Consider the following 72089-nt stretch of genomic DNA (forward strand, 5'->3'; position numbering starts at 1 on the left):
ATGTTTACAGGGTCTAGCTCAAGCATCAACAGAGCAAAGAAAGGTGTTTACGGAATTGAGAGGCAATAAATTGATAACCTGCACAAATGCTCCACAAAGGTTGACGCATCTCTGCGTGCACACACACACTTGGGCACCAACTGCACTGGAGCACTCTCAGACCGTCAGGTGCCCCTGGGTCCTCTTCTGCCGCCACCCATTCCTGCTCTTCCCAACAAAGGCTATGGTTGTGCCCTCGGCGTGGGCCACTTCCTTTGGAGAACCTACTCTGCCAGCTCTGCCTGAGACCTGATCAGCTCTCAGACCTGAGGGAGCCCCCTCCTGCCCCGCCTGCACCCTGTCTGACCTTCGCTCCACTTGGTCATTCCTCTTATTCTCTGGTTCAGAGTAAAAGACGTCTCCGAGCTTCAGAGAATATGAAGTCTGTGTGTCTCAATCTCCTTGTCCCTTTAAGAGGATTTCTGAAAAGAAGAAAGGAGAAGTACTTAAAATCAGAAGTCTCTGGTCAAAAACTGTAATAAATAACATGACCATAGCATTTCCCTCAGTAAAGAATTTAAAATATTCGTTGGAATTAAACAATTGCTTAGTATATTATAGGTTTCTCTTAACAATGAAACCAATACCTACATTAAGGTTTCTATTAAAAGAATAAACCAGAGGGAACAAACCTCCACCAAATTAAATCTTTCTGCATAATTTCTGCCCAGCTGGAGCAAAGCAAATCCAAGTTATGATGGCCAATCCAAGAGAGAGATTTCAAAGAAAAGAAAGTTTACTGTCACTAACCATTACATAACCTGACCACTTTTGCTCCCATTGACATTAAATGAAATTCAGATTCAAGTAAAAAGCACATGAAAATGTAAATCAACACCGTCCTTTACTGAAATCATTCGCTGGTATATTCTATATTAGCATATTCACCAAAACTTAATTGTAAACAGAGTAATTATGGTACTAAAGTTATTAAATACACAAAGCAAGCTTGGAACTATACATATTCAAATAGAATTTCAGTGGCAGATCAACTTTTATATCTGAAACAATACCCTAATTAATAGTCAGCTCTGATAATAAAATGGTCCTCTGTTTTTCAGATAACATTCCAAAAAAAGTTCTGCTATGAATATTAAAAGAAAGTTTTGTGAAAAGATTCTTAAAATTTCAATAGCTATATTTATCACAATATAGTACTGTATTTAGACAACTGGCATTTTCCAAGTCCTGGATTCAAATTTGGAAATGTTTTTTAATCCTCTGTTGAAGAGAGAAAAAAAAGCTTGAATGAATCTAATAATGCCACTTACACTCAATGAGCTCTGAATTCATCATACCCAAACTGGGAAATTACAATGCTGTATAAAGCTTGTCACATATTGGATGACTAGCCAGACATTTTCCCTAAAATAGGTATGTACTTGAGTTTCTCTGAGGGTGTCATATATTTTTATGAAATTTTCTTTAAAGTCTTAAGTTCTCTGACGCCTTTAAACTACACAGAGACACGCTGATTCAAGGATATTTTTGAACAACCTGGACTATTCACCAGGCCATTAACATGGTACCAACATGTATGTTAGCTCTACTCTTTGCAGTAGAGAGCACTTTCTCGCCCCCACTCCCCACATACACTTGCTGAAAATATTTTCCATACACAAAGATCTAGCTCTTCTGCAGTCAGAGATGACCTCTCAAGTTTCAGTCCTGTTCTTACTGCTTATTGCATTTGATAAATGTTCCCTATAAGTTTATGAGCTCCCTAAGTACCAGACCTGTCTTACAATACACTGCACTTGGTAAGAATTCAATATATGTGTCAAGTTATACAGCAAAAAGGTTAATAAGTTATTTTTTCCTCAAGTACCTGACACCTAACTTTACGCTTAATATACATCCAAATGGAGCAGACAGTGCCACTCCTTTGAAAAGCCCAGCAACTGAAATCCATATCAAAGCCTATATAGTCTCCTCAAAACTCTAATTCCCCTTCCTAACTCATAATTCTCAACAGAGAATTTCCTTAGAGGAAAAAGCCAGAAACTTCAGTTGGAGTTCCTCCATCGTTCTAAGACTCAAACCCACAAACCACCTGCATCCACTTCAAGTCCAACTTTGCCTCCACCCTATCTTCTTCCTCCATCAACACCAGCTCCTTCTTCACCTGCGTTCCATCCCCTCCTACGACCCGACTGAAACTAGTAATCAACCCTTCTCTCAAATGTTCAACATCTCCCTCAACTAGAGCCTTCCGTCAGCTTTTAAATATGCTCATGGCATGCCTCTTAAAAAAAAAAACAAAACTCTTTCATTCCCCTCTGCTATCACCAGTACCAACCATCTTAAACTTACCTATACTTACTCATGTACCCTTTCGCCTCATGTCACAACTCACTCCACCTGGATCATGAATCCACTCCGACCACTCATGCTCAGGGCACTGAACCCAAGTACCCTTCGAATCACCTCATTCACTCTGCTCATTCCCCAACAGCACTCAACACTGCTGTTCACCCTTTCTTTTGCTTTCTCTTGCATTCAGCTTTCATTCTCTTGCTTTTGCTTTCTCAACAGAACACTTCCCTGGTTCTCCCTCTACTGCTTCCTGCCCTCACAGCCTAGATAATTTGGGAAACACAACAGTGAGTAACAGCTCATTCTTTCGAGGAACTTGTTCCACTTTTTGATGTATGTTTTTCCAGGATTGCATCACTCTAAAAAAGCAGACAATCTATATTTCCACAGCTTACACCACAATACAAATTTTATAAGAACAGATTACATAAAAACAAAACATACTGTTAAGTAAAATTAAGACCTCTGGAAATAAAGTTAGAGCTTTAAAAGTAAGATGGAGGCATATACAGAAAATATAACTGATTGATGTGACTGCTTTAAGCTAACAGATCTCAAGAGTTTACAGCCTTCAAGCAGTATGTGCACACGCATGCTCAAAGCAGCACTATTCATAACCCCAAAGTGTGGACGCAACCGAGGTGTCTGTCCATGGACGGGTGGATACACAAAATGTGGTATAAACGTATGATGTGATACGTGCAGCCTTATAAGGAAGGAAATTCTAATCCAGGTTACAATATGGAGGTACAAAGCCCAGTGGTATTATTTCAAAGGTTGTTCCTGTAGATGTTAATTACACAAATCTATCCGTTATCACAGCAGTAAATAAAGGTCAGCTGTGAATGATGTGAACTTACGAAGGAGAGGAACGGTTTGTTCACTCATTCACTCAGCAACCATTCACTGAGCGCCTGCCACACGCCAAGCACTGCTCTAGTTCTCCTCAGTGCTTCACTGCTCTCCAAGGAACCGAACAAAGGTCCTACCTCTGACACTTACATTCTAGAAGAAAGATAATAAACCTACCAGATGGGACAACTATCTAATATTTTAGAGGATGTACACACTATGTTTAAAGAGAAGAAGAGCATGTCAGGGGACAGAGGACAGGGAGAGGTCGATGGCTGGGGGCAGCGTGTGGTGTCAACAGAGAGGTCACTGTCAGCCCCCCTGAGGAGGAGAGATCTGAGCAAGGACAGGAGGGAAGTGGGAGAGCTGGCCATGAGTATCTGGGCAGAGGGCTGAGCGGTGCAAAGCCCCTTAGTCAGGAGTGTGCCATGCAAGCAGAGAAGAGCAAGGGTGCCAGGTGGCTGGTGTGGAGTGAGCAAGGGGAAAGGAGAAGTCAGAGAAGGAACACAGGAGCAAGAGACCAACGGGAGCCCCAGGGGCCACTGTAAAGACTCTTCTGACTTTAGCAAAAGGGTAAACATGATACCAGGAAGAGGTATTATATTTGCATCTTGACTCACAATCCTTCATACCAGTCAGGATGAAAATCATACTCTAGTTACTCAAGTCAAGAATTCTCCCACTGACCAATTTCTCACCAAAATTTTTACATTTTTAAAATATTTCTGGCTAATGTGAATTATTCCATCCTCAAAATTTATTCCATCTATAAGCTGAACTTGATATAAATCTAAAACCTTAAGTGCTTTTGTCATTAACGTCACCTCAAGGTGGGATTGGTTTTACAAAGGATCGAAATTCATGTCTCAGCAGCACAGACTAGGACTAGAGCCTACCCTCCCTTTAACACACACGTAAGTCACATGGCAGTGCTGCTACAGGAAGTGGCCGCACCTCTCGGACAGGAAATACGAAACGATACTAGGCTATGCCTCCTTCAAAATTTAAAATAAAAATAATACTGAACCCTACAGAAGTCTGTATTACAGTATATAGTGTCTGCTTCATTAATTCATTTGCTCAACAATTATCTACCTCTGCGCCAGGAACTGCTCGAGCAGATGGAAACAAAGCAGTAAGCAAATCAGACAAAAATCCTGCCCTCACGGAGCTTATACATTATTTGAGGAGAGAGACAATTCTTTTCAAATTTGAAACATGTGCTATGTCCAATGGTGACAAGTACTAACGGAAAAAATTAATAGAGGAAGAAGGGGTGGGGTGGGGGAGCTGGGGCTGAAACTGAAATGTGATCTGGCAAAGCCACACAAGGAAGTGACATTTAAGCAAAGACTAGTCCTTCCCAGGTGGCTTGGTGGTAAAGAATCTGACTGCAGTGCGGGAAATGTGGGTTCGATCCCTGGGTCAGAAAGATTCCCTGGAGAAGGAAATGGCAACCCATTCTGGTATTCTTGCCTGGGAAATCCCATGGACAGAGGAGGCCGGCGGGCTACGGTCCACGGCATCAAAGAGTTGGAGACGACTTAGCAACTAAACAACAGCAAACAAAGACTTGAAGGTAAAGCAAGGGAAGCCGGGCCAGGCAGTGATGGAGAGGAAAAGCATCTCAGGCTGAGGGAGCCACAAGCACAAAGGCCGAGGGTCGGCGATCTGCCCAGCACAGCGAGGAGGCTGGCACAGCTGGGAGCGCGCACACTGGCTGGCGTCAGACGCGTCAGAGGGCCAGGTGCGGCCACCACGTCCAGGACACAGGCCACTGTGAGGGCACTGCCTCTGGACCTCAGTGAGGTGGGAAATCATGGCAAGGTTTGGAGCAGAGGAGTGGTGTGCTCTGACTGAGGTTTGCAAAGGATCACTCTGGTAGACGTGTCAAACAGACTTCGAAGGGGGCAAGGCAGAAACCGCTACCAACTACCAGGACGATGTGGCTACCGGAATAACCAATGCCTGCCTTCATGCTTACTGACCAGTGAGAATGACAAGTTTTTAAAAACTGACTTTAAGCCACCAAAGAGAGGGATACAGAATAACAGGAGGTTTTTCCAACTTTTTTTTTTTAACTTTATACAAGCTATCCACTCCCAAAAAAACAAGTCTCCAGTGCCAAGTCGAAACAATCAATATTAGTGACAGATGGTCTAGGAAACATGCTAATCATCTCTTACTCTAGATATTCTAAGCTCCATCTCACTGCAAGTTAATTCACCAGGAGATGAAACATTTGAACTCATTTATTCCAAAGGCCTTTATAAAACACTGCTAGTATATGTGCTGGGAAATGTGCTGGGGCTACAAATGTAAACACAAATAAAATAAAACCTTTGGCTTCAAGAAGCTGCACTCAGCTTCACGCAGAAACGCCATCACACAGTTAGGATTTAATATTAGACCATCAGCTTCAAACAAGGATCAATAAAAAGCTCGCCAGGTAAAGAATGTTTCTGAATTCTTTGATAAAAACTATTTATTAAAAAAAAGTGAGCAGTTGCAGACATCTACAAGATCAAACTATTAGTTTCATGGTGGGGAAAAAAGTGCCTCTTCCAGTGATGGAAGTTTTTAAGCCATTAAGAGCTATGAAACTCCTGCTTCCCCTTTTTCGCTGAATGGCAGGAAGTTCAAAAGAAAAGTATAAACTCGACTACATAACTACCCATTGTGGGAGGCACTAATTCTCAATCCAGGCTACACATCATGATTACCGGTAGAACTCTGAAACACTAAAGGCTCTATTTCACAAGAGCCCCAGTGCCTTATGTTTTAATCCTGCACAGGCAGCTGTGAAGTGCAATCTGGACCACTGGTCTATATACATCATCCCTCCGTATCCTCAGGGGATTGGTTCCTCGACCCCCTTGGAAACGAAAATCCATTCAAGTCCCTTACATAGAATGGCACAGTATTTGCATATAGTCTATGCTGCTGCTGCTGCTGCGTCGCTTCAGTCGTGTCCAACTCTGTGCGACTCCATGGACTGCAGCAGACCAGGCTCCCCCATCCATGGGATTTTCTAGGCAAGAGTACTGGAGTGGCTTGCCATTGCCTTCTCCGTACAGTCTATACACATCCTCCCATATACTTTAAATATCTAGATTATCTATAATAATACAATGCAAATGCTATGTAAATAGTTGTCCACGTGGCAAATGTAAGTTTCACCTTTTGGAATTTTCTGGAAATTTTTTTCGAGTATCTTTGATCCACAGTTAGTTGAATTCACAGTTGACTGAACCTGTGGATGCAGAACCAATGGATACAGAGGTCAACTGTGTTCTGGCACATCTTCCTTCCCTCATTAAGTCAATCATTTTCAATTAAGGGCTCTATTACATACAACTCTATTGCATCAGACAATTTTAACAAAAGCCTCCTTCATTTTAGAAGCTGGGTAAAAAATATAAAGCAGCAAATGAATGATTCAGAAGGAGTCTCCCCACCCCACCCAAATCACCTTTTTCCCATCCTACCCTAGGCCAAAAATCTTCATTCATATTTCAAACTTATCTGAAATTAAGAAATAATTACATATTTGGTATAAATGGCTTCCTGCCAGTCTACAATAAGTCAAAGAATAAAATCAACTAGAAGATAATCAGTCAATAAGAACTTCATCACCTCTTTTGCTAAATTGTATCAAGAATAATTTGAAAGCAATACATCTAAAGACAATTCTCTTACAAACGAGCCAGCTAATCAGAAGTTGATTAATGCATCTGGTGAATGCAAAGAAATCATATGAAAAACAAAATATAGAATCTTGAGTATATATACCCCTCCCAACAATATACAGGGTCTCTTTCATATATTTACTTCATTTTATCCCCACAAATCCTACAGTTGAGACAACTGTGAGGATGACCACAGGACTGAATGCAGTTACTACCAATACCATTTACCATAAACTAGTGAGAAGCAGCAGAGAAGGCACTGGTGACCCACTCCAGTACTCGTGCCTGGAAAATTCCATGGACGGAGGAGTCTAGTAGGCTGCAGTCCATGGGGTCGCTAAGAGTTGGACACGACTGAGCGACTTCATTTTCACTTTTCCCTTTCAAGCATTGGAGAAGGAAATGGCAACCCACTCCAGTGTTCTTGCCTAGAGAATCCCAGGGACAGAGGAGCCTGGTGGACTGCCGTCTATGGGATCGCACAGAGTCGGACACGACTGAAGCGACTTAGCAGCAGCAGCAGCAGTGAGAAGCAGGAAGGTTTCCTCTGACTTCCTGTTAGGGACAGCCAATCAATCTCCTGGGCTTCCCTTGTGCTCAGCTGGTAAAGAATCCATCTGCAATGCCTGAGACCTGGGTTCGATCCCTGGGTTGGGAAGATCCCCTGGAGAAGGGAAAGGTTACCCACTCCAGTATTGTGGCCTGGAAAATTTCATGGACATTATAGTCATGGGGTCGCCAAGAGTCGGACACAATTGAGCGACTTTCACGTTTCAATCAATCTCCTAATTTCACTTAGAGAACCATGCATATCAGTAAAAGTATGAAAACTAATCATGGCTATTATGAATACCCTCAGCAACACTAACAAGTTACTTAGTCACTCAGTCATGTCCAGCTCTTTGTGACCCCATGGACTGCAGCCCGCCAGGCTCCTCTGTCCATAGAATTCTCCAGGCAAGAATACTGGAGTGGGTTGCCATGCCCTCTTCCAGGGGATCTTCCTGACTCAGGGACTGAACCAAGGTTTTCAGCACTGCAGGCAGATTCTTTACTATCTGAGTCAAATATAACACAACAAACCATGCGAATTTAGAAGTGAACTTCCATAGATAATGATCCTATCAATTCATAGGTTTATTCCTGAAAAACATTAAGCTAAACTCGAAAAAACATTAAGCTCAACTTAAGACTGTGACACAATCTTTAAAAGCAATTGTTCACACTAGTGTTTTCACACCTAAGTTGCAAAGAACTAGGTGAAGACTCAAACTTCTAACTTGGAAAAATATATTATCTTCACAGGAGAAAAATTTCCTCCTATTCAGATATTTTTAAACTTGTATTAAAAGTGATTAACATTAGATTTTTATAAAAAGTTTTGGTACAGTGAATAAAATGTTTAAAATACAGTATTTCAACTTTTATTTCCTTTAAATGATATCCAAAAGTTCTAAAAGAGGAACACTAACAGAAGAACTAAATTTAAGCGAAAATATACAGCATGGTAGTTTAAAACACAAGCCCAAGACACCTCACTGCCACCACTTCCCCCAAAAGGAACCACTTCATGCGGTTTCTGCTGGGCACGTCTCCTTCCAGCTTTTGATGCAGTGGTTAAAAGATCCAAATAGGTCTCCACGAATCAACCGTGAAGAAGACACTATGGTAATACCTGGAAAACTCCTTGCTTTGCCCAGTCGAAGGCATCAACTCAAAGAAAGGGGAAAGCTGGAAGATGCCAAATTCAAAGGGAGGTGGCACCTGGCTCCTTGACCCATAAGCTCTACAAAAACGAGCTAAAAGGAATCCTTCTTTATGTAAAGAAAACACTGAACATTTTCTAAAATTAGAAATTTTGAACTACATTGCTAATTTTTAAAATAACATTTAGCACACTCTGACGATCTTGTTAAATGACACATTTCCCATTAGTTCTGCTATGGTGGGGGGGGGGGCAGCAAAATTAAACACCAAACTTTGGTCATGGTAATTCTCCAGGTGTTCACTATTAAATCTCCACAGGATAGCGACTGAACAACATCCTTCCTTGTGTATTCTTGCAGCAGGGCTCCAAGGAAGACTATTTCTAAATACTGTAAAGGAAATTAAGATGACCAAATAGTCACAGTAAATCAGAATAGGGCTACAGTCATTAAAAAATTCTGCATGAAAACATAATAAACTTTTCAGAATCCCAGAGAAGGGTTTTCTATGCAACACACAAAACAGAACACACAGGCCTAAAGAAAATTGATAAATTTGACAAAATAAAAACTCTCCACAGAGTAAACACACTATAAACAAATTCAAAAGACAAATGAAAAACATCTACAGAATATGTGACAAAAGGCTAATTTTCTCAGTACATATTAAAGAATCTTCCCTGGTGGCTCAGAGGTTAAAGCGTCTGCCTCCAATGTGGGAGACCCAGGTTCGATCCCTGGGTCGGGAAGATCCCCTGAGAAGGAAATGGTAACCCACTTCAGTATTCTTGCCTGGAGAATCCCATGGACGGAGAAGCCTGGTAGGCTACAGTCCACGGGGTCACAAAGAGTGGGACACGACTGAGCGACAGAATGGAATGGAACGGATAGATTGTAAGACAGACAAAAACACAACAAAAAATGGCAAAGTGACACAGAGAGGCAAATTCATGGAAAAGGAAATACAAATAACCTTAAAAAAAAAAAAGGAATTAGCAAATGCATACAAAGTAAAAAAGTGATACAATGAACTACTATGTACACATCACCCAGTTTCAACAATCACTCACATATCACCAGTTGGTATACCCGATTCATAGCCCCTCCCGAGTATTTCAAAGCACACCTCAAATACAGTATCATTTCACATGTTAGAAGTATTTACTTGTAACAGGGACTTTCTAAAAATACAGCCACATTAACACTGTCACACCTAACAAAATAACAATTCCTTAATATCACTTAATAAATAAATGTCAAATATCCCCAAGTGTCTCAAAAACAAGTCTTCCTATAGTTGATTTTCGGTCTCTGTAAGCGGCTGGTGCGTCTCTGAATCTCTGAAGCAGACAAGTGCCGCCTCCCTTTTTTTCTCTTTTCCTTGTTGGCTTTCCACACTTTGGATTTTGCTGATTACCTTTTAATTGTCAAACTTTACCCCTGTAGTTTTTGTTACTGTGATTGCCAAAACTGCTCTATCTCTGGTGTCTGCCTTTCAACAAGAGACCACCAGAACACACCTTAGTCCTGTGAGCTGGAAGCACACACACCCATGGAACAGCAGGGCATCTCGATAAGAGCATGTTGTAAACAACTCCCTGAGGGTACAGTGGATAAGAATCAGCCTGCCAATGCAGGAGACAGGGGTCCGATCCCTGGTCCAGGAAGATGCCACATGCTGAGGGCAAAAGCCTGCACGCTGCAACTACTGGAGTCTGTGGGCCTAGAGCCTGTGCTCCGCAATGAGAAGCCACTGCAATGAAAAGCCCATGCCCCGCAATGAAGGGCAGCCTCCGCCCACCACTAGAGAAAAGCCTGTCTGCAGCAACGAAAACCCAGTGAACCAAAGATAAATTAATCTAAAAAAAAAAAGAATCTATGACAGGATTTGGGTTTTGCTTGGGTAAGCCAGGGGAGGGTCTAGGAGGGAAGCTTCCCTTATAGCTCAGTTGGTAAAGACTCTGCCTGCAGTGGAGGAGACCCCAGTTCGATTCCTGAGTCGAGAAGGTCCCCTGGAGAAAGGAAAGGCTACCCACGCCAGTATTCTGGCCTGGAGAATTCCACAGACTGTACAGCCCATGGGGTCGCAGAGTTGACACAACTGAGTGACTTTCACTTTTCAGGGAAGCCAGAGTTTCTCTAAACTGGATGCAATTAGAAAGTAGGGGGGTTCTGGGTTGTGTATCTCCATAAACCTTATTTGAGAGGAGGCAGGAACAAAGACAAAGTGGTAACTGGTAAAGACGCTGTGGGCACTCATTCCAGCCAAGTGTTCTGTGGATGGCAGCAACTCTCTGTGCTTTGTCTCGTTTTCCTGGGCTCGCGGAGAAACCTGGTTTGAGGCGTTCTGTGAGGCTGGCGGCTGAGCTGGAGGACGCAGGGCCAGCTGTGACCCAGGCCAGCTCCTGATGCTGGGCCACTCCTCTCGCTTTTCTTTCGCCCTTGACAACGAAGCCCTTCCAGCTGGCCACCCCGTCACTCTGACTCGACCCTAAGAGTGCTGGATATTTTTCTGGTCTCACAACCTGGGACAGTACATCAACAGGGCCAAGAATCAAAAAATATGGATGGCAAGTATAATTTTTGGTAAAAAATGCCTCTTTTACTAATTAACAGAAGCACTGAGAGAGTAGAGTGCATACGCAGAATCATTTGCAAAAATGAAAAGTTTTTAGGTGGTAAAATATTTGCTTTAATGACTAAGAATATAAATGTCATAAAAATAGTATAAAAGACAAAACAGAACCATATCCAGGTTCCTGCAAATACACAGCCTACTGTTAAAAGAAGGATGACTTCCAAAGATCAAGAGGACAAAAGTAACAAAACAACTGATGTAGAACTCGCCAGAAAAAAGCTTTTAGTTGGAGTTTACTAATACAAAACATGACAAAAATTCAGCTGGAAAAACTTGATGTGATAAACTACTGCAGAATATATGATAAAATAGAGACTATCTTCTAGATTTCTGTGAAAAACGCTGAAGATTCTAAAGTCAGTTTCTTTTGCAACCTCAGCATCTGGATGATGGCATTTTGGTTACCATTCCTTACTGAGTGGTCTAGATAAAATCAAGTACTCAAAAATCTACATGCAAAAGAAAAGTGAAAGTCTCAGCACTGAGTGGAGTTAAGGGCACCAGGCCATACCTCCCTGCACACCACTCACAATGCCTGTGGCACTGTATCACCATGAGCTGCATACATGCTGTGTTTTTTTTAATGTATTTTATGAGAATCCGAAGTCAGGGAGTCTGTCTTACTCACCCCAGTACCCCCTGAGTCTAACATATCACTCGGTTAGAAACCAGCTATCTCCTAAAACTGGGCTGAATGGAGTCATGGTCCAGGACCACCTGCTATGAACTGAGACGAGGCCCAACTGCCCCAGGTCTTCTCCCTTTGCTAAAATGACCTGAATTAACGTTTCACCAGCTGCTCTACCTACCGGTTTGTAAGGGAAGAAGCATGGTTCATTTCAGAAGTAGGATGAACTACAAAAGCATCTATTTCGATAACCCAAAGGAGATGTGTATTTTCCATTCTACGGTATTTCACAGTTACATATTTTGCCTATGGAATCTGTTGCCAAGAGAATGCAAAAGGGCTAGAGAACCTTCTTGATCTGCCTGCTCACTTCAGAAAAAATAAATGGTCCCTGAACAAAAGGAAAAAAAACAAAGGAAGGAAAATCGAGGGAAAAATGTTTCTAGTTGCAAATATATCAAGGTGATTCAAGGTGAACTATAGAAGGTTAATGAACACAATAAGAAAAAGGCAACCAATTTAAAAACACACAAAGGATTTAAATAGACATTTCTCCAAAAGAGATCAACAACTGGCCAAGAAGCACACAAAAAGATACTTGACCTCGTTGGTCATTAAGAGGAATAAAAATCAAAACTGCAATGAGATACTACCTCACACATGCTACCATGAATATAAACAAAAAGACAGAAAATCACCAGAACTGGTGAAAATTTGGAGATCCGAACCCCCAAACAATTGCTAGTAAAAATGTAAAAGCACTTTGGAAAACAGTTCGGCAATTTCTAAAAAGAAGTTAAACAGAGTTACCATGTAACCCAGCAGTTCCAAGGGTAGTATGTACTCAGGAAAAATGAAAACATGTACACGTAAAAAACCTGTCCATAAATGTTCACAGCAGCATTACTCATAATAGTCCATGAATGGAAACAACTCAAGTGTCCTTCCATGGATGAATGGATAAATGTGTGACATACCCATACACTGGGATCTTATTCAGCAATAAAAAGAAATGAAGCACAGATTCCGCTACAATACAGATAAACTTTAAAAACATGCTAGGCGAAAGAAGATACTCACAGAACACCACATACTGTATGACTTCAATCATGTAAATTTCAAAAATAGGTAAATTTGTAGAGACAAAAGCAGATTAGTAGTTTCTTAGGGCTCTAGGGGGTGTTTCCCAGGTGGTTCAGTGGTAAAGAATCTGCCTGCCAATGTAGGAGATGCAGGAGACACAGGTTCCACCCCTGGGTCGGGAAGACTCCCTGGAGGAGGAAATGGCAACCCACTCCAGTGCCTGGAAAATCCCATGGACAGAGGAACCTGGTGGGTTACAGTCCATGAGATCACAAAGAGTCAGACAGGACTCAGCAACTGAGTATGCACACAGGGCTCTGGGGAGTATGAAAGAGAATGAATACTGACTGCTAAGTTAGTTGCTGGGGGAGTTCTCTCAGGGTTGATGAAAATATTCTAAAATTAGATTGGTGATGGTTACAGTCCTGTGAATATACTAACACCGAACAATACCCTTTGAATAAGTGAGCTGTATGATAACTGAACTGTATCTCAATAATGCCTTTTTTATTTTTTGCTATGCCAGGTGGCATGTGGGATCTTAGTTCCCCGACCAGGGATTGAACCCGTACCCCTGCACTGGGAGCACAGAGTTTTAACCACTGGACTGCGAGGGACGTCCCAATAAAGCTTCAAAAAAAAAACAAAACAGTTAACGAGAGGGAAAATGTGGTATCAAGAATAACAAAGGAAGGAGTTTTGACATTCTGCATAAAGAAACTATACTTTCTGAATGAAGGATAGAAATCACCCCAACGCAGACTACAAACAACACTGAGGAACCAGCTACAGGTAGACTTTGCTGTCACCAGTGTGGTTCCTGACCACTCCACTGAAGGGCACCAGGATGGTATACAGCTATTTGCAGGAAATGTCACATGGGAGAGAGAATTCACGGAGACCATAACTCATGTGATCACGAATACTTCCGCTGATCCCTGAAACTCTACATTGTTATCTGTGATTCTTAGAAGTTCGAGTAGGAAACCAAAGGAAAGGACAAGTGAAATGAAAAGTTGTGTCTATGTGAATGACATTCAGACCTTCAGCGAGGGTCCTGAACCACGGCTTACTAAAACAGGACGATGAGCTCCTGGCAAGTGACAGAGTACAAGATCAGAAGACCCCGTGCGGGGCAAGGACTTGCCACCGTGATGAAGAAAGTTGTCTTTCACCAGTAGCTTAGATGACAATCTAGACGGCAGGCTCACCATAGCTGGTGATCACATTAAGCTGGGGGAGATCAGGGACACATTAGGTCCCAGAAACCAGATTCATGAAGATTCTTACAGGCCTAAATAAAACTGCACACTGGGCAGAATGATTCAACGAACCACAGCCAGAAGGAAGACCAGCAACATTTCATTTGGATCCTTCATACAACAGGTGAAGCTGAGGCCGGACGGTTTTAATAATGTGCCCAAGTTCAGAAGGTGCGTTAAAGGCAGATGAAGGCTGAGAATGCCAGAATGCTAACTCTCAGGCTGGTGTTCACCTGACCCAGTGCTACCTGCTACTAGCTGTGGAGATAAGCAAACTGGGAGAAAAGGAAACTTGGCCCTTACCTCACCACACACAAAAAATCACTTCCTGGAGACTGAGACCTAAACGTGAAAGGTCAAAGGATAAAACTTCTTGAAGATGACATAAGAAAATATCTTCACGACCAGAGTAGCAAACCTTTGTGAACAAGACACAGAAAACACTGGTCAAAAAGGAAAAGATATGTAAACTGAAATTGATTAAAATTTAGAATTTCAGTTCATCTAAAGACACAAGAGTGAAATAGCAAGCCACAGGATGAAAAGAGATTTTTACAATTCATATTTTCAACAAAGACTTCATATCTCAGTTCAGTTCAGTTCAGTCGCTCAGTCGTGTCCGACTCTCCGCGACCCCATGAATCACAGCACGCCAGGCCTCCCTGTCCATCACCAACTCCCGGAGTACACTCAAACTCATGTCCACAGAGTCGGTGATGCCATCCAGCCATCTCATTCTCCGTCGTCCCCTTCTCCTCCCGCCCCCAACCTTTCCCAGCATCAGAGTCTTTTCCAGTGAGTCAACTCGTCGCATGAGGTGGCCAAAGTATTGCAGTTTCAGCTTTAGCATCAGTCCCTCCAATGAACATCCAGGATTGATCTCCTTTAGAATGGACTGGTTGGATCTCCTTGCAGTATAAGGGACTCTCAAGAGTCTTCTCCAACACCACAGTTCAAAAGCATCGATTCTTCGGCGATCAGCCTTCTTCACAGTCCAACTCTCACAACCATACATGACCACGGGAAAAACCATTGCCTTGACTAGACGGACCTTGGTTGGCAAAGTAATGTCTCTGCTTTTTAATATACTATCAAGGTTGGTCATAACTTTCCTTCCAAGGAGCAAGCGTCTTTTAATTTCATGGCTGCAATCAGCATCTGCAGTGATTTTGGAGCCCAAAAAAACAAAGTCTGACACTGTTTCCACTGTTCTTCCATCTATTTCCCATGAAGTGATGGGACCAGATGCCATGATCTTTGTTTTCTGAATGTTGAGCTTCAAACCAACCTTTTCACTCTCCTCTTTCACTTTCATCAAGAGGCTTTTGAGTTCCTCTTCACTTTCTGCCATAAGGGTAGTGTCATCTGCATATCTGAGGTTATTGATATTTCTCCCAGCAATCTTGACTCCAGCTTGTGCTTCTTCCAGCCCAGCGTTCCTCATGATGTACTCTGCATATAAGTTAAATAAGCAAGGTGACAATATACAACCTTGACGTACACCTTTTCCTATTTGGAACCAGTCTGTTGTTCCATGTCCAGTTCTAACTGTTGACTTCATATCTAGAATATATTAAAACCCCAACATTTCAATATGGGGGAAAAAAAAGACAAGATGATTTGTTTAAAATGGGCAAATGACATTTGAATAGGCACTTTATAAAACAAGATATTTAAAAGGCTAATAGCAAATGAAAAGGTGCTCAAGCTACCAGTTAACAAGAAAACGTCAATTAAACCACACTGAGATCTTCAACACAACCACAGAAAAGTTAAAAAAAAAAAAAAAACTGTAATGTTTAACTGATAGTACCAAGCACAGGTGAAGCTGAAGAGCAATGGGAACTGTGTTTTCTGGTAGAAGCATGAATTGGTACAACCACTTTGGAAAACTGGCAGTAACTATTAAAAATAAAGATACACAGACACTGGGACTAGCAATTCTACTGTTAGTATACTCAACTAAAATGAATACAAATGTGAACCACGAGATATGAACAAGAATGATTTCAGCAGCATTATTCAAAACTTCTCCAAAGTAGAAATTATTCCAATATCCATCTACAATTACAACAGAATGGATAAATTGTGTCTACAATTTATGGTGGTTTTTAAAAATTGTCACAGAACTTTTGACACACCTTTCATAAAGATGTGAGGTCTAAGTTCCTTCCCCTTTAATCCAGGCAGTCTTGTGTCCATTTGAACCAATAGAGTACAGTGGAAGTGACGCTGTGTGACCTCAGGATGAGTCAGTCTCAGCAAGCTTCCTGTGGGAACCCAGTCCACACGCCTGAAGAGCCAAAGGCCTCATGGAGAACCTGCAGCCAGGGCACAGCCACCTTTAGAGCAACCACTATCCTAGTGACCACCTCTCCGTCTCAAAGGAATCTCTGCTTCTGGATACAGACGATGACTTTCCTCTGCTTAAAGACCATCATCGACCCCGTTACACCTTTCTAGCAGCAATATCTGAACACTATCCAAACAATCTACTCACAAGTTGCAAAGAAGCAAAGCAAGTTTCAAGCAGAAGTCTTCGCCTCCACTCAAATTGTTTCAGATATACCACTGGAAAAACAAATAGCCACTTTCCAAAAAAAAACATGTAAGTGCCCCAGATGGTCCTGCTCTTCACGATACCCCAGCCAAAGCGCTGTGCACGCGAGTGAGGGGGCCCTGCAACGACAGGGCTCGCTGTCCTAACAAACTCCTAACCTGCAGAACCCATGAGCGTAATAATACGGTTGTTGTTTAACTCCCACTAAGTTTGGTGTTAGGTAGTAATCAATAACCAAAATACTCAAGTATTACACAATAACGGTTAACCAGAATCAGAGCTACTACCAACACACGCAACACACTGCACACAGCACGAATGAAGCTCAGATGTGTGTGCTCAGTCACTCAGTCACGTGCAACTCTGTGACTACAGCCCGCTGTCCATGGGATTGTTCACGCTAGAATACTGGAGAGGTTCCCATGCCCTCCTCCAGGGACCCCAACCCAGGGATGGAACCCAGGTCTCCCACACTGAAGGCAGATTCTTCACCGTCTAAGCCACCAGGGAGGTAAAATAAAGAATAACTCTAAGTTCTCAGGCATAAGTGACTAGGTAATACCATTAACTGAACAGGCAAACCATGGGGCAAACGAAAACAGCAGCAGAAGGCAGAGACGATGTCCTATTCACTTTGTATTCAAGGATCTGCCCCAGCGCTTAACAGTCTCTCCAGCTTCCAGGATAAACTCGCCTTCATCCTGCTTTTTGTGCCCACCCCTTCCTGGTCTCCTCTGTTGCCTCCTTTGTGTCCAGCTGCCTCTTAGTATCAGGATTCCCAGGTTCCCATCCCAATTCCCCTTTCAGACACGTGCACATGGATTTGTGCACGCACACAAACACACGCCTTTCTCCCGTATTTCCAATCTCAGCTGATAGCATCACTATCACCTACTTGTTCTTTTAAGCTAAAAACTTCAGAGTTGACCAAGAATTTGGATTGCAGTTAGCTAAATTTAAAAAAAAAAAAAAATTAACAGGATAAGCAGAAGTTATCATGCTTAAACCCCAAAACTAATGCAATGAAACAGGCTAAAGACATGGCTTAAATACATCTAGAGGCTTTATTCAACTCTAAGTTCAACATATCATGTGGTCATTAAGAGGACACAGCTGATAATAAAGGATACAGCTGATAGTATTAGATGATGAAAGGTAATCTTTCCCATCCTAATAGAAAAGTGTTGTATCTAAAGTAAGAGATGCAACTAAAATTTTTTTTTTAATTTATCAAGTACTGCATTCAGTTTTAAGCACTATCATCTTTAAAAAAAATTAAAAAAGGAAAGTCACTAATGTGGTGAAATGACATGAAATCAAGACTTGTAAGAAAGAGTTAATGAACCAGATGTTTCAACTCAAAAAGACTGAGAAGACTTGATGACCATTTTCAAGTATTTGAAAGACCATAATGTGGAACAGGAATTGAGCTTGTCCTACATGTCTCCAAAAGACAGAACTGGGCAGGAAAAATAAAGACCTCCACTCAGTCTATGAAAGTACTTACAACAGTCAATACTCTGAAGAACAGGAGAGCAGTGGTTCTCAAACAGGGGTAATTCTGTGCCCTCTGGCCAGGGACACTGAACACCCCACAATTCAGAGAACCCCACACAACAAAGGACAACTCAGCTACAATGTCACCAGTCCCATGACCGAATAACCCTACTCTATAGGTAGTGAGCTCCCTGTCGGTGGAGGCATTCCATCATAGACTAAACAATGTGATGATATCCAATACACGACTTTCAAGAAGGCTATTAATAGGAAATGAGTGGAAAAAGGATTTCCTGTTTCAGATAACTCTCCAGAGAAAAATGCCCTCAGGTGCGCTACAGCAATGATGTTTATAATGATGGTAAACACTTACTGAATACATACAGTGGACCGGTCATTACACCAAGTAATACACTGTACATGTTTCACAGGTCATTCTCACAACCACCCTGTGAAACAGCTATTATTTCACCTTGATGTGATGGTAAAATTAGGTTACCCTGATGTCACACAGTCATCAGTTTGTGAACTCAGGTCTAACTGACTCCAACCAATTATGTACATCACTGTCCAAACCATAAATACCTATGGCTTCAACGCTTCTGTACACTGGAAAAAAAATGCAACAGCATATATTCTAGAAGTATCGGGACCATGTCTGAACAGTTTCGTACTCCCTGCAAACCAAGTTGGCTGGGAAAAAAAGGAAAGGATTATTTGAAGTAGTCCTGGGATGAAGGAGAGGACAATTATCCTGATTGTCCCCAACTGCCTACTTCTGTGAGCGCCAAGAAGCTCTTACATACCCATGGAATCTCAGTCAGAGGCTGAGATTAATGATGACATCCCTTTATCCACAGGCGTGAACGCTCAGGATGGACAGACGTCTGAACGTCCCCAACTGGGAACCCTGCCCTTAACAAACACATGAGATGCAGATACATGGTTTCTTGGCTGCCTCTACGCACGCCCATCTGTTAGGATGGCAGTGTGCCTGCTCACATGTTGGTCAAACTGTCACTAGGGCATAGGTGCCAAGCAATGATAGTTTTAAATGGGCAGCTTGTATAGCACTGTAAGAGCTTGCTCTTCTGCAGGAAAAAAAAAAAATTCCGTTTTAATACTGAAGGGTTGCAATCATGAGTGAAATAGTCTTGGTCAATCTAAACATTTCAGTGGGGAAAAGATCTAGACTTGTAGAAAAGAATCAGACTAAGAAAATTAAATCAGAGAGAAACTGTTCTGAAGTCAAATAAGTGATTGCATGAAAGCGTCTCACACTGCCAATCTTTCATTAATATACGTCACGGTAATCTCTTATGCAGTAAAATCCTTTGCTCAACAAGTCATCACTAATGTTTTATAAAAATGGGATGATACGCTTTTCCATGTTCTAAATTAAAAAGTAGGAATGCATGGATATTTAGCAGTTTGATGTTAAAAAAGTTCTATTTGTTGAGAAGCAATTTTTTTTAAATGACAGAAGTCTAATCTACGTCCAAGATAATCTTGTAAATGCACAAGGGAAGGCAGAAACCAAATGAGATTCCCAAAGGTGAACAGAAAAAGAAATATAATTTGTTCAGGAAAAGAAATCAAGAACAGGAAGTGGTTGTTAAGAAAACAGAAACTGAGTATTTCTGGTCACAAATTAATAAATTAGGACTCGGGGGCTGTCACCTGTCACATCCCCAACTATAAGAAAAATGTTCCCAGACTACATCTAGGCTTCCTGTTGCGTCTCTAAAGACCCTTCCATCACTGGCAGGAGGCATCTAATGCTCTCGCTGCCTGGAAAGTCTTTCCTCAGACTAAAGCCCTAATCCTGCCATCGGAGCTGTCTGTCCTTGTTTGGTCCTCGGTGACTCTGAAGAACAGCTCGTCATCCCCACTCTCCATGTGGTTCTTCAAATACAAGTATCAGGACGTTCTGATTAAATAACCCCTGAGTCTCCTCTTCAGTTCAGTTCAGTCTCTCAGTCGTGTCCGACTCTCCGCGACCCCATGAATCACAGCACGCCAGGCCTCCCTGTCCATCACCAACTCCCGGAGTTCACTCAAACTCATGTCCACAGAGTCGGTGATGCCATCCAGCCATCTCATTCGCTGTCGTCCCCTTCTCCTCCCGCCCCCAACCTTTCCCAGCATCAGACTCTTTTCCAGTGAGTCAACTCGTCGCTTGAGGTGGCCAAAGTATTGCCGTTTCAGCTTCGGCATCAGTCCTTCCAATGAACACCCAGGATTGATCTCCTTTAGAATGGACTGGTTGGATCTCCTTGCAGTACAGGGGACTCTCAAGAGTCTTCCTCTTAGTCATTGATAAATAAAAGAGATTCCATTAACTTTTTCTCATTGGACCAATTCATCAACTCTTTTGTTTTTATCATTTCAGCTGTTCATCTCTTGGACTCTTTTTAGGCCTGATAAGAAACGTCATCCAGTCAACAACGAGCCAACACACACACCTTACTAAAGGAAGCATTAACATGAAGGAGTCAGAAAGCCCAGCAGAGTTCTCAGTAGCCATCACTAAGGACAAAAGTCTGAAAAAGTGGCAAAAATCTGAAATCTACCAAAATCCTTCTGAGAAATACAAAGGACCTACTGTTATAAAGTAACAACACCGTCAGGGTCATGGCTGTATCCTGTTCTTCCTACTAACCTGGCACTGCCATCTGAGTGCTTGCTCAGTCGCTCAGTCATGTCCAACTCTTTGCGACACCATGGACTGCAGCCTGCCAGGCTCCTCTGTCCATGGGATTCTTCAGGCAAGAATACTGGAGTGGGTTGCCATGCCCTCCTCCAGGGGATCTTCCCAACCCAGGGATCGAACCCGCGTCTCTTATGTTTCCTGCATTGGCAGGCAGGTTCATCATCACTAGCACCACCTGGGAAGCCCCATCACTGCCATACATACTCCTAAAAAAAAGTCTCTTGAAGACTATTTCTACCATATCCTTCTTCCTGCTCCAGAACCTACTAGCAGTCAATAAACTGATTATAAACTAGCCAGCAGTTTCCTAGACACATGAACGATTATCCTCCCCTGATGTCCCTCCTCCCCTTCACTCCCATGACACCCCAAAATAGCCCCTGATGTCCCTCCTCCCCTTCACTCCCATGACACCCCAAAATAGCCAGTTCTTATTTTCTCTAGGACCTAAATTTGCTCATGCTATTCTCTAAAATGTTTTCCCACTTTCTCTCAAATCTATACATATTTTTTTCAAGACTCAAGCCATGAGTCTTTATACTTCAGACATCTGTATTAATTTTCATACTTAATTGCTTATTCATTTCCTCCCGTCTTCATTGTTTGCAGTTTACAGCCAACTGACTTTTGCTAAAGATTTAAAAAAAAAAAAAGACTCAATGGAGAAAGCATAGTCTTCTCAACAAATGGTTCTAGAACAAGCTGACATCCATATACAAAAGGAAAAGAAAAGAACAAAGACCTAAAAGTCATACTCCACGCAAAAATTAACCCGAAATGGATTCACTAATCTAAATGTAAGACACAAAATTATTAAACACTTAGAAGAAAACTCGGAACATCTACCTGACCTATGGTTCGGTAAAGAGTTCTGAGACATGCATGACACCAAAAACGATCCATACACTGGTAAGCTGGACTTCACGAAAATTAAAATCTTTTGTGCCGCAGAAGACACTGTAAAAGAATGAAAAAATAAGCTACAGACTTAGAGAATACATTTACAAATCACATATCCGGCAAAGGACTTGTATTCAGAATATATAAAGAATACTCTAAATTCAACAATAAGAAAACAAATCAGAAAACGGGAAAATCATCTGAACAAAGCAAGATATGACTGTGTGGGAAAGAAAAAAAATGTCCTCTACCATTCCAGGTTCTTTTGCTACTGTATCAATTAAATTGGCCTAAGACAAATTAACAGGAGAAAAACAAATTTAATTGTGCCTCCATAAAAATATGGGACCCAAGGGCAGGGCAGGCCACTGAGACTTATTTGCCATCCTGAGCAGAGGAAGGGGATAAAGGGCTGGGACTTCAAAGAGGAGGAAGGTAACTCAGACATGTGATCAGATGTTTGTTATTAGATGCCACACAGTTAACTTTCAGTTAAAAGTTATCTCTGGTAACGGCTCTCTCTGAACCAGGCTCCTTATCTAAACTAACTTGGCAGTTGAGGGGGCTGTAAAAAGCTCTGGAATCTTTTAGGTCTTCACTGTCTTTGGGTTAAAGTAATCCACTTGCCATAGTGACATATTTTGTGGAGGCTTGTTCTGAACCACTTCAAAGGACAAGCATACAGAAAGATGTTGAACATCATTAGCCATTAGGAAAATGCAAATTAAAGCCATTCTGAGATACCAATACACACCCATTAAAATGGCTAACATAAAAAATACTGCTAACACAAAATGCTGATAAAAATGTGGAGAAACTGATCACTCATATAGTGATGACAGGACTGTCATCACTGGGAAAGTCTGCAGTTTCTTAGTGGATAAAACATATTCTTACTCCTAAAACCCAGCATCATGGAGCATAATAGTGATCAAAATTAGGAAGCTCACTGATACAGTGTTAGTAACAGAAGTACTTACTCAAACTTCAGTTTTTACCCTTTGTGTGTGTGTACACCCCGTGACATTTCATCATATGTAAAGATAATTAAAACCTGCACAATAACCAAGCCACAGAACTGTTCAATCACCCCCAAAGAAACTCCCTCAGGCTACCCCACTACAGTAACATCATACTCCCAACCCTCACTGTGGCAAAACCGAGCTCTTCTCCGCTACTGTAACGTTATCGTTTCGGGAACACTTCATAATGGAATGTTAATCACACAGCCTTTGAGGCTGGTTCTTTTCACTCAGAACTATGCCCTGAACTCCATCCAAACCATTGCTTGTGCCAGTAATTTGCTCCTTTTTGTTATGAGTCGTTTTCCATTATACGGCTAAATCTCATTTTATTTGACCATTTATCCACTGAAGGATGTGCGGGGCTGTCTCTGGGTTTCGGTTTTTATAAAGGAAGCCACTAGAACATTCATATACAGGTCTTCATGTGAACCTAAGTTTTTATTTTCTGAGGATAAATGCCCAGGATGCAACTGCTTGGTCATGTGCATGCTGTATGTTCAACTTTTTAAGAAACTGTCAAAGTAAATCCCAGAGTGGCTGCACCATTTCACATGGGCTGCAACATGTGAAGCAATGCATTTGACTGTCACAATTTCTACGATATTTTCTAAAAGCCTGTAAAGCCAGTAAGATTAAGCCTCTTAAATGTTATATCCTGGCCTTGGTTGTTTTTTTTTTTTAATGAATTTCTAAAACTTTTCCCGATTCCCAAAAGACTTTTTTCCTTATTACCTCTAATAAAGAATGCATAATTAGGTATAATCTGTACGGTGATAGCTCTGCTTACCACATTCAATAGTAAATTGCAATAACAAGTGGAACAAAAGCAACAATTTCAGCAGAAACAGCAAAAGTTTGTTTCGCTATGTTCCTGACAGTCTATGAAGACTGAAGGCTTAATGGTACTTTCTAACAGGCCATGTGATCACAATGCATTTATACACAGCATTATCAACAATGGCATTTGTTCGGCTGTTATTAATACTTCGTTAAGACAATTTGAGGAAACCAATTAATCTGAAATAAAGCTGTAGTTATCTTAGCTCTAAGATTCCTAACTTCATGACTTTTTAAAAAATTTTGGATCTAACTGACAGAGATAATGGAGCCTCTCTGGGATTCCTGAAACAAGGAGCTAGCACTAACGAGACTATCTGCCCCAGACGTGAACAGCAGCAAAACTGGCAGTCTGCAAAGAGAAAACTAAATAAATGCACGGAGGGAAACTATAAAGCCATGAAAAGAAAAGGATGAAGGCAATGGCAAGCCACTCCAGTACTCTTGCCTAGAAAATCGCATGGACAGAGGAGCCTGGTGGGCTGCAGTCCATGGGGTCGCTACTAGTCGGACACAGCTGAACGACTTCACTTTCACTTGTCACTTTCACACATTGGAGAAGGAAATGGCAACCCACTCCAGTGTTCTTGCCTGGAGAATCCCAGGGACGGGGAAGCCTGGTGGGCTGCCATCTATGGGGTCGCACAGAGTCGGACACGACTGAAGCGACTTAGCAGCAGCAGCCGCCCTTTGCCCACTGGCTTTCCAGTTCTCATTCAGACTGGGTACTGAGCTCCGTTAAGACAACTGTGTCCAGAACATTCCCAAATCTCAAATTATTAACCCTGCAACTACATGACTTCCACCTAGTGTATCTTCCCACTTAATACATATGGCTTCTTGATAAACACTTCAGTCTATGTGTACGTTTAATATTCATCCTAAACATTGGGCAGTGCGGACAGCATCTCATTTTCAAATCAGAGATGGTTCCTTTCTCTTGGGTCAGAGACCCATTGAGAGACAGGACTAACTGCAAAGAATCATGGAAATCCACGTACCTCCATGAAAACTAAACGAACAATTCAAAGCAAGCTGACAAAGACGCTGTGGCTAATAAAATTCTTGATAAATTTACTAATGAATGTTACTAGAAGTAGTTTCCTGTCATTAGTATTTATCAGTGAGTATTAAAAATCAAACTCCAGTTATGGGGGAAGGACAGATTTCATACCTATCCAGACGCTAGAGAGCTTTTCTTTCTTCAAGTGTTGTCCACACATCATCCAGAAAAGAAGAGTAGAATGCACTTGAGTTTGAGTGCAAAGATTTAAGGTGACACTGGGAGAGATGGAGCACTGCACAAAATTAAGTTCAAAACAACAACCGTGGAATGTTACGTACTTAAATATCATTCAGAAGTTAAGGGGGCAATATATTAAAGGGCATGGCCCTCTTTACATCTTTTTTTAAAAATTAATTTATTTTCATTGGAGGCTAATTACAATATTGTGGTGGTTTTCACCATACATCAGCATGAATCTTCACATCTTTATAAAGGCAAGTAAGAACATATTCACAGGAATTTGGGTCAAAAGGGCCAAAAGTATCACAGAATATAAACACATCTAAGTTATACCACCCAGCTAAATGCTTGAGCAGGATTCCATCACTTTTCCATATCATCCTTACACCCTTATTAAAAATTTCCTGTTTTCTACATTTTACCACTAACAGTATAGTTTTTAGAATGTGCCATACACACTTCTTGTGTGTTGGGTGCTAGATAACCAAAATTCAAAAGAATGACCTCTATTAACTTAAAAGAAAAGTTGCTTTGACAAGACACTACAATCACAAGAACAGACTCTGCATCCAGCACAGTTCCTGACATACAGAAGGCACAGGACATCTGGTGAATAAACAAGTCCATCTCTGCTCACTCTGAAAAATAAACTCAGCAAACATGCAAAATGTACTACCAGTCTGAAAAATATTCTCCAGGCCTATCTGGTAACCCATCCATTCTTAAAACTCACGAAGACCAATTTCCATGAAAGCTTCAGCCACACACACACAGAGGCAGCACTTAATTTCCTATAGGTTCAATGCCTGATCAATGAAGATACTAATATTTGCATAAATTCAGGAATCATCCTTCATTTTGATATAAGGTAAATTTTTAAGCTTTGCCTCATTTCCAGGAAGTTTTATTTGTCAAATCAAAAATACTTCCAAAGTTTTATTTTTTAAACCAAAATTCTATTCATGGCACATCATATCTTATTAGGGATGGCTTTAAGGAAAAATATGTATATAGTTGTCAAAATAAAAGTCGTAATTTTCTTTCCAAGACTTCTGGGTCCCTCACTTACATTATTTATTATTATTTCACATTAGCTCTCAAAAAAAAAGAAAAAGCCTGGCCTATTTAAGAAATTTAATTTTAGAGTCTGTCAACATTTTCAATGCACTACTATTAATTTTAAAATATACAACTTGCACCCTGGAATAAAACTTAGCATAAGCTTTCCACATAACCATCTCCTGGGCACTTACTGACTTATTACATGCCAGGTTCTATGAATGTCACATTCCTTCATTTTCTCATTTGTTGAACAAATATCCTCTCACAATTTCTGCTGTGCTTAACATAAGCCATTACACTCTAAACCTGGTATTTGCACTAGACTGTTGCTGCTGTTTAGTCGCTAAGTCGTGTCTCTTTGTGACCCCATGGACTGCAGCCCACCAGGTTCCTCTGTCTATGGGATTTCCCAGGCAAGAATACCGGACTGGGTTGTCATTTCCTTCTTCAGGGATCTTCCTGACCCAGGGATCAAATCTGTGCCACTTGGCAGGAGGATTCTTTACCACTGACCCACCTGGAAGCACTTTTGCACTAGATACTAGTATAGTAAATGGATAGTAACGCATAACACAAGTTTACTGTCACTAGATTCAAGCTGTTACTATCATTATCCCAGAATCTGATGAGCAATGTTGACAGGCACACAGAACAGCACCTGTAGCAGCTTCAGCAGAGAAGTTTGTGTTAAGTGACTACTGAAATGCCTTCTGCAGACAGCTGATGAACATCATCTTATCTTGGAGGAGAAAATGGCAACCCAACCCATTCCAGTATTCTCATCTGGGAAATCCCATGGACGGAGGAGCCTGGGGAGCTACAGTCCGCGGGGGTCACAAAGAGTCGGACACAACCGAGGGACTAAACAACATCATAAAGAACCCCTGCTGCCCTCTGAAACTTCTTTAAAACTGTAGATTAAATTCTTCCCCAAAAGTATCACACTCAGCATGTCATGAAAAGTAAGGTGCCTTTATTCTGAACTCTGAAAAACAAATGTTGCCCTATTTATTTTTAAATCTTGCAAAGTTCAGACTCCACAGATGGGCAACTGCAGTTAAAACAGAAAGAAATGAAAAAACAGTAATTAATGAGGCTCTTCAACAGTTCCTTAAACGCACCACCCTCCCAAGGGCAAAACTGGTTATTTCCAGGTTGTTCCAAGAAAAGGAGATGGGGAAGGGAAAGGAAGAGTCAACACAAAACAAGGGGAAAAAAAAAAAGGCGAGGAGTGAAAAATGGGTGGCCTCAATAGGAACCTAATGTCTGCGTCCCCTTCCTCCCTCTCTCTCTCAACCCAGAGACTCTGGTGCTTTTCATCTAATTTAAATAAATCACCTATGAGTTTTGACACCAGGGCCAAAAATTATTTCGACAGAAGGAAAAAGTACTTGCTGCCCTTGAATACGATTACATCAGCGAAAGGTGCCACCCCGGAGCTACGGAGGGGCAACAAAAAACCGTCAGAAGGATGCTAAAATCCCTTGTAAAACTCCCCCACGGAGCTTCACAGCCTTGAACCTTGCGGTCAAGTGCGAGCAAGCTCTTACCCGGCCTCAGCCGGACACTGACTGGTTAGAAACGCCTGGAACGCTACCCTCTGGGGAGCAGGCTCCTTCCCCCATCTCAGGGCCAACGTCACCTACTGAGATGCTCCCCGTCACCCCTACCACCCTATCCTATCCTAGGCGACCTATCCTATCCTAGGCGACCCCACCGTCGCCTGTCCTATCACAAGGGAGCTTTTCGGCACCTGCAAATGGTCCCGTTTGCTTCTATTCCGATTCCCCTGCAGAGTACGAGCTCCGAGAGGGCGGAAGGACGCCGGCGGTCCAGGCTGGCCTTACCGGGGCCATCGCCCAGACCCGGCCCGAGCTACCAGGACACGGGGCGAGTCCGACCGGCCGACGCGCCGTCCAGAACGGGAAGCCGCGCCTCGGGGACCCGCCCGGCCGGGGCAGCAAACGCAGGGCCGAAGCGGGACCTGAGGGAGCCCCGGCGGGAGAGGACGCCGGCGCCGCGCCGCCCGCAGCCCTCACGCCACCCGAGGGCACGGCCGCCCCACGCAAGCCCAGCTCCCCGGCCGCCCCCTCCACAGTCCCCGCTCGGCTCCGGCGCCCTCGGACCGCCCAGCGCGCGGCAGCCCTACCCCAAGCCGCCGACCGCCGCCGCCTGCTCAGTACGAACTTCCCGCCGCTTTCGTCGACTCGCAACTCCGCGGCGGCGCCGGCCCCGTCACACCCTGCAGTATGGGGCCTTCCCATTGGCTAAGGCGAAAGGGAGAGGCGGAGCGAGCGGGAACGCGCGGGGTGGGCGGGGCCCGCGCTGGCTCCCGCCGGCCCCCCAGGAATGCCGGGAGCCGCGGGCCGGCCCTCGCACTGGGTGCTGGGAAATGGAGTCTTTCACTGGCAAAGCGAGAGAGCGTTGGCTCGGCCCCCGTGGGCCTCTGAGAAATGCGGTCTACAGTCTCTTGAATCCGTTCTTATGGTCAGATGCTGTAACCGTCAAAGCCCTAGGAACCGAAATAAATATCGCCCGTGTTCGCAGTACCATGATTTATTAAATAATGTGTTGAAAAGAGCTGGATGTAAAAGAATATTCCCGTTTGGCCAAGTGGTGCTTTTGTTTTCCCACCTTCTGATCCACACCCTGCATGCTTGTCACACAGCCGCTTGGTTCAGTATATTAGGGCCTGGCTTATGGCAGAAAGTGAAGAAGAACTAAAGAGCCTCTTGATGAAAATGAAAGAGGAGAGTGAAAAAGTTGGCTTAAAGCTCAACATTCAGAAAACTAAGATCATGGCATCCGGTCCCATCACTTCATGGGAAATAGATGGGGAAACAGTGGACACAGTGGCTGACTTTATTTTTCTGGGTTCCAAAATCACTGCGGATGCTGATTGCAGCCATGAAATTAAAAGACGCTTACTCCTTGGGAGAAAAGTTATGACCAACATAGACAGCATATTAAAAAGCAGAGACATTACTTTGCCAAGGAAGGTCCATCTAGTCAAGGATATGGTTTTTCCAGTTGTCATGTATGGATGTGAGAGTTGGATATAAAGAAGGCTGAGCACAGAAGAATTGATGGTTTTGAACTGTGGTGTTGGAGAAGACTCTTGAGAATCCCTTGGACTGCAAGGAGATCCAACCAGTCCATCATAAAGGAGATCAGCCCTGAGTGTTCATTGGAAGGACTGATGTTGAAACTGAAACTCCAATACTTTGGCCACCTGATGCGAACAGCTGACTCATTGGAAAAGATCCTGAAGCTGGGAAAGATTGAGGGCAGGAGGAGAAGGGGATGACAGAGGATGGGATGGTTAGATGGCATCACCATCTACTCGATGGACATGAGTTTGGGTGGACTCTGGGAGTTGGTGATGGACAGGGAGGCCTGGCGTGCTGTGGTTCATGGGGCTGCAAAGAGTCGGACATGACTGAGCAACTGAACTGAACTGGAAGCAAACTGCTGGGAACAAATCCCGACTCCTCAAATCTGTAACTTTGTGAACTAAATGACTTAACCCCTGTGAGTATCTTGTTTTTGTTAGGATTAAATGAGATATCCTAGAGACAGTGCTTTGTCTGTAGTAGATGCTCAATAAACAGCAGAGAGTACTATTCTCTCCACTCATAGCCATGAGTCTAAATCCTGTCTGTCAAAGCCTACATTCATGCTTACCTAATCTGTGTATTCCATCCGTAATTCTCTTATGCCACAGTTTGCTTTGTAATTCTAATCCATTGTGTAAGCCTTCGTAAACCATGTCCATGAGACAGTAAGCTTATTGAGGGCAGCGATGCTGTTTTAGGTCAAACTCACCAAAGTCATAGGTGGAGGGAGATTTACACTGAAAGTAATGAGGCTTAAGCACATGTTTCATCCAAAGCCTTCTGTTAACTGTTTTGGTGGGTTTTTTTGTTTTGCCGAGGTAAGATGTTTTTGTATGATTTTCTTTAAGCAGACCACCAAAATGATGTGAACTTCAGGCCTCACAGAACCTGGAACCCCTGTCCTCTGGGCAGTGCAATATTCTGCCTCAGTTCAGTTCAGTCGCTTAGAAGTGTCCGACTCTTTGCGACCCCATGAACCACAGCACACCAGGCCTCCCTGTCCATCACCAACTCCCGGAGTTCACTCAAACTCATGTCCATCGAGTCGGTGATGCCATCCAGCCATCTCATTCTCTGTCGTCCCCGTCTCCTCCTACCCTCAATCCCTCCCAGCATCAGACTCTTTTCCAGTGAGTCAACACGTCGCATGAGATGGCCAAAATATTGGAGTTTCAGCTTTAGCATAAGTCCTTCCAATGAACACCCAGGACTGATCTCCTTTAGAATGGACTGGTTGGATACTGAGGTGCATTTGCCCATCCAGATACGCTCCCGTGCTCCAGATGCCCCTCCAGCCTGCGCTCTGCCCCCTAGAGGTTGACCTGTCCAAGCCACTACCAGGTTCCTGTGCTCCAGGCTCCTGGTGGATTTGGCTGGTAGGGAACCCCACAGAGGAGTGGAAGGAAAGAGAGATGTTGCTGAAAGTCAGTATTCCACTCAATCCTGGTTGGCAAGGTCCCCTGCAGTCGGTTGGGCCCTCGGCTTAAGGCCACTGCTGCCTGGCCCTCCTCTCCAGCTTGCAGTGACAGCCCCTTCCCTCTGTGCCTGCAGCTGATAACCCCAGGACCACTGCTGCGCCAAGGTTACTGCGCCATCCCCATGGTTCCCACCCTCACATTTTTGCCAGCAGTCTCATTGCAAATAAAGCCTCTGCAGATCAACTCTGTTTTAAATGTGTCATCTGCTTCTTGTGGAGCTCTGATGGAAACACATGCACAAGGTGAGCACTCAATGAATACTTGTCAGCAAAGAGGTCTCAAGATTCACACATCTCACGGCTGTGGAGTTCCCCAGCAAGAATCTGTGGCCAAAATCCATCGAGAGAAACATAGTCTATATATGGACATACACATATGTACACACACATACACATGTGCACATACACACACACACATATATATACACATATGTGCGCGCGCACAGATAGATACACATGCATACATACACATGTATACACACACACACACACACACACACACACACCAAGGAGTCTTGGAACAGGACTTATCTGTCACACCATCACCATGTTCTCCTAACCTCACCATACATGTGCAAAGTGTCCCTCCTTTCACACTGGGTTGAAAACTGGCTGGCCTTGAAACACACTTAAATCAACAGGGCCTGGAGTATTCCACGGCGAGAATGGAATGTATTCTGCAGCTCATGGCTCCCTCACCCTCACTCAGATGACTTGCTGTTAAACAATGCTTAGATGCAACCATGCGCCAAGGCATTTGACAACATCTTCGACACCACCCACAGGTGCTGAGATGTCCTACCGGTGCATGGCAGGACGTCAGTCCACACTGCTATCACAGAGACTGTGTGTCTACTGTAGGTACAGTTACAGCCCTGGGACGCAGGAGCCCTCAAAGGATGTTTATGCATTGATTCCTTGGTATCAAGATCAGGGTTCTGCAGAAGATGACGCATGAGGATTTGATGGATCTAGGCTTTAGGATTTAAGGATTGAACTTGAGAGGAAAAGTTCATGAGTACAGTCCTGCCATATATTCAAAAATATCTATACCATCCAAACAAATGTTTGTTGGTGTTCAGTCACTAAGTCATATGTGACTCTTTGTGACTCCATGGACTGCTCATGTCCATTGAGTCGGTGATGTCATCCTACCATGTTATCCTCTGTCATGCTAAAATCATCCCCTTCTCCTTCTGCCCTCAATCTTTCCCAGAATCAGAATTTTTCCAGTGAGTCAGTTCTTCACATCAAGTATGGCCAGGAGTTGGGCTAACCTCTGGGAACTCTGGTGTTTCCAATTTAATGACGGTTTACGGCGGTCTTACTGTGTATTAGGCACTGCGCTTTTTCACATGCACTATCTCGGTTCTTAAAGAGGAAAAAAAATAAAAAACTTTACGTGATTCCAGGCCTCCTGAATCTACTTCCAGCTTCCAGATGTGTTTTTTTTTTTTCTTTTACTGCCCCTTTATGCATGGCCTCAGTACCTGAGGATACTTCTTAGAAATAATTTCAATGCTGTGATAGAGATTTATGGAAGATGCTGGCTTTTAGTTGGGTAAAGAGATTCTTGGACAATGGATCATGGGAGATAAAGCAAGGTGAGTCATGAGTGGGTTCGCCCTGATGAATAAATTTTTTTCCTCCTGCCTGGCAAGAGCAGACCAGCTGAAACTCTATGCGTGGCATCTGTGTTGATTTGCTGCATGGTCAGGCTCTGGAGTGCCCTCCTTTATCTCCAGGCACCCTCCAACCCTGTAACATGAGTATAAAGACGCAGACGGGGACCAATAATACAGGGAACTGTTGGAAAGGGAGAGGAGATTGGTAGTAGCTAGCCCACTCCAGTACTCTTGCCTGGAAAATCCCATGGATGGAGGAGCCTGGTGGGCTGCAGTCCATGGGGTCGCTAAGGGTGGGACACGACTGAGCGACTTCACTTTCACTTTTCACTTTCATTCGTTGGAGAAGGAAATGGCAACCCACTCCAGTGTTCTTGCCTGGAGAATCCCAGGGACGGGGGAGCCTGGTGGGCTGCCGTCTCTGGGGTCGCATAGAGTCGGACACAACTGAAGCGACTTAGCAGCAGCAGCAGCAGATCATAACAGAAGCTCAGTATGTGAAATTCAAACAAGCATGAAAGGCATTAGCAAGCAACACTGCCCTGACAGGCCTCAGCAGATGCTGGACCTAACAATGAGTCAGTTTATGACTCCTTGCCCTTGTTGTTTTCATCTGTAGAATGGGCACAATCATCCTGGACCAACCAGTTCCGCACCTCCCAAGGCCAATGAGAGGTAGACGAGGTTGTGTCTGAGAAGGGCTTTGATCTTCATGAAACAAAACTGCTAGGGAACTGAGGGTGTCCTTGCTCAGTGTAGGCATCCTAACAACAACCCAAGAAATTATTACCTCCTGGGGAGAGGGAAAAGGGAGAGGAATGAGGAACAGAATATGTTCAGAAGTCTTCTGAGTGCCCTGGCCCAGGTTCCTACTCCTGCATCTCCTTTTGATCTCATCCCAGGGGTCCAGAGCCCCTATTTTCATTTTAGCAAGGACTTTTGAGCACACTTACCATGTGCCAACCACTTGCTACAGTGGTTGATACAATGATGCAAGCTACAGTATCCTTACAGATTTATAATCCAGACATGATTATAGACATGATTACAAATTCTAGTAACTATGATTTTTATGAGCGTTTATTATATGCTGGGAAAACTATCTCATGTAACTCTGAGAGGTAGGTAATATAATCCCCAGTGTCCAGATGAGGATACAAAATCTCAGAGAAATGAAATGATTTGCTCAAGGTGGTACTGCTAGTGGCAGCCGATAGGGCTGGCTGACTCGAAATCCATCTTGGTATCAGTCATGCCTTCTGACTCTTAGAAAATGTAATGAGATGATATGGTGGCACTTAGACTCCATGCACTGAGAATGCAGGAAGAACACACTGTTCTGCCAGACCTCATAGTCAAGGTAACACTAACCTACTCAGCTGAACTCATCTAGCAACTCTCACAATAGAAGAGACAGGTTCTTTGGATTTAATGACACAATAATCAATGATTACCAGCTTCCCTAGTGGCTCAGTGGTAAAGAACCTGTCTGCCAATGCAGAAGCCACAGTTTGACCCCTGAGTCAGGAAGATCCCCTGGAGAAGGAAATGGCAACCTACTCCAGTATTCTTGCCTGGAGAATCCCATGGACAGAGGAGCCTAGAGGGTTACAGTCCATGGGGTCACAAAGAGTCAGACATGACTGAGTGCCTAACACACTGAGGTCAGAAGTGGATGAATGAGGCTTTAAAGTCCTAGGAAAACGTTTCCTTCTCCTTTCCTTCGTCCTGATAATGATGACATTGATGATGATGATGATAATGATGACAGCAGCATCCATTTATTAAATTTTAAGCACTTTCCAGGAATTGTGTAATAATTTACAAACATTTCAAGAAACCTTCACAATACCCCTTGGAGTTTGATATTATCCCTCCCCCGACTACAGAAATAAAGAAATTACAGCTCAGAGAAGGTAAGTAACTGACTCAAGGTCACAGAGCTAGTGCGTGATACGTTCGGGCTTTAAGCCAAGGTTTAGACTGATCAGAAGACCAAACATTTAATTGCTCTCCATGTGGTGCACCAACCATTCATCATTTATGTATTTGTATTTCCTGAGCAGGTTTCAAAGATGCCATAGTTATTTGTCTTCCCCAAGATTTGAGAGATTAATGGTACAGAAAAATTTAATGTCTGAGCCTCTGAGAGTGATTGAAATGTTTCACACTGTGCTGGTGAAACTCCCTGAGCTGGGGATGATGTGAGTGGCCAGCAGGTGGGTTGCTTTCTGTCCACTTGTCGGGAGGAGTGGCAGATACGGTACTGAGACCCACACACATTTCTGTTGCCTTCTACTGTCACTTCCTGCTGCAGAGGCTGCAAATCTAAAAGCTGTGTTTCCCAGGCATCCTAGTGCTTAGGATTCTGGATGTAAATTAGGTTCCTCCCATGAGGTTCCTCAAGGAAGATTTGGAGGCAAAGTGAAGTGTCAATATGGTCATGGAGTCCTGGGATTTTTCTGCAGCAACGTTCCAGTGCCACGTGTGCAACGCTGTGCGTGTCAGAAGGCAGTTGTGTTGGTGGCAGTAGGCGCTTCCTGGCTGATGGGTGGTGGGTACAATTGTGAGTGCATCCTAAAGAATTTAACCTCGCCCAAAAACAGCTCTGGCCTTTGTCCCTCAGCAAGGTGATCTCTAAGACCTTGGAACTGACCTAGTCAGTTAGGAGTGTCTATGTTTGCTTGGGAGCCTTGGGTCACCAGATTGTCCCACAATATGACTTAGTGTGGTGGCTGGCCATGCTAGAAGGATCAATAATGCAATTTACATGGATTCTTTGGGTCATATGGTATCGGTCAACCTCTGGAGGGACTGGAGACTGAGATCAGCACATGGACAATGAATCATCCATTTGTGATGGAGCCCCGGTAAAAGCCCTGGACTCTGAGGCTTAGGTGGCTGGTTGGTAATACTCCATATGCATGGTCACACATTGATGCTGGGAAGGTAGAACTGTCCTAACTCCACAGGGAGAGGAAGTCCACATTCAGAAACCTCTTGGGCTCTGCTTTTGTCCTTGCAATTTTAATCTGCATCCTTTCCCCACCATAAAAAGTATCCATGAGTACAGTAGCTTCTGGTGAGTTCCATGAGTTCTTCTAGCAAATTATCAAAACTAAGGGTGATGGACAGGGAGGCTTGGCGTGCTGTGATTCATGGGGTCGCGGAGAGTCGGACACAACTGAGCGACTGAACTGAACTGAACTGAAGGGTGGTTTGGACTATGGGACGTTTCACCTCAAAAGAATGAATTTCACCTTCTTCTCAAGTGTACACAGAACCTTCTCCAGGACAGATCACATCCTGGGCCATAAATCTAGCCTTGGTAAATTCAAAAAAACTCAAATCATTTCAGGCATCTTTTCTGATCACAATGCAGTAAGATTAGATGTCAACTACAGGAAAAAAACTATTAAAAATGCAAACATATGGAGGCTAAACAACACACTTCTGAATAACCAACAAATCACAGAAGAAATCAAAAAGGAAATCAAAATATGCATAAAAACAAATGAAAATGAAAACACAAAATAAATAAATAAAACTGAGATTAAAATAAAGAAAATGAAAACACAACAACTCAAAACCTATGACAGTCAGTAAAAGCAGTGCTAAGGGGAAGGTTCATAGCAATGCAAGCTTACCTCAAGAAACAAGAGAAAAATCAAATAAATAACCTGACTTTACACCTAAAGCAACTAGAAAAAGAAGAAATGAAGAACCCCAGAGCTGGTAGAAGGAAACAAATCGTAAAAGTAGAACAGAAACATATGAAGAGAAATAAAGGAGACAACAGCAAAAATCAACAAAACTAAAAGTTGGTTCTTGAGAAGGTAAATAAAACAGACAAACCATTAGCTAGACTCATCAAGAAAAAATGGGAGAAGAATCAAATCAACAAAATTGGAAATGAAAATGGAGAAATCACAACAGACAACACAGAAATACAAAGGCTCATAAGAGACTACTATCAGCAACTATATGCCAATAAAATGGACAACTTGGAAGAAATGGAAAAATTCTTAGAAATGTATAACCTTCCAAAACTGAACCAGGAAGAAAAAGAAAATCTTAACAGACTCATCACAAGTATAGAAATCAAAACTGTAATACAAAATCTTCCAATAAACAAAATCCCAGGACCAGATGGCTTCATAGGTGAATTCTACAAAAAATTTAGAGAAGAGTTAACACCTATGCTACTCAAATGCCTCCAGAAAATTGCAGAGGAAGGTAAATTCCCAAACTCATTCTATGAGGCCATCATCACCCTATACCAAACCAGACAAATATGCCACAAAATAAGAAAGCTACAGGCCAACATCACTGATGAACATAGATGCAAAAATCCTCAACAAAATTCTTGCACACAGAATCCAACAACATATTAAAAAGATCACACATCATGACCAAGTGAGCTTTATCCCAGGTATGCAAGGATTCTTCAATAGTCACAAGTCAATCAATGTGATACACCACATTAACAAATTGAAAGATAAAAACCATATGATTATCTCAATAGATGAAGAGAAAGTCTTTGACAAAATTCAACATCCATTTATGATAAAAAAAAAGTCTCTCTAGAAAGCAGGCATAGAAAGAACATACCTCAACATAATAAAAGCCATATATGATAAATCCACAGCAAACATTACCCTCAATGGCAAAAAGTTGAAAGCATTTCCCCTAAAGTCAGGAACAAGACAAGGGTGCCCACTCTCACCACTACTATTCAGCATAGTTTTTTAAGTTTTAGCCATAGCAATCAGAGAAGGAAAAGAAATAAAAGGTATCCAGATTGGAAGAGAAGTGAAACTCTCACTCTTTGCAGATGACATGATCCTCTACATAGAAAACCCTAAAGACACCACCAGAAAATTACTAGAGCTAATCAATGAATATATTAAAGTTGCAGGATATAAAATTAATACACCGAAATCCCTTGCATTCCTATACACTAACAATGAGAAAACAGAAAGAGAAATTAAGAAAACAATCGCATTCACCATTGTGACAAAAAGAATAAAGCACTTAGGAATAAATCTACCTAAAGAAACAAAAGATCTATATATCAGTTCAGTTCATTTCAGTCGCTCAGTCATGTCCGACTCTTTGTGACCCCATGAATTGCAGCACACCAGGCCTCCCTGTCCATCACCAACTCCCAGAGTCCACCCAAACCCATGTCCATTGCGTCGGTGATGCCATCCAACCATCTCTGTCATCCCCTTCTCCTCCTGCCCTCAATCTTTACCAGCTTCAGGATCTTTTCCAATGAGTCAGCTCTTCGCATCAGGTGGCCAAAGTATTGGAGTTTCAGCTTCAACATCAGTCCTACCAATGAATATTCAGGACTGATCTTCTCTAGGATTGACTGGTTGGATCTCCTTGCAGTTTAAGGGACTCTCAAGAGTCTTCTCCAACACCACAGTTCAAAAGCATCAATTCTTCTGTGCTCAGTTTTCTTTATAGTCCAGCTCTCACATCCATACATGACCACTGGGAAAAAAAACAGCTTTGACTAGATGAACCTTTGTTGGCAAAGTAATGTCTCTGCTTTTTCAATATGCTGTCTAGGTTGGTCATAACTTTCCTTCCAAGGAGTAAGCGTCTTTTCATTTCATGGCTGCAAACACCATCTGCAGTGATTTTGGAGCCCAGAAAAATAAAGTCAGCCACTGTGTCCACTGTTTCCACATCTATTTGCCATGAAATACTGATGAAAGAAATCAAGATGACACAAATAGATGGAGAAATATACCATGTTCATGGATTGGAAGGATCAATATAATGAAAATAAGCATACTACCCAAAGCACTCTACAGAGTCAATGTAATCCCTATCAAGCTACCAACAATATTTTTCATAGAACTAGAATGAATAATTTCACAATTTGTATGGAAATACAAAAAACCTTGAATAGCAAAAGTAATCTTGAGAAAGAAGAATGGAACTGGAGGAATCAACCTGCCTGACTTCAGACAATACTACAAAGCTACAGTCATCAAGACAGTATGGTATTGACACAAAGACAGACGTGTAGATCAATGGAACAAACTAGAAAGCCCAGAGATAAATCCACGCACCTATGGACATGATATCTTTGACAAAGGAGGCAAAAATATACAATGAAGTAAAGAACAATCTATTTAACAAGTGGTGCTGGGAAAACTGGTTAACCACTTGTAAAAGAATGAAACTAGAACACTTTCTAATACCATACACAGAAGTAAACTCAAAATGGATTAAAGATCTCAATGTAAGACTAGAAACTATAAAACTCCTAGAGGAAAACATAGGCAAAATGCTCTCTGACATAAATCACAGCAAGATTCTCCATGACCCACCTCCCAGAGGAATGGAAATAAAAGCAAAAATAAACAAATGGGATCTAAGTAAACTTAAAAGCTTTTGCACAACAAAGAAAACTATAAGTAAGATGAAAAGCCTTGAGAATGGGAGAAAATAATAGTAAATGAAGCAACTGACAAAGAATTAATCTGAAAAATATAAAAGCAGCTTATGCAGCTCAATATCAGAAAAATAAATGACCCAATCAAAAAATGGGCCAAAGAACTAAGCAGACATTTCTCCAAAGAAGGCATACAGATGGCTAACAAACACATGAAAAGATGCTCAACATCCCTCATAATCAGAGAAATGCAAATCAAAACCACAATGAGGTACCATCTCACACCAGTCAGAATGGCAGCTATCAAAAAGTTTACAAACAATAAATGGTGGAGAGGGTGTGGAGAAAAGGGAACCCTCTCACACTGCTGGTAGGAATGCAAACTAGTACAGCCACCATGGAGAACAGGGTGGAGATTCCTTAAAAAACTGGAAATAGACCTGCCATACGACTCAGCAATCCCACTGTTGGATATACACACCAAGGAAAGCAGAATTGAAAGAGACACGTGTACCCCAATGTTCACAACAATACTGTTTACAATAGCTAGGATATGGAAGCAACCTAGGTGTCCATCAGCAGACAAATGGATAAGAAAGCTGTGGTACATATACACAATGGAATATTACTCAGCTATTAAAAAGAACACCTTTGAATCAGTCCTAATGAAGTGGATGAAACTGGAGCCTATTATACAGAGTGAAGTAAGTCAGAAAGAAAAACATGAATACAGTATATTAACGCATATATATGGAATTTAGAAAGATGGTAACAAAGACCCTGTTCACGAGACAGCAAAAGAGACACAGATATGAAGGATAGACTTTTGGACTCTGTGGGAGAAGGCGAGGGTGGGATGATTTGAGAAAATAGCATTGAAACATGTATATTACCATATGTGAAATAGATCACCAGTCCAAGTTCAATGCATGAAACAGGGCACTCAAAGCCGGTGCACTGGGATGACCCAGAGGGATGGGATGGGGAGGAAGATGGGAGGGGGTTTTGGGAAGGGGGACACGTGTACACCCATGGCTGATTCATGGCAATGTATGGCCAAAACCACCACAATATTGGAAAGTAATTAGCCTCCAATTAAAATAAATAAGTTAATTTAAAGAAAAACTCTCCCCCAAACTTGCAATTGCTATTGGAATTGAGAGTGGTGGGCTGTGTTCTGTGTAAGTGACAAGAACTCCAGCAGAGTCCCTGAACTCTCTAGTCCCCATGGCCATCTCCTCCTTCTTCTTCTTTTTGATTGTAGCAGAGCTAGTGGCTTCCCAGGTAAAGCAGTTCTGTGGTGCTCTCAATAGTGTCCACTAGCCGAGCTCTTCAGCAATTTTATAAGTACCTAACCTGGCGTGCTGTGATTCATGGGGTCGCGGAGAGTCGGACACGACTGAGCGACTGATCTGATCTGAACTCCCTGAGGGTCCCTTGGACTGCAAAGAGGCCCAACCAGTCCATTCTAGAGGAGATCAATCCTGGGTGTTCATTGGAAGGACTGATACTAAAGCTGAAACTCCAACACTTTGGCCACCTCATGCAACGAGTTGACTCACTGGAAAAGAGTCTGATGCTGGGAGGGGTTGGGGGCAGGAGGAGACGGGGACGGCAGAGAATGAGATGGCTGGATGGCATTATCGACTCGATGGACATGAGTTTGAGTGAACTCCGGGAGTTGGTGATGGACAGGGAGGCCTGGAGTGCTGTGATTCATGGGGTCGCAAAGAGTCGGACACGACTGAGCAACTGAACTGAACTGAACTGAACTCCCTGTATTAAATCCCTTTGTGCTTAAAATACCTGGAATGGTCATTGCACTCTGCATTAAACTTCCGCTAATGTGGGAGAGGAACTGACCCTGATAAATGACATCTTGTATCAATTCTAACAAGCAAGCTTTTCACATGTGAAAAGTCTCTAAAATCAGAGTATGTCCTATAACTGATCGATGCCATTGTAACTGGTGTTGGTTTTATTTCTTCCTTATTGAACTGAAGTGAAGTCGCTCATGGGCTTCCCTGGTGACTCAGAGGTTAAAGCGTCTGCCTCCAATGCGGGAGACCTGGGTTCAATTCCTGGGTCGAGAAGATCCCCTGGAGAAGGAGATGGTAACCCTTGCCTGGAGAATCCCATGGATGGAGAAAACTGGTAGGCTACAGTCCACGGGGTCGCAAAGAGTCGGACACAACTGAGTGACAGAACGGAACGGAATGGAAGTCGCTCATTCATGTCTAACTTTTTGCAACCCCATGGACTGTAGCCTACCAGGCTCCTCCGTCCATGGGATTTTCCAGGCAAGAGTACTGGAGTGGATTGCCATCTCCTTCTCCTTATTAGTAGCACATGAAATAATGGGTTATCTTACAACTGATGGAGCCTTTTGTGTGTTAGTCACTTGGTCACATCTGACTCTTTGCAACCCTGTGGACTGCAGTTTGCAAGGCTCCTCTGTCCATGGAATTCTCCAGGCAAGGATACTCGAGTGGGTTGCCATTCCCTTCTCCAGAGGATCTTCCCAACCCTGGGACTGAACCCTGGTCTTCTGCATTGTGGGAAGATTCTTTACCATCTGAGCCACCAGGGAGCCTTAGAATTTATTAAATTCTAGGATACTTGGTGTTTGCTTCCTCAGAACTTCTCTGCAGACCATCTCTCCTCTTTGTTCCACCCCTCCCATTGCACACTGGATCTGACACTCCCAAACTCTCTCAATTATGTGGAGATTTCCTCCTTTCTCCCACTCCAAGCTTTTTGAAAGTAAAGGCAAACATCCTCTAAGACAGGAGGAAGCAGTGTGGTAATGTGATAGGAGTGTAGGTTTCAGGAAGGAAACAGATTCTGGAACTTCTTTCTACATTTAATTGCTGTGTGACCTTGGATGGATTCAACGATATAGCATGTGTAACATTCCTGGCTCCTGGTAGGCACTCAATAAAGTTTTTGCCTCCTCCTTCTGCTCATCCTTCTCTTATTGTCTTCCTTCAAAACATCAGGAGGTGCACTTCACCCCATCTCCTAGAGCCAAGCTACAAGCAGCTGCCATTGTGGATTGTCAGGGGTTTGCTGTGGACCCAGGTCACACACACATACATGTTCACATCCAGCTGCCAAGTTGCAAACTAGGAAAGTTAGATGAGCTTTTCCAAAAACAAAAGCAAATTGTTGCTTTTATCTTTGCAACCATCCAGCTCTTGTTATGTTTTGATTTCAAGACTGCTCCAAGATTCTGAGACAAAAGGCACTAAATATAAGCATTATTACGAGACTCAAAGGGGCTCTGAGCAAAACAAAATCCTTTCATGACAAAAGAATTGGAGAGATTTGCTACTAAATATAGTAACTGTGTGGAAGGTGTTTTTCCTTTTTTCCACACATCATCACCATCACCACCTCCTGGCTTTAACTAAACTCATAGCCTAACAATTAGTCTATAGGCAAATATTTTTAAATAATAGCAACCAACATATCTCAGCAGTTATCACGCACCAGACATGGTCCCAAGTACTTCACATCTAATGTCTCCTTTGGTTTTCCCAGTAGCTCTATGAGGTAGGTACCATAATTAGCCCATTTTACAGATGTGGACATTAAGTCTTGGAGAACTTAGGCAGGCAATTTGCCCAAAGTCATACAACCAATAAGTGGTTGAGGCAGGATTTGAACTCAATTCTGAGATGTCAATGCTCTTCCTACCTGGGCTGTGGTAGGTATTCAGTAAACCTTTGTTAAACAAATGAATAAACTTCGATTTATACTAGCACATTCCTTGAAGGGCTTGGCACTGTGTCCTGAATCCTCTTACCGTTGCTTCACAGATTTTTTAAACACCTGAGGCTTTTGTCTTTGTGCTGTAAGACCAATGACGTCAAAAGGAACATAGAACACACGTGGTCCCAGATCTTCAGAAATCTGATCACTGACGTAAGTATCAAGATCAGGTGGAGATTAACAGAATTCCTAGAAAACAGCAAAATGAGACTGGAATGAAAAGGCTTTGCACACCTGTTATGGGAGGCATTGGGAGGTGGCTGATTTACGTAATCCTTATCACCAATCCTGAAAGGCGGGTGTGATTATAATTTCCTACTATGTGAGAACAGGATCTTTAACTATGGCTCATTGGTGACAGTGGGCTTTTATCCTTGGGATTCTCTGACTCCAAAGCCACGATAAGTCCACACTGCCTACTGAAACTAAGTCAATGGACTTTTCCCCACTCTTTTTCTGCATGTGTTTCTCTGGATACAACCTTGAGAGAAGTGAATAATCAGGCTGTTGATAAATTATATGCACGTCAAGCAAACAAGTCAATTGTTGTTTTGCCTCTAAACAGGTGTGCCTTGATTGCAGACCATTAGTGACCATTATAAAAGAAACCCGGGTTGCAATTTCCCAGGATTTGTATTTCTCACTGGGGAGCTGAGCTCAGACAATATTTTCAGAAGTTAACACCTGCAGCAGAGGCAGAACTCATAACCTAACAGAGGTAACATTTATCTTTGGAAATTAAAATATAAGCCACAGGATAATCTGTGAACTAGATCATTGTTTTCTCTGCCTGGCATTGGTCTTACAGCATAGAGATAAAGCCTCAGGTGTTTTAAAAATCTGTGAAGCAACACTAAGAGGATTCAGGACACAGTGCAGAGCCCTTCAAGGAATCTGCTAGTGTAAATCAAAGGTTATGTATTTATTGTTTAACAAAGATTTACTGAACATCTACTGCAGCCGGGGTGCTGTGCTAGGTTCTCAGGATAGGAGAACAAGACAAGACCACTGGCCCACAGTCGGCCCACCATCTCTCCTTAAAGCATGTTCTCCTCCTGAACATGCTCCTCCTCCTTATTATAAAGCAATAAAAATTGATTTAAAAGAAAATAAATGATAATGGGTCTCTATAACACTAGAGTCTGCCCTAGTTTCTCTTTCCTTTTCTGAAAACTTTGCAGTGTTGCCTGCTAGCACTTCTGCTTCAGCTCCAACTTCTACATCTTTAAGGCCCATTGCTCTACCTTTATTCATATCTATGCAGATTTCAGAGGGTAGAAAGAAAACCTTGGGAATCATCATCACATAGTCAGCTTGTTAGAAATGGAAATAGACAATAGAATATTACTCAGCCATAAAAAAGGAACGCAATTGGGTCATCTGTAGCGTCTTGGATGACCTAGAGTCTGTCATGCAGACTCTAACTCAGAAAGAGAAAATAAATATTGTCTATTAATGCATATATGTGAAATCTAGAAAAATGGTATAGATGATCTCATTTGCAAAACAGAAACAGAGACATAAGCATAGAGAACAGTATGAACACCAAGCAGGAAAAGAAGAGAGAGCAGAGTGAACTAGGAGACTGGGATTGACATACATACACTATTTATAATCTGTATAAAATAGATAACTAATGAAGACCTCCTGTATAGCTAAGGAAATGCCACTCAGTGCTCTCTAAATGGGAAGGAAATCCAAAAAAGAGGGGATATATATATATATATATATATATATATATACATATGGCGGTGTTAGAGAAGACTCTTGCGAGTCCCTTGGACTGCAAGGAGATCCAACCAGTCCATTCTAAAGGAGATCAATCCTGGGTGTTCATTGGAAGGACTGATGCTAAAGCTGAAACTCCAATACTTTGGTCACCTCATGCGAAGAGTTGACTCACTGGAAAAGACTCTGATGCTGGGAGGGATTGGGGGCAGGAGAAGGGGACGACAGAGGATGAGATGGCTGGATGGCATCACCGACTCGATGGACATGAGTTTGAGTGAACTCCGGGAGTTGGTGATGGACAGGGAGGCCTGGCGTGCTGTGGTTCATGGGGTCGCAAAGAGTCGGAGACGACTGAGCGACTGAACTGAACTAAACTGATTCACTTTACTGTACAGTAGAAACTAACAGCATTATAAAGCAATAAAAATTAATTTAAAAGAAAAGAAATGAAAATGGCTTATCCATGAGGATGGATGACCTAACCCAAGGAGGGAATACAGATTAAAAAAGAAAAAGAAGTCAGAGGACTTCCCTGGTGGTGCAGTGGATAAGAATCCTTCTGCCAATGCAGGTGACATGGGTGTGACCACTTGTCCAGGAAGATTCCACATGCCACAACCACTGAGCCAGCGTGCCTGAAGCTCGTGCTCTGCAACAAGAAAAGCCACTGCAATGAGAAGTGCATGTGCCTCAGTGGAGTAGCCCCCATCACTGCAGCTCGAGAAAGCCCACATGCAGCAACAAAGACCCAGCACAACCAAAAAGAGAAACAGAGCTCCAGTGGCGATGGTGGACTCACTTATGTCATTCTCATCTCCCACAGGACTGTAGCCAACAGCAGGCAGACTGAAGGGGATTTAACCCTTGAAAGAAGGAAGCCAGTGTGTGGGAGACCCGTGTTTATCAGACATTTCCATTGAGAACACTCTGCAGTCAGTCGACAGGCCACAAGGTGGCTAGAACTCAAGACGAAAACCACAATCCTTTGAGAGTGAAGAGTCAGCTGCATGAGAAAACCTCCAAGGCTGCACAAAAGGGAAGCAACAATTGGAAGGTTGAAAGAGCAGGCAGAACCAGCTGCTGCTCCTTGCAAAGGAGACTGAGTCCTACCCAAGTCAGAGGAGCTTGGTTATTTCAGGTTAATTTCTGGTTCATTACAGGCTACCCATTGAAAATCACAAAGTACCAGGCCTGAAGGGCTTCCTAGGTGGTGCTGGTGGTAAAGAATCTACCTGTCAACGCAGGAGATGCAAGAGACAGGTTCGATTCCTGGGTCACGAAGATTCCTTGCAGGAGGGCATGGCAATCCACTCCAGTATTCTTGCCTGGAGAATCCCCTTGGATGGAGGAGCCTGGAGGGCTACAGTTCACGGGGTCTCAAAGAGTCAGACACGACTGAGCGACTGAAGTGAACTGAAGGATTATGGAACCAAGAAAGGGAGCCCAACAATGTCAGTAGTTTATTTTAGGCACACAGCTAATGTGTGGAAGGGCTGGGATTCAAATCCAAGGACTCTGCCTCCAGAGCCCACGCCCTCAACCACTGCCTTCAACTTTACTCTCAGCACCCTATATTCTTCCTTTAAAGCTCTCACCTTCAAAGCCAACATCCAACGTCTTCGCACAGTCAGCTGCTTGTCTCCTGCACGAGAAGAAAGATTCCCAAGAGCAGAGGGCTTGCACAGTGCCTGGTACCCAGGCCCATAAAAATCTGTTGAATGAACAAATGAATAGTTTGAGGTGGCTGACTCACCAAAGCCTATGCATGTATAATGTATTGATATGTTTCCTATTAGTAAACACATATCATTAAAAATGCAGTCCTGCCATATAATTTCACTCCCTCTTATGATCATGGAGGGAATTAAATCACCGATGAGCACTCTAGTTGTGGCTGGGTTTATTTGCACGTATCTGTTACTATGTTTAAGCACCATCAGGAATTTATAAGCGTAATATGAATGACTCAGTATTTTGATTAATCAGCTCAATAGAGGGGAAAATTTTCCATGGGTAACCAGACTGAACATAAAGATAGGGCACACGCTGAGAATGAATGGAGGGGAGGGGCAAGAGAGAGAGATGAAGTTACTTTGTGGTCAGAAAGGCAGTTTGAGTCAAGGCCACGGAACTTGCAAAGTTTCTGTCTTATCGTTTATGTATTTGGCTGGACTGGGCCTTAGTTGCAGCATGTGAACTCTTAGTTGTGGCATGTGGGGTCTAGCTCCCTGACCAGGGATCAAACCCGGCGCCCTTGCTTTCGGAGCTTGGAGTCTTAACCACTGGACCACCAGGGGAGTCCCACAAAGAGCAGAGCTTATGAAGGCGGGCAGGACAGACAGTAGTTGGAAGGTTTTGTTGTTGTTTTGTCACTAAGCTGTGTCTGACTCTGCGACCCCGTGGACTGTAGCCCGCCAGGCTCCTCTGTCCTTTCCCAAGCAAGAATACTGCAGTGGGCTTCCATTTCCTTCTCCAGGGAATCTTCCCAACCCAGAGATCAAACCTCCATCTCCTGCTTGGCAGGTGAATTCTTTGCCACTGAGCCACCTGGGAAGTCCCAAAGTTTCTGTTTTATCATAAACTTAGGTTGGTAGCTGTATTAGTTTCCTGTGACTGCCATGACAAATTGCCACGAACAGGTGACTTAAGAGAGCAGAAATGTATCTCTCATAGTTCTGAAGACCAGAAGTCCAAAATCAAAGTGTCAGCACGGGGATTTCCCTGGTGGTCCAGTGGCTAAGGATCCAAGCTCCCAATGCAGGGGACCCAAATTCAATTCATGGTCAGGGAACTAGATCCCACATGCCATAACTAAGACCTGGTGCAGACAAATAAATAAATTAAATAAATATTAAAAGAACAAATGAAAAAAACAATCCTCCCAAAGTGTCTTCAGGACCAAAAACTAGGGGAGAACCTTCCCTTGACTCTCCCAGCTTCTCGTGGCTCTGGGCATGTCTCAGCACTCCCTGGCTTGTGGCAGCATCATTCCAATCTCTGCCTCTGACTTCTCATGGCCTTCGCCTCTGTGTCCATCAAATCTCCCTCTTCTTTCTCTTTTAAGGATACCAGTCCCTGGATTTAGGACCCACCCTAACCCCAGGACGATCTCTTCTCAGAATCTTTAACTTGATTACAACTGCAATGACTCTATTTCCAAATATGGTAGCATTTGCAGGTACAGGGGTTAGGACTTGAACTTATCTTGTTGGGGACTTGATTCAACCAATAACACCAGAGAGGCAAGGTAACTGCCATAATTCCCTTGAATGGGATACAGAGGGGGCTGTGCTGACAATTCCCTTCTGACTTCAGGTATTGCTGGGCATGTCCCCTGCTGCCACGTGTCCTCCCTAGATGGGATCCTGCTCTGGCACAAGCACAGCCACTCTGAAGGATCCCCACTCTCCAGAGATGGAAACAGAGGCCATCTCTGGTTTTATCAGAAGTTTAAGGTTAAACCAGCTGGAGGAGTCAAGGTTTGAACCCAGGTGTGGTCCTCTCCAGAGCTGGGTATATGTCCATCCCACACTACCTGGAACACTCTCATTATAAGAAAGCCCCTGTACTCTTTAAATCCTTCGTTAAAATACAAATTCTTCCTTAGAGAAGTTAGTCAAGCCTTCATGGAAACCTCGGTTGTGGAGGAATGTATTAGATGAACTAGAACACAAGGCCATTTAATGCATTCCTGAGATGTATTCTAATACACTCAAGAGATCACCCTGGGAGGTCTTCTAGAACACAAGAGGTCCTGGGGGGTACCTGTGGAAAGAGAAGCAATAAGGAGGCACTCTGACATAAGGGTAAATTTACAAACTGAGAAACTGCTCCCCAGAGAGGTTAAGTGACCTGACCAAGAGCACACAGCAAATCAGTAACATTATCAGAAATCACATCTGAGAGTCCTAACTGTGTAAGGAAACTTAGAAGGCATGAGCAACCTGAAATATGCAAATTTGCTGTGGCGGAGGGTTGCTGTCAATGGAAGCTAGTATAAACAGAAAAGCCGGAACCAGACGGAGAAGAGTCTCCCCTGGGTCAACCCTTTCCAGGAGGCCTCCTTCGCTGCAAAGTTCAAAGAGGAGAGTCCAGGAACGTGAAGCTGAGGGTAAGAGACCCGAATGCTTGTGGCAGGCTTGCTACTGAAGACTCAAGTGACCTTGAGACAGTCACTTCTCCCCTCTGAGCCTCGGTCTCTTTAACTTGAAGCAAAAACATGGGATTTAATCATCTCAAAAGTGCCTCTGGCACCAGGCATTTATTATTCATAAGCGTCTACAGCTTGAGCAAGCCTCCAGGCCAGCTAGAGCGAGTTCAAACCCCAAATGCATATCTGCGTTTCCTCTGCCTCACATCCTCTCCTCCCTCCTCTCTCAGCAGCTTCCCAGGAGTCCGCCGGGAACCATCCTCTAATGTTTCCTTCACAGCTGAAAGGTGCAGACCCCATTTCCAGGTTCCACTCTGGGGGGTCATGTGACCCAGGCCTGGCCAGCTAGTGTAATTGTACCCGAAAATGCTGATTGGCCCAGGGAGGGTCACATGATCCAATCTGAGCAGATGAGCTTCGACTCAAGGACTTTGGTGGGAAATACTGAGAAAAAGTTCTCTTTCTGCTCTCCTGGCCAAGAATGTGACTTTAGGGCAAAGGGAAGGAGCTTGACTGACCACAATGCCAAGAGACAGAGGGGCACCAAGTCCTCGTAACATTGCTGGATACACCGTTGCTTGAACCAAAACATTCCAAGGTTTGTAGAGACATGAGCCATGATAGTCACTTTTTTTTTTTTTTTTTGCTTAAGGCGATTTGAGCTATCACTTGCAACTAAAAGTTTCCCGATTGATTCAAAAGCCCTCATTTTAAGAATGAGAAAATGGAAACCAAGAGTAGGAAAATGACTTTTCCATATAATCTGACAACAGGTAGCCCCTCAGTGCCCATCAACCCCAATTCTTACTACTCACAGATAAAGAAACCGGTGTCCAAAATGAGATGGAACGTCTTATGCGGATGCAACATCCACACATACACACAGAGTGGCGTGAACCGTCTTATTGCAATGCTGAGAAACTCTGTTTATCATCAAACACTTCATATATCCTATTACACATGAGAGTATTATCTAGCCTGGTGCCGTGAAATGCTTTTTCCCATAATGGAATTTTACTCTGGAAGTGTATTTTGGTATTAAAAGGTTCCACTTTATAATGTCGATGGTTCAATCTGTGATCTAAAAGGCACTTAAACGCTTTGAACAAGAGGCATAAAAAGCTTTTATTGCAAAAGCCTTTCTGGATCTACCAATTTTATCATTGATCCTTTTCCCCAGAAGTCTTCTCTGGAAGCAGCCCAGGCAAAAGCTAACCCCACGGTCGGGCTGGACCTCCAGCGAGTGAGTAAGACACATTTCAGAGGACCGCATTTTCCATACACCCATTTGCAGATATTGAAACTATTCTGGTTGGACTGCAGCAAGCTTCTTTAGGCACATGCCTTCAGCAAAGACATCTAAGCCATCCAGAATTTAGAATCAAGCCCAAGAAGCTTGGTTCTAACTCCCTTTGTTACTCCCAGTATGTGTTTTTGGTTGGGTCACTTCATCTGTAACATTGTTGTATAGTTGCTAAGTTGTGTCCGACACATTCCCACCCCATGAACTGCAGCATGTCAGGATTCCCTGTCCTCACTATCTCCCAGAGTTGCTCAAACTCATGTTCATTGAATCAGTGACACCCTCCAACCATCTCATCCCATCCTCTGCCGCCCCCTTCTCCTCTTGCCCTCAGTCTTCCCCAGCATCAGGATCTTTTCCAGTGAGTTGGCTCTTCGCATCAGGTGGCCAAAGTATGCACGCTGCTTCCGTGTCCTCTCTCAAGCAAAGACAACACCTTCAGAAATACGGCTCCTGGGCCTTCCCTGTTGGTCCAGTGGTTAAAACTTCACTTTCCAATGCCAGGGGTGTGGGTTCGACTCCTGGTTGGAGAGCTAAGATCCCACCTGTCTTATGAGCAAAACATAAAACAGAAGCAATGTTGTAGCAAATTCAGTGAAGACTTAAAAAACATAAAAAGAACGAAATATGGCTCCTTGTCTAAAAGGGAGGAAGGATGCATGAACAGATATGACAAAGTGCATGAGATAAAGGCACACCTTGCAGGGTGGGCTGGGGTGGGGCGGATGTCAGAGATGCTTTGTCTGAAAGATGAGCTGCTGCTGGAGGAAACAGTCAGAGGAGGCAGGGCTGCAATGGAGGCAGCACGTGTAAAGCCCCCAGACAAAGACAGGGGCATTTCTGGAATGACAAGTACAGTGGTCTTTGTACCTGCAGGTTCCAAGATGACTGAATCTGTGGATCTAGAACTGTGGATACAGAGGCCCACCTGTACTAGGCCATTATATAAAAAGGGCTTGAGCGTGTGAGAATTTGATCCCCACAGTGGTAGTGGGGGCTGGAACCAATTCTCCAGTGGATATGGAGGGAGTAGTGTGACTAAATTAGGACGGAGAACAGGGGATGAAGGAGAGGAGCAGAGAAGTGCATAGAGGCCAGGCCGTGAAGAACTTCCTGAGCTGTGAACACCAAGGAACTCGGGGAGCCTTCAGGGGAGATTATGAGATAGGTTGGGACCTGGAATCCTTTGTTTGCACCTGGACACACCTGTCATCAAGCAACAAGATACAAAGAAATTGTATGGGACCGAAAGTAACTGCAAGCCTGCACATTTGGCATCACTGACTCAATGGACATGAGTTTGAGCAAACTCCAGGAGATGGTTAAGGACAGGGACAGGCAGTCCGTAGGATCGCAGAGTCAGGCACGACTTAGTGACTGAATAACAATGCACATTTGGGCAAATTCTGGACAAAAGATACAAAGAGACCAAAAAAATTTAACTTCCACTTTTGAATAGGCTAGAGCAAAGCCAGGGGGTTGGGAGCAAAGACAGGGTACTCCACATATCCCTTGTACACAATACCACCTGGTGGGGAGGGCAGCCCACCTAAGCCACCCCTCTGGCCTGATCCCTGGACACACCCTGCTCTCATTCCGTAGAAGGAAGAAATTTGCCTCCCCCTTAAGAAGCAAACAAGCAGGGGCCCCAATAAAGCCTCACCTGAATTTCTCCTCTGGTCTCTAGTCAGTTTCTGCTGATTGGGGGAAGGCCAAGAACCCTGGTTGGTAATAAGTGAAGAACTCTATATTTCTGAGTGTGTGTGTGCATGCACGGGAGTGGGTGTGTACAAGGGGCAGGAAGATGACATGTTAGATCTGTGGTTAAGAAGGATGGTTCTGGGACCCCGTGGAGAAGGGCGTGGCGAGACCACCAGCTGGAACACTGGGTCACGGCGGATAGGCAGGATGGCCTTTAAAGCGTAAAGATGCTGCTGAATCTGGCACTCTGCTGATGGAGAGGTGGCGATTGTTTCCCTTCCTCTGGAACTGGGACTGGCCTTAGTGACTTGCTTGGTCAGCAGAATGTGGGAAGAGGGACACTGAATTCTAAGTTTAAGTGATAAGAACCCTTGGAGTTTCAGCTCGGCCCTGGATTACTCACTCTGGAAAGGGGCCAGCTGTCCAGTTCACCTAAGACCGCCGTGCTGGAAGGATGCCTAAGCTAGCCACTCGGAGGCGTGTACTGGGAGCAAGATGCCAAGTTGGGTCCGGCTGTTCTAGTGATCCCAGCCTAGTCATCAGACATACGAGCGCAAATTCATCTTGAATAATCCAGTCCTAGCAAACACGGGGTGGAGAAGAGGCAAGGAACACAGCCTGAAGCTTTGGTGGAGCTGCTTGGCCATCTCTGATTCTACAAGACGTCCAAGCTGAGGCCAACCTCTTGTGGAGCACAGACGTCTCCATTCCTAACTCACAAAATTGTGCCTAAAACAGAAGGGTTGTTGCCGTATGCCACTAAATTATCACCGACTCGATGGACATGAGTTTGAGTGAACTCCGGGAGTTGGTGATGGACAGGGAGGCCTGGCGTGCTGTGATTCATGGGGTCGCAGAGAGTAGGACACGACTGAGCGACTGAACTGAACTGAACTGAACTGAGTGCCCAGCAAGAGATTCACAGAACACCAGACAAGCTCAGAGCATCAAACAGAGTTAAAAATCACCTGTGAAAAGATAGGGAGTAGTGTGTGCACACACACACGTATACACACACACACACACTCCTCTCAGGCTCGTTTCCTGCCCCAGCATGTGTCACTTCATTTAGCCACAGTTCTAAAGTCACAGGGACAGTGGCCCATTTGAGGAAGTACACGGCATACATCTGAACAATATCGTTAGCGGGTGGATTTCGCTAATCAATGAGAATTTCATGCAGTTCCAGGAGCAAGCAGTAAACACTATGTCAGTTGGTATTTCATTTCCATGGCAAGGTCATCTTTGCAGCAAGTTTTTATGTTCCTGAGTCAAATCCAAGACCTTGTGGCAAAGCCAGTGAAAACCTCCCTTTGGGGAAGGCGTTTGCGGGGGATTTCAAGCCGTTTATCTCCTCCCAAGGCTCAGAGTCTACCTGGAAGAGTTAAGGGAGAAGCTCAGGCTCGCCTTTGTCCTCAGACTGGAAATGCCGGGGCTGAGAGGCCTCGGGGTGGGGAGGCCATTCCTCAGAGGGAGAAAGAGAGTCCTGGGGGCCTAGCATGAGCATCCTAGCCAGGCCACTCCTGGAGAGGCTCAGGCCCTGCTCCAGGAGGGGAGAGCGGCACACAGATCCTGACTGTGAGCCTAAGAGCCTCTGCAGCATGAGAGCTGGTTATCTGAGGCTTTCAGCCTCAGGCGGGGTGTGTGCCTCAGTGACCTTGCAGACCGTCTCCTAGGTCTGGGAGAACGAGCCTTGAGACCAGCTTTCTAAGCAGTTGCTGTGAGTTGAATTATTGGGTCTCCCCCAAATTTCATGTTTAAGTCCTGACTCTCAGTACCCAGAAAGATGCCCTTATTTACACACGGACTCATTGGAGATGGAATTTAAGTTCAGATGAGGTTCTCTTGGAGTAAGGAGGGTCCCTGCTCCAGGGTGATTGATATCCTTACAAAAAGGGGGAAAATTTGGACACAAACATAGCCACAGGAAGACCATCACGTGAAGAATGGAGTTCTGTGAGCACAAGCCAAGGATGCACCAGCAGCAGGAGGGAGGCTGAATCCCACCCTCCCCAGAGCCTTCAGAGAGTGCGTGGCCTCTGACACCTTGACTGCAGGCCTCTGGCCTCTGAGCCACGACACCGAGCTTTCCCTTGACGCTTACCACCCAGTGTGTGGTACTCTGTTACAACAGCCATAGGAAGGTAACACAGGAGGTCATGTCCTTAACAAAGATGCATCCATCAAGCGCATTCTATGTCCTGAGCTTCACGCACAGAGGTGGGTAAGACATAGTCTTTCTTTGCACTCAAGAGTACTCTTGAGAGAGATGCTCATTAAACAAGTTCAAAACAATGGCGGCGCAGCGGTGCAGAGAAGAGGCACCCACCCCCGTCTAGGGACTCAGGGAAGGCTCCCGAGAGGAAGTGACATCTAAGATTTGAGTGATCCCCACCTGATGCAAAGAGCTGACTCATTGGTAAAGACCCTGAGGCCAAAGGAGAAGGGGGCGGCAGAGGATGTGAAGGTTAGACAGCCTCACCGACTCGATGGACATGAATTTAAGCAAAATCCAGGAGACAGTGGAGGACAGAGGAGCCTGGTGTGCTGCAGTCCAGCGGGTCACAAAGAGATGATACTGAGCAATGGAAAAACGACAGCAACGACAGGGCTGTGAGGGACCAGTTGCCCACTGGGTGAGTGCGGCTGCGTCTCACCTGAAGGGCTCTGGCACTTGATTCCTGCTCTCCTTTCTGAAAACAGAACCCAAAACGGCTGGATGTGGCCAAGATACAGTCCCTCTTCCACATAAGGGTTCCCGTTAGCATAAGAACAGCTAAAGTATTGGAGAACGTCAGTGAAGCCTTCTTGTGGCTCCACAATTCCACATGAATTTGTGGGGGCAGGGAAGGGTTGTAATTTCAGGGACTCCAAACCCAGCAGGGTCCAGATCAGAGCCTGGCACCTGGTAGGTTCCCTGAAAGAGTTCACTGAACAGAAAGGAGAGAGTGCTAAACCCCAACCCAGGCCATTCCTGGGGTCACCTAGACAGCAGTGGCCACCTGGCAGGGGACCTGCTCCTCAAGTCCACCCATCTTCGGCCAGGGCCGCAGGTAGAGGTGAGAGGGAGGAAGTTGCATCACACGTGAGGACAGCCAGTTGGGCATCTGACTGGACGTCTGACCCAAGGTAAGCTAGTAAATCCCTTCCTCCAAGGGTTTTTTAAAAATTAATTATTTTAATTGGAGGCTAATTTCTTTACAACATTGTGGTGGTTTTTGCCATACATTGACATGAATTCTTAATCACTGGACATGACATGACACACATCAACATGATGTCAAGGGTGTACATGTGTCCCACCATCCTGAAACCCCTTCAACCGCCCTCCCCACCCCATCCCTCTGGGTTATCCCAGAGCACCAGTTTTGGGTGCCCTGCTCCACGTGTCGAATTTGCACTGGCCTCCTATTTTGCATATGGTAATACACACGTTTCAATGCTCATATTGTTCCCCTCTTGCCTTCTCCCACATAGTCCAAAAGTCTGTTCTTTACATCTGTGTCTCTTTTGCTGTCTTGCCTATCGGGTCGTTACTGTCTTTCTAAATTCCGTATATAAGCGTTAATACACTGTATTGGTGTTTCTCTTTCTGGCTTCCTCCAAGGGTTTTGAATTGAAAGGTGGGGGAAAGAGATGATGAAAGAGAGACAGGCGGACACCAAGAGAGCCCGAGACAGAGAGTGACAGAGGGACTTCCCGAGCGGTCCAGGGGTTAGGAATCCACCTGCCAACGCAGGGGTCATAGGTTTGATCCCTGGTCCGGGAAGATCCCATGGGGCAGCTAAGCCTGTGCACCACAACTCCTGAAGCCCGGGAACTCTAGAGCCCACACTCCGCAACAAGAGAAGCCACAGCAATAAGAACCCTGCACAATGCAGCTAAAGAGTAGCCCCCGCTTGCCGCAACTAGAAAAACCCTGGGCACAGCAAGAAGCATTGCAGCCAAAAAAAAAAAAAATGAATAAAATTTTTTCAAAAAGAAAGACGGAGATGGAGAGAGAATCTGAATGGCCCCTGTCCTTGGTACTAGCTGCTGAGGCTGGCAAAGTTCACCTGTAAGAGGCAGGGCTTCTTTTTTCCTTCCCTCCGATCCCATTGGCCCTTATAAGGAAGACTACCTATCACCAGGTGCCTTGGTGGGTTATTTCACAACAACACAATGAAAACCGAGAGAAATCTTGGCAAACTTTAAAGAAAATACAGTTAATTGCCGCTGACAGTCTCCCTTTAGTTACACAAGCAGGCCCTGGGTTTAATCACATGCATTACTGTAATCAGCCTGCCAATCACATTTTGAAATCTTTCATTTTTGACATAATTACAGTAGAATACCCACAACCCATCAATAATATGGATAAGGCGAGATTGATATTGTGTTTCCAAATGGGACCTGACAAAGCCATCACTGCTTTTGTTCAGAGGAAGAAAGGTGGGCCGGCTAGCATCGCCCTCTCACGTCAGGCCTAGACTGAGCAGGCCTGTCTGGCTCGTCACTCACAAGAGCCTGGAAAATCCCACTCGTCAGAACTGTGACTGGGAATTTTCCATTATTCAAGCCTCAATGAGTGTGATCCTCATTGAGCAACAAATTCCAAATGAGAGCTCCAACCAGGGGCTTTTGTGCATAGACGGTATTGTGAAATGAAAGTCTATCGTGGATCTCTGTTTTTTGTTAATTTGCCTCATTTTACTTGTTAGCTCCTTGCTGTAGATCAGGTTATCTGCATCTACTACTCTTAAAAAATAAAAAGTGTGAGGGACTTCCCTGGTGGTCCAGTGACTCTGCACTCCCAACCGAGGGGGCCTGTGTTCCATCCCTGATCAGGGAGCTAGATCCCATGTGCCGGAATTAAGTTCCCACGTGCTGCAACTAAAAGATCTCGCCTGGAGCCAGTGAGATCTGGCACAGTCAAATAAATAAATAAATATTAAAAAAAAAATACGTATGAGAAACTATAAACTTTGAACTTACGAGTTTTCCCAATAATTCAGCCAAGAAGGGTGGTACCTCCATCTCCTACCCTTTGGAGCTCTTAAGATAGAGCTTTGCTTTTATTCTCAACAGTGAGTTTTAGAAGCTCTGGAAGCATGGACGACAAATTGCTAAAAAGATTTTTTTTTTTTTTTTGCATACAGAATTGTTCCTTCAGGAGAAGGTACGTGATCCATGTGGCCGAAGCGCTTAGGTTGGGAGAAAAGGAGGAGGCTCAGGAGAAAGGTCTGGCTGGCTAGAGTCCATAGGATGGCAAAAAGTCAGACATGACTGAAGCGACTTAGCACGTACTCACTCAGACCTTTTTCCTAGAAGCATCCCTGGTGGCTCAGATGGTAAAGAATCCATCTGCAATGCAGGAGACCAGGGTTTGATCCCTGGGTTGGGAAGATCCTCTGGAGGAGGAAATGGCAATCCACTGTAGTATTCTAGCCTGGGAAATTCCAAGGAGAGAGGAGACTGGCGGGCTACAGTCCATGGTGCCGCAGAGTTGGACATGACTGAGCGGCTAACACACACTCATCCCTCATTAAAGACATATGGTGGGTGTGTTTGAGCAACCAAAGGCAGCATGAAATAGCTCAAAAGCAAATCCTAGGGAGCTAGGACAGAGATCCAGGGGGTCAGCAGTGTGGGTCTGAAGCCACCAGACCTCAAATATCTTCGCTGACCGCCGACCCTAAAATGCAAACCCTTCCCACCGAGGCCAGGGCCCCTGCAAACCTCCCCTGGGGCCCATACCCTGCTTTCAGACTTCTGACCTACAGAACTGGCGGGGAAAATGCATTTCTGTGGTTTAAGCCGCCAGCATGTGGTGTTTTGTCATGGTGGCCCGAGTAGCTCCCATACACCCAGGAACGTAGGTGCCCAAATTAAGCAGCATTTTCTGCTGTCCCTCCATTCCTGGTTGGTCAAGGCTGGCTTGCCCTGGGGCCGGAGGGGCTTGTCTTCTGTCACTGAACGCACTGAGTGTGCTTCTGGGGCCTCCCTCCCCCGCTGTGACCTCCTGTGACCTCCCTCCCCAGCTGTGGCCTCCCCTCCCTCCCCAGCTCTGACCTCCTGTGACCTCCCCTTCCTTCCCAGCTGTGACCTCCCCTCCCCAGCTCTGACCTCCTGTGACCTCCCTCCCCAGCTCTGACCTCCTGTTACTTCCCTCCCCCGCTGTGACCTCCTGTGACCTCCCCTCCCCAGCTCTGACCTCCTGTGACCTCCCTCCCCAGCTCTGACCTCCTGTTACTTCCCTCCCCTACTGTGACCTCCTGTGACCTCCCTCCCCCAGCTGTGACCTCCCTTCCCAGCTCTGACCTCCTGTGACCTCCCTCCCCAGCTCTGACCTCCCTCCCCCAGCTGTGACCTCCCTTCCCAGCTCTGACCTCCCTCCCCCAGCTGTGACCTCCCTCCCCAGCTGTGACCTCCCTCCCCAGCTGTGACCTCCTGTGACCTCCCCTCCCCAGCTGTGACCTCTCTGCCCAGCTGTGACCTCATCCCCCAGCTGTGACCTCCCTCCCCAGCTGTGACCTCGACCCCAGCTGTGACCTCCCCTCCCCAGCTGTGATCTCCCCTCTCCAGCTGTGACCTCCCTTCCCCAGCTGTGACCTCCCCTCCCCAGCTGTGACCTCCCCTCCCCAGCTGTGACCTCCCTTCCCCAATGTGACCTCGTCCCCCAGCTGTGACCTCCCTCCCCAGCTGTGACATCCTGTGACCTCCCCTCCCCAAGCTGTGACCTCCCTTCCCCAGCAGTGACCTCGTCCCCCAGCTATGACCTCCTGTGACCTCCCTTCCCCAGCTGTGACCTCCCCTCCCCCATCTGTGACCTCCCTCCCCAGCTGTGGCCTCCCTTCCCCAGCTGTGACCTCCCCTCCCCAGCTGTGACCTCGTCCCCCAGCTGTGACCATTTTAATAGCAACCTGGAGTCATATTATATGTTGTCATGTATAATAGGACCCAGAGAAAAGAAAAAAGAAAGAAAGGGAGGGAGGGGAAAGAGTTTTCCAGGCAGATATCTGGGAAAGAGCAATCCAGGCAGAGAAAACAGCAGCTGCAAACCCTGCAAGAAGACCATGCCTGGTGTGTTTACAGAAGAGGCCAGAACGACGCTGATAAGAGACAAAGAGAAAACAAGTATACAACGAAAATGAGAAAGCAATACAACTAGGGAAAGAAGACTTTAAAAAATAGAAGTCATTGAAAAGGTGGTTTTTACTGATTAGATGACTTCCATGGTGCCTGGTGGCTCAAATGGTAAAGAATCCACCTGCAGTGCAGGAAACTTGGGTTCAAGTCCTGGATCAGGAAGATCCCCTGGAGAAGGGAGTGGCTACCCACTCCAGTATTATTGCCTGGAGAATTCCATGGACAGAGGGGCCTGGCAGTTACAGTCCACGGGGTTGGGAAGAGTCAGACACGACTAAGTGACTTACACTAATTAGATGCGGGGTGAGTGGTTATAGTAAGAACCCAAAATAAGTGGCTTAAAAGAAAATCAACTTTCCACCAACTGTCTAGAGCTGGAGTGGCACTAAGAACTCAGGTTCCCTCTGCTTTATCGATCTCCATCCCAGTTCATTGTCAGCTGCCTCCTCCTTGGGTCCACTTTATAGGCAGCATGTTGAGGGAAAGGGAACCCTCTCACCTTTAAAGGCATGTGCCAGAAGTTGTACACAAGTGTGTTTATCACCTGAATTCTGAAATCTTTCACCACCTGAACTTTGAAACTTGTTCACATCCAGCCACAAGAGAAGCAAGGGAAAGTTGTCTCATTCCAGGCATTTATATCTAGCTACAAATCCAGTATTTTTTAAGTTTAGCTTAAAAAAAGGAAAGAATAGATATTGTGGGTGATTAGCAGTCTCTCCCGCCCTAGCTGAAGGTGGCCATGCCAAAGGGGTTGAAGGACAAATTCTTCTAAATCACCAAAAAAAGAGGTTCACAGACATATTAACTATAATAGAGCATGGAAATGGACGGAAAATTTCCTGGTTTATCCTTTCAGGTTGGCATGGCCCTGATACTAAAAGCAAGAATAGTGCACACATTAAAAACAAAACCCTGTAGGCCAACATTGTTCATAACTACAGAAACAAATCCTGAAGAAAACATTATCTAAAAATGGTACAAATGAACTTTTTCAAAACAGGGATGGAGTCATAGATGTAGGAAACAAACTTGTGGTTCCAAGGGTGGAAGGTGGAGGGGAAGGATAAGTTGGGAGATTGGGATTGACATACACACACTACTATATATAAAATAGACAGCTAATAAGGACCTACCGTATAGCACAGGGAACTCCAGTCAATACTCTGTAATGGCCTATGAGGGGAAAGAATCTAAAAAGGATTGGATATTCTGTATGGCAGAAACTAACACAACAATGTAAATCAACTATACTTCAATAAAAATTATTTTAAAAAACAATCATTGGTTGTTAAGGAAAAAATGAAACTTGATCCTGTAGAGTGGAATCCCAGATATGTACTAATTAGGACATAGGCTAAATGGTAAAACAAAAAGACTCCAAAATACTGTGGCTTAAATAAGACAATGCTAATTCCTCTCTTACGGGGAGTTCACAGAGATAGTCCATGCCCTGGTTAGTATATTCATGGGTAGTTACCAGAAATCACCACAAATATAGTTTCCAGTGATGAATCAGGGAAGCATTCTCATTAAAATCAGGAACAAGAAAAGGATAGCTGTTCTTTATTATTCAACACTTTCCTGGATGTCCCAGCCAAAGCAATTAGGTGAGAATAAAATAATAATATTAGAAAGGAAGATTAAAATTTCCATTATGTTCAGGCATTACTATCTGCTTTCCTACTAAAAAGGACTCGAAATGATAAGAGGTTTTAAAAAGGGCTGGCAGATAGATAGATATAGAGAGAATAGGTTTTCTCTACATAACAGTGACCAATTAAAACATACATAGGAAAATTTTTATTCGTCAAAAGCCAGATATTGACAAACAAGCCAACAGATATATAGAAATAAACTTTACAAGCAATCTGCATATCCTCTTTGGAAAAAAAAACCCTAAGAAATCAATAGCATACTGTTTTTAGATGGTGAACTCTGCTATAAAGATGTTAATACTCCCTAAGTTAACCTTTAAATGCTATGTATTTCAATAAAAATTTTATAAAACTTAGTAAGCTGATTTCAAATGCATTTGTAAAAGAAAATACAAAAGGGAGTCTAAGAAAACAAAAATATCAAACATCCTAAAATATTACAGTAGCTGAAGCAATATTGTATCAACACAGAAATAGACAAATGTATTAATGAAATACGATACGTGGTGCAAAAAAAAGAACCATTGTATAAATGACAATTTGGCTTGTGGTAAAGATGGCATTTTAAATCAGTGGAAAGCATGGAAGATTCAGTAAATGACTTTGGAATAACTGACTCTCCATTTAGAAATAATTTTAGTACCCAACATCAAACCATATGCAATAATCAATTTAAGATAAGTAAAAAAACGGAGTGAAATTCTAAACTGTAAAAGCATAGGAGTAAACCATCAGAGAATGTGTTTTAGAGTGCTGAAGGAAAAACTTCTCCAAGCAAGGTACCAAACCTAGGAGCCATCAAGAGTAGATCTCAAATCTTCAGGTGTCTGGCAGCTTAAATTGTTATGAATCTACTGGGGGTGAAGTTGATGTGGGATGATGGTTACTTAGTCGCTAGTCACGTTTGACTCTTTGCTACCACTTGTACTGCAGCCCACCAGGCTCCTCCGTCCATGGGATTTTCCAGGCAAGAAAACTGGAGTCGGTTGCCATTTCCTTCTCCAGGGGATCTTCCTGACCCAGGGATCGAACCTGGGTCTTCCACACTGCAGGCAGACTCTTCACTGTCTGAGCCACAGGGAAGTCGCATGACCCACCTTAAGGCATCCAAAAATTAAATGTTAAAGTTTTGTTCAGGCTAATAAAAATATTCTTGGGACCCAGATACAATCCACTGGTTGTCAATTTGTAATCCCTGTATTATCACATAAAAGATGAACAAATTTGATACCCTCCAAAAAATCTTAAAATTCTAACAGATAAAAAAAACCATTGTAATTAATTAAGAATACAAATAACACACTAAAGAAAAGATTTACAACATTATAATAGACCATGAATTAATGGCTGACCTACAGTGCCTATTTTGGGTTGAATTGTGCCCCTTAAAAGAAAGGTTGACATCCTAACTCCCAGTATCTCAAAATATAACTTTAAGATGAGGTCATTAGGGTGGTCCCTAATCCAACATTGTTTTTCCTGCTGGCACAGACATTAAAGAATCTGCCTGCAATGCAGGAGACCCAGGTTTCATCCCTGGGTCAGGAAGATGCCCTGGAGGAGGCAATGGCAACCCACTCCAGTATTCTTGCCTGGAGAATCCCTTGGACAGAGAAGCCTGGCAGGCTATGGTCCACAGGGTCTCAAAGAGTCAGACACGACTGAAGTGACTTAGCACAGTAATCTAACAAGACTGGTTACCTTACTAGAAGAAGGGGAAAGGCACAGAGATCCAGAGACACATGGAAGGAAGCTGGTGTTCACAGAGACACACGGGGAGAAGGGCATGAGATGATGGAAGCAGAGACTGGAGTGATGTATCTGCACACCAAGTAACGCCCAGGACCACGGTGCTGCCAGAAGTGAAAAGAAAAGCGTGGAACAGAGTCTCCTCTAGAGCCATGGGAGTGGGCAGAACCCTGCTGACACCTGGATCTCAGACTTCCAGCCTCTGAACTGTGGAGGAATCCATCTCTGTCATTTCAAGTCTCCCCATTCACCATGCAGTGTTACCACAGCAATCCTAGGGAATTGGTACAATCCTTATGCGTTGGGACCCCTCCCTTTCCTCCCTGGCTCCAGCTCCAAGGGTCTACCAGCTATTCTTGAATATTCCTAGGTGTTCACCTCAGGGACTTAGCACTTGCCCAGGTTTCAGTTTGAATGTTATCTTTATTGATAAGGGTTATCCCTGGTGGCTCAGTGGTAAAGAATCCATCCACCTGCCAATGCAGGAGACATGAGACATGGGTTCAGTCCCTGGATCAGGAAGATCCCCTGGAGGAGGAAATGGCACTTCAGTATTCTTGCCTGGGAAATCCCTTGGATAGCAGAGCCTGGCAGGCTACAGTCCATGGGGTCACACAGAGGCAGACACAACTGAGCACACACGCATGCATGCATTCCTGACTACTTTTTAAAAAAAATAGCGATCCCATCCCCACCCCACAGTTCAGTTTCAGTTCAGTCGCTCAGTCATGTCCAACTCGTTGCAACCCCATGAACCACAGCATGCTAGGCCTCCCTGTCCATCGCCAACTCCCAGAGTTCACCCAAACCCAAGTCCATTGAATCGGTGATGCCATCCAACCATCTCATCCTCTGTCATCCCCTTCTCCTCCTGCCCTCAATCTTTCCCAGCATTAGGCTCTTTTCAAATGAGTCAGTTCTTTGCATCAGATGGCCAAAGTATTGGAATTTCAGCTTCAAAATCAGTCCTACCAATGAACACCCAGAACTGACCTCCTTTAGGATGGACTGGTTGGATCTCCTTGCAGTCCAAGGGATTCTCAAGAGTCTTCTCCAATACCACAGTTTAAAAGCACTAATTCTTTGGCACTCAGCTTTCTTTATAGTCCAACTCTGACATCCATACATGACTACTGGAAAAACCATAGCCTTGACTAGATGGACCTTTGTTGGCAAAGTAATGTCTCTGCTTTTAAATATGTGGTCTAGGTTGGTCATAACTTTCCTTCCAAGGAGTAAGCGTCTTTTAATTTCGTGGCTGTGATCAGCACACTTTTTTCTTCCTTCTCTTTTCCTTTCCTTCCCTGATTTTTTTCTCTCCTAGATATTAACAACTCTGACACACTGTATCATTTGCTTATTTATCTATACTTGTCTGTCTCACTCCTCCTCCCATAAAATGTAATCTCCTTGAGGGCAGGTACTTTGTCTATTTACAGCTCTAATAGTCATTGACCTGTGAAAGTGAAGTCACTCAGTCGTGTCCGACTCTTTGCGACCCCATGTACTATAGCCCACCAGGCTCCTCCATACATGGAATTTTCTAGGCAAGCATACTGGAGTGGGTTGCCATTTCTTTCTCCAGGGGATATTCCCAACCTAGAAATCGAACCCGGGTCTCCCGCGTTGCAGGCAGATGCTTTACCATCTGAGCCACCACGGAATCCCTCATTGACCTGTAGTAGCTACTTAAGTAGCCACTCCAGTACTCTTGCCTAGAAAATCCCATGGATGGAGGAGCCTGGTAGGCTGCAGTCCGTGGGGTCGCTAAGGGTCGGACACGACTGAGCGACTTCACTTTCACTTTCACACATTGGAGAAGGAAATGGCAACCCACTCCAGTGTTCTTGCCTGGAGAATCCCAGGGACGGGGGAGCCTGGTGGGCTTCCGTCTATGGGGTCACACAGAGTCGGACACGACTGAAGTGACTTAGCAGCAGCAGTAGCAGCAGCTACTTAAGTAATATTTGTCAAATAAATGAATACACAAAATGCTTACTACAAAATAAAGAAGAAAACAGAAAATGGGTGTGTATGGACATTTCATCAAAGAAATAGAAATGGTCAATAGATGTATGAAAGGTGCACATTACTATTATATACTTAATAGAAATTAAAACAACAACGAAACATCACTTTTCACCCACAGTTTTTTTTTAATTTGGACATCTGTTCCACCACTTATTAAGGCCTTCTGAATCTCAAATCTTTGCTTACAAAATGGGGAAAATTTTTAAGATTAATTTTTGTGTGCCTTTTGTGTGGTCACCTGTTGGCTGGAGCATCAGTGGCAAGGCTGATAGTGGACCCTGTAGACGAATCTCCCCAAAACTCTTATGAACGTAGTCTTGAAGCAGTTCCACTTCTAGGACTCCATTCTAGAGAAATGTGTACAAGTGTACACAGAAACATACATCATAAACATGTCCACAGTAGCACTAAAAACAGCTCGCTTGTTCATCAACATGGAAGGGTAAATAAATAATCACAGCTCTGTACTATTTGAAAAGTATGTACAAGTTGAAAAGGTTTGCTTGCTCCCAGAGCAGATTTTCAAGAAAGATACAAAAACTGGAACACAGAATCATACACAAATATATCCTGTTTGTGTTTTTAGAAACTTTAAATACTTTCATGTATATTGTATATGTTTATAAATAGTTATAAAAAGGGCCAGAGAGATACATGGGGAATTGACCAGAAGGTTATCTGGAAGGGCAGTGGTGTTGGGAAGGCGTGGGTGGAGGTTTGGAAATTGTGCTTACTGTCTAGTTCAGTGGCCCCAGGCAAACACTGTGCTTGGGTGTGATAACACAGCTAAACCACGTGGAACATGGGACAAAAATTTAGGTCCCTCGGTTCTTAGTACAGGGAGTTTTCCCTGGTCTGCAATGCCTCCCCAGAATAGCCGTGAACAGCAGTGTTAATGAAAAGCCTCGGTGAGACCTCATACCTCTCCCTACAAACCTAAAATAGGATAGGTAAGAAGGATCCAATAACAAACACAGTGTTATATTTTTTTGTACACCAAAATGAATTCTTTGAAATAACTTTTGGGTGTCTTCAAGGCTGTCCTTGCAACATTCCTGAAGTTGACATTCAAACATGCCCCTTCATCTGCAGGTATTTATTTCACTGGAGGCCATGTTTCAGTGGATAGGATTTGGATATCTGAGCCAGAAAGACTTCAGTTTAAGTCTCTGTTCCACTGCTTATTAAGCCTTTTTGAGCCCCAATTTCTTGTTTACAAAATGAGGCTAATAGTTCCTCATAGGATTATCATGAAGATGAAATGTGAAAATGATTGGAAAATGCCTAGCATGGCGCCTGGAGTATAGTTGGTGCTAAGTCGCTTCAGTTGTGTCCAGCTCTTTGCAACCCTATGGCCTTCTTCCCTGTCCATGGGATTCTCCAGGCAGGAATACTAGAGTGGGTTGCCATTCTCTTCTGCAGGGGATCTTCCTGACCTAGGGCTCAAACCTGCATTGGCAGGTGGGTTCTTTACCACGAGCGTGTTCATTCAGTAAACACATTCCTTCCTTTCTGTCTCATTCACCCTATAACTGGGAGCCTCGCACAGAGCACTGAAAGTAAAATAAGTCTCCATTGCTTTTCTGTGCTGGTGCACTATATTCTGTACAAGAATATATGAAGTAAGGGGCTCTCTGATTGGAAGAAATCTAATGGATTCATTTGTCCAACAACCTTTTCTATATCCTGAAGCCTCTCTATAACCTGTGCTTGAAGGCTGCGAACGCCAAATAAAGCATTATCCTCTAGGAGGACATGCCCCTTCAATCCATCCATTCCCCTGCCCAGCTTATCCATCCATCCATGCATATACCCATCCATCCATCCATTCACCCATCCATCCATCCATCCACCCATCTACACTCCCCACCCACCCACCCACCTCATCCATGCGCCCATCCATCCATCTACCCACCCCACCCATCCATCCATTTATACACCCTCCAACCTCATCTATCCACCCACCCACACATACATACATACATACATCTATCCATCCAGCCATCCGTCCACCCACCTCATCCGTCTATCCATCCATCCACCCACAGCCACATTCCGCAAACACTTACTGAGCATGTATTATGGACCAGTCACGCTGGTGGACCTTCTATACTGAACATGTCACAGTTGCACCACAGTGTGTGTAAACAAATAACACTAATACACTGTGACAAGTGCTATCACAGACGCCTCTTTAAATTACTGTGGGAGGATGGAAATAATCACTTCTGGGGGTGTCAGAGAAAGTTCCCAGCAGGGATGGTATTTTAGCCAGAACGTCTATGAGATATTCCCTAAGCAAAGAAGAGAGGAAGCACATTACAGGCAGAGGGAACAGAAAACTGATTACAGAAAGGTACACACACAATACACTCAGAAAAATGCAAACAGTAGGGCAGGGGTGAGGGTGCACGGGCGGGGGTCGGGGGGGGAAGACTGGGGTGGGAGGGGGAGAGTCAGTGGGCTGGGAAAGGTGACAGGAGGCGACACCCTGAAAACCTTTGCAATCCCCACTGAAGTTAAAGTTTGGGTGAGTAGAATAGTTATTCTCTAGAAATCTCCTTAAGAAAATATGCAAAGAATCCCCATGATGCTCTTACATTAATCTGTGCTGCCGGCTTGGCTTTAGATGCAGCTCTGCAGAATATATTTTTTAAAGTTTCATTATGCCACTGTACATCAAAATAGGCCAATATAAATTATAATATGGTCATGCCAATAGGACTTGCAAACACAATATTTTAAGTTTATATTGCATTCCAAGACCCATAAAAATTATTCCGAATGGCTGTTTGCTTTTTGAAGCCAAATGAAAAGGTATTTGCAATTTGATTATTAACAAATCAAATCACTGATATGATATTGGATTCGGTACATCTCAAACTGACGGGGAGCGAAAAAACCCTCAGTGGTCAATTACGTAGCATGGCTGGTTTATAGTTTCCTGTGTGTCATCAAGAATAAGCACCAGAGCCAGCTCCGATTTTATTTTGATTTATTTTAACCGTCTCCCTGCTCTGAGAATTTCTCTCTAGGCTTCTACTGTGCACTGGAGGTTTTCTCTGACTGAGGCTGGTGCGGGTGTGACCAGCTGGATAGCTGACTGAGTGAACAGAGCAATGGGTAGATAAACAGGCGAATGAATGAATGCAAACCACTAATGCACACCAGGCTTTTAAAAATATTATACATTTACATTTATTTATTGAAGTATAGTTGATTTACAATGTTGTGCTAATTTCCACTGTACACCAAGGTGATTCGGCTATATGTATATATATATATACACACATATAATATATATGTATTATTATATGTATATATGTATTATATATATACATATTATATGATGATACAGATATATGTGTGCGTGTGCATATATATACATATATATACACACATTCTTTTTTACATTCTCTTCCATTATGGCTTATCATCAGATATTGAATCTAGTTTCCTGTGCTATACAGCAGGAGCTGTTGTTTATCCATTCTCTATATAAAACAGTTTGCATCTGCTAACCCCAAACTCCCACCCCAGCCCTCCCCAGCCCTCCCTCAGCCCTCCCTCCCCCTTGGCAACTGCAAGTGTGTTCTCTGTCTGTGAGTCTGTTTCTGTTTTGTAGATAAGTTCATTCGTGTCATATTTTAGATTCCACATATAAGCGATATCCCTATGGCATTCGCCTTGGTCCAACTGACCTCACTTAGTGTGATCACCTCGAGGTCCTTCCACGTTGCTGAAAGCAGCATTGTTTCATTCTTTTTATGGTTGAGTAATAGACCGTTGTGTCTAGGTACCAAATCTTCTTTATTCGTTCCTCTTATCAATGGACATTTAGGGTGTTTCCACGTCTTGACTATCATGAATAGTGCTGCTATGAACCCTGGGGTGCATGTATCTTTTTGAATTGCAGCTTTGTTCAGATCCATGCCCAGGGATGGGATCGCTGACATGTGGTAACTCCAGTTTTAGTGTTTTGAGGAACCTCCATACTGTTCTCCATAGTGGCTGCATCAGCTTGCATTCCCACCAACAGTGCAGGAGGGTTCCTTTTTCTCTACAGCCTCTCCAGCATTTGTTATGTGTAGACTTTTTAACGATGGCCATTCTGACTGCACACCAGACTTCTAAGAATTAGAAGCTCAAGAGCTGAGTTGCTTTTGTTGTGGAAAGAGCACTGACATTCTCACTTCCATGGTTTCATCTTTTTTAAAAAAATATTGTAAAATATAATTAAAATATAAAAGTACCCTTTCTTTATGTATGTTGATGCTTTCAAACTGCGGTGCTGGAGTAGACTCTTGAGAGTCCCGTGGACAGCAAGGAGATTCACCCAGTCAATCCTTTAGGAAATCAACTCTGAATATTCATTGGAAGGACTGATGCTGAAGTTGAAGCTACATTACTTTGGCCACCTGATGCGAAGAGCTGACTCATTGCAAAAGACCCTGATGCTGGGATTGAGGGCAGGAGAAGAAGGGAGTGGCAGAGGATAAGATGGTTGGATGGCATCACTGACTCAATGCATATGAGTTTGAGCAAACTCTGAGAGACAGTGGACAGGGAAGCTAGGCATGCTGCAGTTCATGGGGTCCCAAAGAGATGGACATGACTTAGCAACTGAACAACAACAAAAGGGCAGGATTCATCTGAAGGCATCTTAGAGACCAGCTACCATGAAAGGTTAGAGTGATATGCCCGGAGATGAAGACTCCCACAGCCGCAATCCCCAAAGCAGGTTTAAGCAGAACCTGGATTAGGATGCAGGTCTGCTCCTGCCAAATCAAACAAGCTTCTGGGTGTGCCCCTCCTCCAACTCTTACCACACCCCCTCCAATTTCTCCTCCCCAGTCAGAAGTCATCGGCTCCTCTGGGCAGGTTAAACTGCACTGTTAGAAATCAGCCAGAGAAACCGGACGCAGCCTAAGACACCACTGAGGCTCAGTCCCCTGCTTAAGCAGCTCCGGAAATTGAGGCCCAGAGGGGTCATGAGAAGCTACCAAAGTCACCCCGCTAGTTAGGGGACTGATTAGGGAAGCGTTTGGAGCCCAGGCTGGTAGAATGGATGCCGCGTAGCCATCTTGCTCTCTCTACTGGATGGCAGACACCTTACAAGCAGAGACCACCTCTTCCGTTTCCATCTCCTCATGGTTCCTTGAACAGGTCTTGAACAGCGAGGACCCTCAATGTTTAAACAAGTGTTGTTTAAAATGTACTGAGGCGGGACTTTCCTGGTGGTCCAGTGGTTAAGGATCTGCCTGCCAATGCAGGGGACATGGGTTCGATTCCTGGTCCTGAAACTCAGATCCCACGTGCCGCAGGGTAACTATGTCCACGAGCTTCAACTATGGGAGCCTGCGCAATCTAAAGCCCTTGCTCTGCAACAAGAGAAGCCACCGCCATGAGAAATCCGCTCACTGAAAGTAGGGAGGAGCCCCCACTTGCCACAGCTAGAGACAGCCTGTGTAAAGCAATGAAGACCCAGCGCAGACAAAAATAAAATAATATTGAATTTACTGAGCAACTTTCACACTGAGAATGTCTCCGCCCTACTCTGCTTTAAGCTGCCAGCTGGTGCCTGGGGAGTCACCTCTCTGCTCCCCCCACCCTTCCCTAGAAAAGGAAGACAAGAAGGGACAGAAGACAGCTTGGGGAAGTAAAGGCAACCCTTGGGCTTGGCATCCCAGGACTAGGTTCTAACAGAGGCTCTGCCAACCGTCTAGCGAACCTCCATTTTCTTATCTGTAAAATCGGCTGTAATGACCACATACCCTCAGTCTCAAGGCTGCTGGATGCAATAGCATGTCCAAAGGGTTTTTGAAAACTCTAACAAGCTACACAAAAGCAAGGGATTGAAGGCACCATTAATAGATTGGGTCGCACAGACTCTGTTGTGCTGGCAGGTCAGGGCGGGGGTTGAGGACCCAAGGGGGCCCCCAATCCTCCCAAGAGCTGAAAGCCTTCCCCTCGCCTGCCCTGCAGGCCTCCCCAGGCCCAAAGGATAAACACTGCCCCCATAGCTGTTGGTCACAGTTCAGGCTGAAAGGAGAGACTGAGGCCATCCGGCTTCCTCCCCTCCCTTGGGGCACCTCACCCATTATTAGTCCCGAGTGGGGAAAGAAACATGAGTAATTGTGCCCACAGTTGCCTCCTGGCATGGACAATTAGCCACCTGCATCTAATTCTGAGGGACCTAGAGGCTAATCACATCTGCCAGACCCCACGGGCTGTGTGTGCATGCGTCTGTGTGTGCATGCACGTGCGCTCAGATGTGTGTCTCCTTGAGCTGTCAGTGGGCACCAGAGCAGGGGCTGCCAAAGCAAATGGGTATCATTGCATTTAACATCCGCCGAGAGCCTGCTGGCCCCGGAGCACAGCACCAAGGCCCAGATCAGGACACAGTCCTTCCCCAAGCAGGGGGGACAAAGGAGGCTTTCCCTGGAAAATGAGAAGAGCAGAGTCCTGGGGTGGGAGGCCACCCTGGGGTCATCCAGGGGCAGTGGGAGGGGTCCCTTCAGAGCTTCCCCTGCCTCAGGGTTCTGGCGAGATACCCTCTGGACCCTCCGCTACACCATCTCCTCCCGTCAGAGCAGCAGGCACACTCTGCTTTGACACAGAGCCTCCGGGCCGGGATGGAAGCATCTCCCAGGCCTCTAGAGGCCATGTGTGTCTCAGGGTCTCCCCCGAGTCCGGGCCGGGCACACAGGGGCACTGAGGAAAGGCTTGCAGAACGAATAGATGAATGAGCAAATGGGTGAATTACACCCACTGCCCGGAAATGCTTCTCAGGCCTCAACCCTGTGCTGCTGGGACACCGCACACCCTCTCGCCTCACCCGCCCTCAGGGGCAGCGAGCAGAGACCATCCATGGCCCTGGTTTCCATACTCAGCCCCGGGGCCTCACAACCCCATCCCACCCCGGATCCAGGCTGAGCCCCTAACCTTTGCTCTCAGTCCTGCAGCAATGGCTCCCCCGTCCCTCCCATGGATGCCGGACCCCATTGAAGGGCTTTGGGCTGGGAATCCCATCCTTCTCTTTCTGCTTACCGCCTGCTTAGGAAGGGTACCTGCCCTGGTCGGTCCCTGGGGACTCAGCATTATCGGGCCAGCTTTCCTGACTGATCCCAGAGGATCAGGAATGGGGTGCTGAAGACCACCTCCTCTGGGCCATGTGAGCCCCTCCCTGGCCAGACCTCCACCTGCTGCCCTGCCTTCTCCCCACTGCCCCAACTCTGTTTAGCCTCGAGAGCCACCCTGAAGCCTTCTCCCCTGCAGAGTGCTCCCCCAGGCCCCACTCCTGGGAGAGACAGGCAGCTCTGCTAGGGCCACCATCACATACCTGGCACCCACCCACACTCACTCTGCTCTCCACTGCCCACCTGGAAACCCACCTGCCCTGGGCTGAAATGTGCTGTCCAGAAAAGATATGCCCGAGTCCCATCCCCCAGGCTCTTCTGTATTTGGAAATAAGGTCTTTGCAGAGGTCATGAAGTCATCCTCAAGATGAGATCATCCTGGATTTAGGACTTGTGTCCTTGAAAGGAGAGCGGGGTTTGACACACAGACACAGGGAAGACTTGGGGAGAAAGCCACGGGAAGATGGAGGCAGAGACGGCAATGATACAACCACAAGCCAAGGGACACCAAGGTCCGGGGGCAGCCACCGGTCACCAGGAGAGAAGCCTGGATCAGATTCTCACTCACAGCTTCCGAAAAGAACCAAACGTGCTGACACCTTGATTTCAAACTTCTGGCCTCCAGAACTGGGAGAGACTTCATTTGTGTTCTGTTAAGCCACCAAATGGGCTGTCGTTGTTACAGCAGCCCTAGGAATCTGACACATCACCCATGCAGGATCTGACCACCGTAAGCAAGCTCCATTTCCAGGAGCCACATCTCCGATGCCTGAGAGATGATCTGATTACATGTAAGACCACAGAGAGTGCCTGGGCTTGTGTTCAGCATGAGAACATTTGCCTCTTTGAAGAACGCTCAAGCTAATTTTAAAAATAAAAGAAAGCTGAAATGAAATGCCGTAAAACAAAACACATCAGTGGTGGAAATTTGGTTTGTAGCTAGGGTGACCATATGTCCTGGTTTTCCCGAGTCAGTCGAGGTTTATCCTATTCTTCCAGTGTAATTATGCATATATCCCCTTCACTCTCAGAAGTATTC

The 72089-nt window shown here is 44.4% G+C and overlaps 1 long non-coding RNA gene across 1 annotated transcript; it reads right to left on the reverse strand.

Annotated features, from left to right (window-relative positions):
- Positions 1-400: 400 nt before the first annotated feature.
- On the reverse strand, positions 401-28286 carry LOC148774482 (uncharacterized). Its single transcript, XR_016035737.1, has 3 exons — positions 28203-28286; positions 6388-6460; positions 401-461 (listed from the first exon to the last, which is right to left on the reverse strand). It is a non-coding gene; the product is annotated as an uncharacterized LOC148774482 (long non-coding RNA).
- Positions 28287-72089: the final 43803 nt, after the last annotated feature.

The sequence above is a fragment of the Moschus berezovskii genome, chromosome 21 (genome assembly GCF_049115385.1).
Source record: "Moschus berezovskii isolate FMDL1 chromosome 21, NW_MosBer_1.0, whole genome shotgun sequence".
In the NCBI taxonomy this organism is placed as follows: Eukaryota; Metazoa; Chordata; class Mammalia; order Artiodactyla; family Moschidae; genus Moschus; species Moschus berezovskii.